The 69,333-nt window shown below is 41.8% G+C and overlaps 7 protein-coding genes and 1 pseudogene across 10 annotated transcripts; 7 read left to right on the plus strand and 1 right to left on the minus strand.

Moving 5' to 3' along the window:
• Window positions 1–7,807: 7,807 nt before the first annotated feature.
• Window positions 7,808–9,854, plus strand: LOC115666577 (uncharacterized). The gene is made up of 3 exons (XM_056313090.1): window positions 7,808–8,300; window positions 8,675–9,221; window positions 9,280–9,854. Exons 1-3 carry the CDS (start codon window positions 7,831–7,833, stop codon window positions 9,430–9,432), a joined length of 1,170 nt encoding a protein of 389 aa, XP_056169065.1. The 5' UTR covers window positions 7,808–7,830; the 3' UTR covers window positions 9,433–9,854.
• A 2,137-nt stretch (window positions 9,855–11,991) lies between these two features.
• On the plus strand, window positions 11,992–12,870 carry LOC115666576 (leucine aminopeptidase-like). The gene has a single exon (XM_030588283.2). The coding sequence runs from the start codon at window positions 11,992–11,994 to the stop codon at window positions 12,868–12,870; it is 879 nt and encodes a 292-aa protein (XP_030444143.2).
• Window positions 12,871–14,154: 1,284 nt separating this feature from the next.
• LOC115682191 (clustered mitochondria protein homolog) lies at window positions 14,155–15,884 on the plus strand. The gene is made up of 3 exons (XM_056313091.1): window positions 14,155–14,394; window positions 14,802–14,920; window positions 15,632–15,884. Exons 1-3 carry the CDS (start codon window positions 14,239–14,241, stop codon window positions 15,882–15,884), a joined length of 528 nt encoding a protein of 175 aa, XP_056169066.1. The 5' UTR covers window positions 14,155–14,238.
• Window positions 15,885–16,280: 396 nt separating this feature from the next.
• LOC115682245 (uncharacterized) lies at window positions 16,281–18,318 on the plus strand (annotated as a pseudogene).
• A 1,892-nt stretch (window positions 18,319–20,210) lies between these two features.
• On the plus strand, window positions 20,211–24,114 carry LOC115682188 (leucine aminopeptidase). Its single transcript, XM_030606338.2, has 4 exons — window positions 20,211–21,254; window positions 21,751–21,984; window positions 22,069–22,395; window positions 23,615–24,114. Exons 1-4 carry the CDS (start codon window positions 20,274–20,276, stop codon window positions 23,909–23,911), a joined length of 1,839 nt encoding a protein of 612 aa, XP_030462198.2. The 5' UTR covers window positions 20,211–20,273; the 3' UTR covers window positions 23,912–24,114.
• Window positions 24,115–24,622: 508 nt separating this feature from the next.
• LOC115682189 (50S ribosomal protein L10, chloroplastic) lies at window positions 24,623–26,701 on the minus strand. 3 transcript variants are annotated; one of them, XM_056313070.1, is made up of 2 exons: window positions 25,900–26,701; window positions 24,623–25,049 (listed from the first exon to the last, which is right to left on the minus strand). In XM_056313070.1, the coding sequence occupies exon 1, from the start codon at window positions 26,620–26,622 to the stop codon at window positions 25,930–25,932; it is 693 nt and encodes a 230-aa protein (XP_056169045.1). In that variant the 5' UTR covers window positions 26,623–26,701; the 3' UTR covers window positions 24,623–25,049; window positions 25,900–25,929. The 3 variants fall into 3 exon arrangements, with proteins under 3 accessions (XP_056169045.1, XP_056169044.1, XP_030462203.1); XM_056313069.1 differs by having other exon boundaries at window positions 24,623–25,057; XM_030606343.2 differs by lacking the exon at window positions 24,623–25,049 and adding an exon at window positions 25,118–25,221.
• A 1,266-nt stretch (window positions 26,702–27,967) lies between these two features.
• Window positions 27,968–32,025, plus strand: LOC115682151 (uncharacterized protein YKR070W-like). Of its 2 annotated transcripts, XM_030606294.2 has the most exons (12): window positions 27,969–28,352; window positions 28,437–28,540; window positions 28,663–28,698; window positions 29,051–29,124; window positions 29,243–29,283; window positions 29,742–29,813; window positions 29,907–30,108; window positions 30,395–30,490; window positions 30,597–30,664; window positions 31,221–31,425; window positions 31,557–31,640; window positions 31,744–32,025. In XM_030606294.2, the coding sequence occupies exons 1-12, from the start codon at window positions 28,246–28,248 to the stop codon at window positions 31,798–31,800; spliced, it is 1,146 nt and encodes a 381-aa protein (XP_030462154.2). In that variant the 5' UTR covers window positions 27,969–28,245; the 3' UTR covers window positions 31,801–32,025. The 2 variants fall into 2 exon arrangements, with proteins under 2 accessions (XP_056168920.1, XP_030462154.2); XM_056312945.1 differs by lacking the exon at window positions 28,663–28,698 and having other exon boundaries at window positions 27,968–28,352.
• Window positions 32,026–63,382: 31,357 nt separating this feature from the next.
• On the plus strand, window positions 63,383–67,786 carry LOC115682242 (protein RETARDED ROOT GROWTH-LIKE-like). Its single transcript, XM_030606404.2, has 7 exons — window positions 63,383–63,937; window positions 64,551–64,659; window positions 65,163–65,322; window positions 66,081–66,229; window positions 66,314–66,465; window positions 67,231–67,345; window positions 67,437–67,786. The coding sequence occupies exons 1-7, from the start codon at window positions 63,423–63,425 to the stop codon at window positions 67,575–67,577; spliced, it is 1,341 nt and encodes a 446-aa protein (XP_030462264.2). The 5' UTR covers window positions 63,383–63,422; the 3' UTR covers window positions 67,578–67,786.
• Window positions 67,787–69,333: the final 1,547 nt, after the last annotated feature.

Below are 69,333 nucleotides of genomic sequence, written 5' to 3' on the forward strand. Positions count from 1 at the left end.
TGTTTCTTTTAAAATTTATGAGAAATATCGAGTATATCCGGAGCGAAAATTGGTACTACAATTTTTTGAACACTAAATTTTCTCTCAATTCAATCGTGAACGTAAGGAGAGAGTCGAATCACGCGAGTTTCTTGTGTTAGTCATATTGTGATTACGATGCTCGCTTGAGAAGTCGCAATCCAAAATGAAGTCTCGATTTCTTTCTTTGATTCGTCGTTATTTCACCTTCACTAGAATTGAGAATTTTTCAAATCAATGCTAAACTTCAAATGCGAATATATTCTAAAAAAACATTTCCATCAACGTCGCCTTCCATCCCTTCTGGATGAAACTTTTTCTGTGGATAAATCAATCAAAAGGTCAATGCTCATCCACACCTGCCCTTTCAACTCTTCTTTTGAAATGGTAGGCATTGGGTTGGTCCCTCAAGAAAAGTCGGCAACATGATGAACTAACTCTATTGGAAACCACTTCCTTTTTGTCGTGCTCCATTACAAAACGTCGTCAATAATAGTTTGCCACGAAAAGAAAGGGAAAATGACTTTCGATTATTTCCACGGTCGAGACAAGTTCTCGCAAGTTAGCCCATTTCATTTTATAATGTAGTGCATAGTGTTTAAAATTGCAAACACTATATTATCGAAGATTCATTTTATCTTACCTTTGTTCATTTCATCATAATTAAACATAAAATATCACCGTCATGATTTTTCTTTTGAGATAATGACACAAATAGTCTCTGGACTTTGACTCAATGTACAATGTGATCCTTAAACTTTTAATTTGTTCAATGTGATCCTTAAACTTTAACCCGATGTGCAACGCAGCCTCTGAACTTTCAATTTGTTCAGTGTGACCCATAAATTTGTAATACATGTTCAATCTAGTCCCTAAATGAAGATGTTCAATATTATCCTTAAACTTAAATTAACGAAACTCCTAGGCCCGACATGGCCAGTCTGATCTTCGGGGTGGGTTTCATAATTCTTTTTCTGATCAGGCCAAATTTCGATCTTCCCATGGTCTAACCCGAAGTGTTTAATGAATTTACTTATTTTATTTACTTGTTTAATGGCGGAGGGACTCAAAAGAGAGACATGCGAGTGCAAGAGTTGAAGCGTGTTCACAATTTTTAGCTGTATCGGGGTCCGAAAGACTCCCACCCCACATCATTTAGTAAGATATTTTTAGTAAGTTCTCAAATTCTGGAAAGTAGAAGAAGAAGAAGCGAAGATTGCTTGACTAGAAAGCACGCCTGCCTCCAAGATGCTTGACTGGACTGGGGCAAATTGCTTGCCGGACAAGTGTCTAATTCTCAGGGGAAAAAAAAAGTGATTAAGGATTAATAACTTTACTTAATGGAAGATACCATACCATGTCAACAGCTGTTCCTAGATTTAGGAAAATCTGCTCCCTACATCCTGTCCAAATCAGTTTGACCCAAGAAAATTATTCACCGTCCATCTACACAAATTTATGGGCAAAATGACACTATAAGTGCCATAAGTTGTGTACGGAGATCACTTTGACGCCATAACTTTTTTTCGGATCACTTTGGTGCCAACTTTTTTGAAAAACGATCACTTTAGTGCCAATGCTGACATGGCCGTCGGAAATCTGACGTGGCTCTTTTTTTATTAATTTCCGATGCTGACATGGCTCACTGGAAATCTGATGTGGCTCGTCGGAAATCTGACGTTGCTCTTTTTTTTGCCGGAATTTTGGCCGGAGTCACTAAAGTGATCTCTTTTCCTCCGACTTGGCACCAAAGTGATCCGAAAAAAAGTTATGGCACCAAAGTTATCTCCGTACACAACTTATGGCACTTATAATGTCATTTTGCCCTTTTACAGCAACTAAATTATATTAAAAGGTAATTCAAAATCTTCACATGTCATTTTGTTTTCTTTTTTCTATCGAAACATGTCATTTTGTTCAATAAGAGTGTTTGGTAACATTTCTGTTTCCGGAAATAATTTTTTCAGAAATAGTTTTTTCTATTTCTATTCCTTGTACGACTTTTGGAGCAGAAGAACGCGTTTGGTAACCCACAAAACTTCTATTTTCAAAATAAATAAAAAACACAAAAAAGCGATTTATGTTCTTCCAATTTTTTGAATTTTTTCTTTTCTTTTTTCCTTACTTCTTCTTTCCGGCAACCGGCAAGAGGAGGAAGAAGAAGGGCAGGAAAAAAAGAAAAGAAAAAGAAAATGATTTGTTCCGGAAATTATTTTCAAGAATAGAGAAGTAGATATCTTTTACTTCTTGTTTTTTATTCCAAATCTATTCCCTAACCACTTTTCTATTCTAGAGAATAGAAAAATTAGCTGACGTTACCAAACGAATTTATGTTCTTTTTCTCTTATGGGAAAGAAAAGAACAGAAAAATAGAGAAATAGTATGGTTACCAGACATGGCCTATTTTTTCACTATTTGTCTTCACACGAAGTGCGTGTACTCTCTTTCTAGTTTTTCTTAACCAACTAATTAATCATAGTTTTTTTTTCTTTCCTCAAATGTACTTAATTATTTAGGTTACATTTGATAGTCCGGATTTGAGTTCGAATAGGACACTTAATTATCCTATCTGGTGTTCGGTGACGTCCTCCGAACCGGATAAACTCAAATATATCCGGACAAAATGCCAGATTATAAATCCGAAATAGGGGGGATAAATCCGAATCACATAAAAAAATTAAAAAATAACTTAACAGATTACCCCCTATCTAGTTTCTATCTGTGTTGTCATCTGATGTTTCGCCTCTCAATCCCCCTCCTCTTTCGTGTGAGTGCTGTGATGATCCATTAATATGTGGACTAGAGTTTCTAATAATTTCATTCTTGACAATTAGTAATTTAGTACCACATTTGATTATAATTATCTTTTTCCAAATCCAAAATAAGATACTCCGTCAAATCATTCTTCCTAAAATCATTTCGGAATTTCGCATTTCTCTCTGAACCAAATGCAATTTGCCATTTCTCTATCGCTCAAAAATTTTAGCACTAGAGAGACGACTAATGAAGATTATCCCATAAGAGAGAAAAAGGAGGAGAGAGCAGAGTTTGAAAATTATATTTATCTTTTATGCGCACTTTAGTCAAATCAATTTAAAATGATTTTGTTTAATATCTTGAATGTCAATTTTTTGATTGCTACTGTAGATATGAAAGGATTTGGACAGCCCTTCTGCCGTTTTTCAAGGGATGATTTTAGACCTTAATGCCTACTAATGACGTCCATTTCGTCATCATCTCTACCCAAAATGTCATATACTAAACGCTTAAAAGGGTTAATTTCCAGGGCTAAATCACAAGCATCAGTCCCTCTCTTCATGAGGAAGCGCAAGGAAGATTTGCAGGAAAAGGAGTCGCATCCAATAAAACGAAATCATGGCGAAGCAATTGAATCTGTAAGTCTCCAACGAAAATGCACGAACTGATCAAACTAAAAAGAAAAGCTGTTCAATTTTTTTGGAGGGGCTACGTAAATCTGTTCGAATACATAACACCAGATCCAAAGCAGCATCGTCCGCGCATATACCGAGCTAAGAACAACAAGCTCGAATTTCCCTCGTTTCCAATAGCACGCCCAAATCCTCAATTTTTTTTCCATCGAGCGAAAGGGAGGTGAGAGAATCTCGCTTTCGGCAACCCTCTCCCTCTCCAAAACAAACCCTCCCTCGAAGAAACTTCACCCACAAGCTTGCAGCTTCAATTTCTGAAGCTGAGAGCTTGCTTTGCTCCGCTTTTCTTTTCTAGGCCTTGATTTCCTGATTTCTCTCTCCCGATCTAAGCTGGGAGTATTTTTCTGCCTCGTTTGGTGTCTTCTTTCACTCGTTGTTGTTGCTTTTCTTCGCTCGTCGTGGTGAATAAATCTGCTTGCAGCTGAAAATTGTGTGAGAATGTTGTCACCAGTTCAGCCAGCAGGATACCGAGGACATGATTCTATGACTTCTCTGAGATTTGGCGAGAGCCCTCCTCCCCCAAATCTAGCTATAGATCTAAATTTGTAAGCTTTTATCTTTCGATCCAAATCTAGATATGTGAGTTTTTTAGAGGTGTTTGATTTATGGTGGTTCAACATGTTGTTATTGCCGTCTCCATATGGTGATGGTATTGAGGACGCCGAATTTAAGTGGACACTACAAGCTGTAGTTTTTGGAGGAGAAGATCTTGGCGCATATTGTTTTTTCATTCTGTGACAGATGTGGTCTATACTTATAGCTGCAAGCAATACTATTTTGTTTTCTAATTTTCGTTTTTTTTTTGTAGCTCTTTTGGGATTTTTCCTCGCAAAATCTAGTGAGGCCAGCCCTTGCCCAGGCTAGGGAGGCCTCGTTGTGCGTCGCTTGGGCAAAGGCGATGCCTGGCAAGGTTGCCCTAGCCTAGGCAAGGGTCGGCCTCGCCAAATCCGACCTGCGAGGCCTATCCTCGCCTGTGGCAACGACGGCGACCATCGCCCAAGCGAGGCCAACCCACCAGAACATCGCCTGTGGTTGATGGCCGGTCACCGGCATTTATAAACTTGCTTCAAATATATGCTCGGTTCACTTTCTTCAAAACAAGACAGAATCGTCGTTGCCCATCCTCAAATCATCCTTATTTCTTGTGGTGTTCGACAGGTCAGATGGGGGAAAATTACCAAAAAAGTCCTAAACCTTTTGTAATTGTGCCAATTCAGTCCTAAACTTTTTTTTTTTTGCCAATTCAGTCCTAAACCTTTTGCAATTGTGCCAATTCAGTCCATCCGGCCACTTTTGGCCGGCCGGCGCTGACGTGGCCGCCGGCCGGCTGACGTGGCACCGGCCGGCGTCCACGTGGCAATTTTTAATAATTTTTTTATTATTTTTCGAATTTTTTTTTTCTCTTTCTTTTTTTTTTTCGCCTATCTTCTTTCCCGGTCGCCGGTCTGGCGACCGGCGAGAGGCTGAGGCCGGCGAGGTGGATGAGCGAGGATGGCCCTCACCGGCACTGGCGAGGGCCAGCCTCGCCGTCGCCGGGCGAGGTCGACCTCGCCAGATCTGGGCGAGGCCTCGCCCGGCGACGGCGAGGCCGACCTCCCCATGACCGGGCGAGGCCTCACCGGCGACGGCGAGGCCGCCCAGATCTGGCGAGACCTCGCCGGATCTCGGGCGAGGCCTCGCCCGGCGACGGTGAGGCCGCCCCAGATCTCGGCGAGACCTCGCCGTCCCGCCGGCCGCCTCGCTGTCGCCGGCGAGGCCTCGCCTGATCTGTGGGCGGCCTCGCCGTCGTCGGGCGAGGTCGGCATCGCCATGGCCGGGCGAGGTCGACCTCGCCAGGCGACGACGAGGTCTCGCCCAGATATGGCGAGGCCTCGCTAGTGTCGGCGAGGGCCAGCCTTCACTACAAAAAAAACTGGATTTTTGCCACGAAAATTTGCGACGAAAAAATTTTCGTTGCAAATTTGCGACAAATTTTCCAACGAAAAGTAAAATTCGTTGGAAATTTCCAACGAAAAATTTTTCGACGCAAATTTCGTTGGAAATTTCCAACGAAACAATTTTCGTCGCAAAATTCGTTGGAAATTTCCAACAAAAAAATTCGTTGGAAATTTTCAACGAATTTTGCGACGAATTCAAAATAACCCGTTATTGTTCGGCATTTTTATATTTGTTGGAAAATTGTTGGAAATTTCCAACGAATTTTCCAACGAATTTCAATTTTCCGGGCAATTATTTCAGTGCGTACAATTTTCGTTGGAAAATTCGTTGGAAATTTCCAACAAATTTTCCAACGAATTACAAAAAAACCCATTACTGTTCGGCATTTTTGATATTCGTTGGAAATTTCCAACGAATTTTCCAACGAATTTCAATTTTCCGGACAATTATTTCAGTGTATACAATTTTCATTGGAAAATTCGTTGGAAATTTCCAACGAATTTTTTTTCGTTGGAAATTTCCAACTAATTTTTTTCGTTGGAAATTTCCAACGAATTACAAAAACCCGTTACTATTCGGCATTTTTATATTCGTTGGAAAATTCGTTGGAAATTTCAACGAATTTTCCAACAATTTCAATTTTCCGGACAATTATTTCAGTGTTTACAATTTTCGTTGGAAAATTCGTTGGAAATTTCCAACGAATTTTTTTTCGTTGGAAATTTCCAACGAATTACAAAAAAAACCCAATAATGTTCGGCATTTTTTATATACGTTGGAAAATTCGTTGGAAATTTCCAACGAATTTTCCAACGAATTTTAATTTTCCGGGCAATTATTTTAATGTGTACAATTTTCGTTGCAAAATTCGTGAGAAATTTCCCACGAATTTTGCAACGAAAACCCTACTTCTTCCTTATTCAATATTTTCGCGCTCGTTATTCCCGCAACTTTCAATTTCCACGTTCTCTCTCTCTCTCCTTCGCCTTCACCTTCTCCCTGCGTCTCCCCCTCCGCCGCCCCCTCCGCCTCCTCCCCCGCCGCCCCCCCTCCTCCTCCGGCTCCGGCTCCGGCTCCGGCTCCGGCGCCATGGACACCTAGCCTACAAGCCTCCGATGCCCCCGACGCCCCCGACGCCACCAAGCCTCGTCGCCGGCGAGGCTAGGAGACGACGACGGACTTGACGGGCGGCGGCCCGGCTCGCTCACGCCCCTGCCGCCGCCGTGCTTCTTCTTCATCTTCGGCCATGGCGAGGCCGAGCTCGCCATGGCCGGCGAGCTCGCCCTCGCCGGCGGCAGCTCGAGCTCGCCCGGATCCGGGCGAGCTCGAGCTCGTCGCCGGCGAGGGCCGAGCTTGCCCAGATCTCGGGCGAGCTCGGCCTCGCCGACGACAAGGCTTGCCCTCGCCGGCCATGGCGAGGGCCGAGCTCGAGCTCGCCCAGATCTGGGCAAGCTCCGCCCTCGCCGGCGACGAGGCTGGCCCTCGCCGCCGGCGAGGGCTATTTTTCGATAAAAAAAAATTTCGACCAAATTTTTTTTTTTCGATGGAAAAAAATTTCCACGATTTTTAATTCGACCAAAAAGAAATTTGTAGTTTCCAACGAAAAAAATTCGTCGGAAAAAAAATTCGTTTCCAACGAATTTAGCCACGAGTTTTCCAACGAAAAAATTTGTCGCAAATTTCCAAAGAAAATTGAAATTTTTCATTGGAAAAATTTGCGACGACTTATTACCAACGAATTTTTTTCGTTGGAAAATTAGTTGGAAATTCGTTTTCCAACGAATTTTTTCAAATTTTTCGTTGGAAATTTCATCGGAAAAAATATGTTTTTTTGTAGTGCTTGCCCATGGCCTGCGAGGTGGACCTCGCTGGCCTCAGCCTCTCGCCGGACCAGCGACCGGGAAAGAAGATAGGCGAAAAAAAAAAAGAGAAAAAAAAATTCGAAAAATAATAAAAAAATTATTAAAAATTGCCACGTGGACGCCGGCCGGCCAAAAGTGGCCGGATGGACTGAATTAACACAATTGTAAAAGGTTTAGGACTGAATTGGCCAAAAAAAGGGTTTAGGACTGAATTGGCACAATTACAAAAGGTTTAGGACTTTTTTGGTAATTTTCCCGTCAGATGGAGAGAGCTGATCAAAGGAGTTGCTCGATGCGTTTTGGCTTTTGAGACAGTTGCGGCACCACTTTCAACTAGATTTATCTAGATGATGGAGTTTCAACGCCTACCCATGAATGCTCTCCACTCTCAATAATTGCAACGGCGCCGAGAAATCGCCACGTCATTTCCCCAGCAGCCGAGAAGGCACCACGGAATTTGGTTTCGGATCTCGGAGACGAAAGTGGCCGGTCTAGTTCTATTTAAACAGAGAAAGAGGAGGGAGGGAGGGGGCACAATCGATCAGAGCAAAAAGAAGAAATCGATGGAGGACGGCGCTCTGGCCTTATGTGTTTTTCGTGCAGGTCCGGTCGCATGCCGCTCGACGCATTACGATGTGTTTCTGAGCTTTCCAGGAGGCTCCGACACCGCTCGTGACTCCCTCCCCGGTCGCCTCCATGCCGGCCTCGCCGCCGCCGGAGTCTCCTTGTGGGAACCCGACAAAAGCCAGGCGTCGCTGCTACCCGACGCGGCCGTCCGGCAGTCCAAGATCTGCATCCCGATCCTCTCGCAGGATTACCTGTCCAGCGACCGGTGCCTCCGCGGGCTCGTCCAGATGATGGAGGGCAAGAGAAGCGCGCGACAGATGGTGTTGCCCATTTTCGACCGAGTGGAGCCCTCTCGCGTGCGATACTTGACCAGAAGTTTTGAGATGGTCCGCCATTCTGACATCGAGGGAGTGCAGACAGCACTTTTCGAAGTGAGCATGTTACATGGATGGAAGGTCACCGACGGGTACCAACCCTCATCTCCATTAATTATGTTCTTCTTTTTTTCTTTTCTTTTACATCATACTTGGTAGAGGTTGGTCCTGAGCAGAACCTTAAAAGGATGAAGACAGGGAAGGATTCAAATTCTTCCAAATCCGGCCAATTATACTCATCATAATTGAATCCTATATTGCTCTCTTCATTTTTTCTTATAATCATATGAATTTTCGTTTCCCTTCTAATTACCTATGCCAAATAAAGTGTTGATTTATTCTTTTTTTTTTTCAAATAAACCAAAGTCTCCATCCATTCCTTCTCCGGTCTTCCTTTCATGTCATTTTATCCTAATCCTATACCATGATTGGGCCATTCTTTTTCACGGATCGTGGTGTTTGATAGGCGCGAAGAAGAACTAGTGAAGACGGTTGTCCAAACTGTACAGAGATGCTTACGCCCAGATTTACAGAAAGTTCCCCAGATTGCTAGGTACAACGTATTCTTGAACTTTAGAGGCGCCGATACTCGCCACGGCATTGCCTATGACCTCTACAATGGCCTCGTGAATGCCGGAGTTTCTGTTTTCAAAGACGACACCGACCTTCCCATTGGTGAGGAGTTTGGCTCACAGCTTCTCAGCGCGATCTCACGGTCCACAATTTACATTACGGTGCTCTCGCAAGGTTACGCTTCCAGCAAGTGGTGCCTTCGTGAGGTCACGAAAATGATGGAGTGCACAAAAACCAATGGACACTTGGTCATGCCCATTTTCTACGGTGTGGAATTCAGCGATGTGCGTTCCGGTCGCGCCTTCCATTTCCATGCGATTCATGAGTGTGAGAAAGACATTGCGGAAGCCAAGCGAGCGCTCCGACATCTTGGCTACTTTGGTGGATTCCATGACCGTGATGGAAGGTACAAACTCACGTCCACGCATGCCTCGTTTACCGTCTTTCATGAAATCTTCGCACGACAAGCAAAATAGAGTCGTCGTTGTACATCCTTAGATATCCGTATTTCTTGTGTTGTTTGACAGGATTGATGATGGAAAGTTGACCAGAGACGTTGTTCAACAGACGTTGCGAAAGTTGCGGCATCGGTTTCAACTAGATGTACCCGAGCATTTGCTTAGCATTGATGATCGTGTGAAGTCACGTTAGATCACGAGGTGTTGAAGATTCAACGCCTCCGCATGAATGCTCATGACAACATTCGTTAATTCTTAAAAAGACAAGGTTCAAATTCTGATGTCCTCCTCTCATTCACTGAGTCCTTTCGCGGTTCAGCTAGCGGCGAAGACTTCAAGTTGACATGCCTGATGGAGTCAAGTTTAGAGGATCTGACAATGTGGGGGTGCGCATCGAGTTGTTCTGTCGAGCCAAAAGTTAGAAAGTCGGTCTCTTTGAGAGCGTATTCGTATCGATTCGAACGTATGATCTCGTGATATCGATATTCTTCTATTTCGTTTTCCATGACCCCAGATCTTCGAACCAATCTGGCAATGCCTCATCAATATGCTTTCCTTCTTTGGAGTAGTTCGAATTTTGAAGCAAGTTATCTGCATCGATGCGGTTTCATGGAAATTGTGATCATTGTTTATCTCATCTTTTCACAGTTCAGGAAGACCGGAGGGTCCGGACTTATTGATCTGATTCCCGATTTGTTAAAGCATCGATAGCAATTTCGTTCTGAACTTGAGAAAAAAGTTTGACTCATCACTAATTTCCACTCTGAAATTCTGAAGAAGAGATGTTAGAAGCAGGTTTGGTTTCCGATTGTGATAGAGGCGAGGGCCATGCAACATGTATTTGCTAATCACATTGACTTGGTTAATGAATTTAAACAACAAGCAGCATTCAATCTGTACCGTAAATTAAGCAAATTCAATGACTGCTTCAACTCGAAACTCTTATCGAACAAAACAATCATGAGAGACCGATGCATATATTTAAAATGCACTCTGACCACACGCGACTATAAGTGGGATGAAATTCTAATTTACGATAATCGAGATTATTAGCGACGAATCTCTTTCTTTTCATACTTATATTCAAAAAAAAATGACCAAAAAATACTTAAATTCAAAATAATTGTTAAGTATTTCATTAGTTACTCATTTTTACTTTTACAGTAATTAAATTTATATTAAAGAACTAAATCAAAATCTTCACGTGTTATCTTATTTAACTATTTATCCCTCCACTTGATATCTTCCCACGCACTCTTTTTCTAGTTTTTCTTAACCAACTAATTAATTGGCTCGCAATAAAAACCTACTTAACTCATCTTTATATACATTTTAAGTGCGCTGTATCCTATTATAGTTAGATTTTACATTTAGCGTGGTGCATGTTTAATGGTGATTGCCAAATCATATTAATATTTAATAGCAAGTGTATTTTGAAAGTATTGTCGAGTGCACTCGATTCATGTAAGCCATATTCGTATAAATGGTCAAACCATTTGCATCTAAAAAGGCCCACTTAATCCCACGATTCTTGGAAATTAGACTCAAATTGATCGGGAGCAACTTATATATTTTCTTATTATGTAGCCCGCTTCTACAAATTTGCGAGGAACGACTTTAAACCTTTAACGCGTAGAAATGATGCACAATTTCGCCATAATCTCTATACAAACTGTCATATATTGTGAACATTAGAAAAAAAATTTATAACCAAATATTATCTATTCTTTATATGATCCAACAGTAAGTGCTATGCTCGGGAAAACATATTCTCTAGTGCCGCCCCAAAATAGTTTATAACGAGGGTGCCGTAAATTAAAGTAAATTAACTATTAATTAGCTTAAGAGTTAAGAAATATGAGGAATATAATGATTCCTCGATTTTGGGTGGCATCCATTAGCGTCGACACTTTCCACGTTTGGATTCCTCTAATCACCTATTTATTATTCTCAGGATAAATGACACAAATAATCCATGAATTTTGATCCAATTTGTAACGTGGTCCTTAAATTTTTAATTTGTTCAATATGGTCCCTGAACTAATTTAGCCAAATATGTAATATCGTTCCTGAACTTTTAATTTGTTAAATATGGTCATCAAACTTTTGATGCATGTTCAATTTGATCCCTAGACCATACGAAAATGTTCGATGTTATCATTCCATTAATTCAAATTTAGGGACAACATTGAACATTTTCATACAATCTAATGATCAAATTGAACATGTACGAATCCCGGGTGCCGCAGGGTGACTTAACCGGTGCACGTGTGTGGTGGCTAGCACGTGTCGCCCCCAGGGTTTACCTCCCGGCTGTCGGCCGTACGGGGGTTCCCTGGGTCACCAAAAAAAAAAAATTGAACATGTACCGAAAGTTTAGGGACTATATTAAACAAATTGAAAGTTGATGGATGAAACATTACACATTAAACTAAAATTCAGGGATCATGTTGAACAAATTTAAAGTTTGAGATCACATTACACGTTAGGCTAAAATTCGGAAAGTATTTGTGCGGTTCTCCCTTTGTCTTGTGAAAGCCGAAGCAACAAGAAATGAATATATTCTCTCTGTCTCTCTACTTTTCTTCTTTACCAATGAAATCCATTTCCAGCTTTTTAATCCTTGCTTTGTTGCTTCCACTAACCCCACCCCCACTCTCTCTCTCTCTCTCTCTAAAATCTCCCCGTCTCTCTCCCTTCCCTTCCCTTCCCGAAACCCTAACCTCTGCAACCATCCTCCTCCTCCTCTCCAATGGCGCCCGTGGACACCCACTCCTTCACCGACTCCGGCCACCCCGTCACCACCCACGTCCACCTCTCCCTCTACTTCGACTTCCCTTCCTCCACCATCCACTCCTCCGCCCTCCTCTCCCTCTCCTCCCCGCACTCCGGCCCCTTCTCCCTCGACACCCGCTCCCTCTCCCTCCTCTCCGTCCTCGACCCCCAGACCCGCAGCCCGCTCCCCTTCTCCCTCTCCGACCCCGACCCCATCAAAGGCCAGAACCTGGTCGTCTCCCTGTCCGGCCACTCCTCCGTCCTCGTCGTGTACTCCACCACCCCGGCCTCCTCCGCCCTGCAGTGGCTGAACCCGCCCCAGACGTTCAACAAGGCCTTCCCTTTCGTGTTCACCCAGTGCCAGTCCATCCACGCCCGCGCCGTCTTCCCCTGCCAGGACACCCCCGCGGCGCGGATCCGCTACTCCGCCCGGATCAACGTCCCGCGCCAGCTCTCCGCGGTGATGTCCGCCCGCCACGCGGACCGCCGGCCCCCCGTGGCCGGGGAGGGGGCGGGGCTGCCCTGCGGGGACGCGCTGTGGTGCGCGGAGGGGAGGGTGGTGGAGGAGTTCGTGATGGAGCAGCCGATCCCGCCGTACCTGTTCGCGTTGGCGGTCGGGGAATTGGGGTTCAGGGATGTCGGGCCCAGGACTAGGGTGTACTCGGAGGCGGCGCCCGCGGTGTTGGACGCGGCGGCGGCGGAGTTCGCTGGGACGGAGGACATGATAAGGCAAGGGGAGAGGTTTGATTATGAGTGGGATAGAGTCGCAACCAAGTTTCGACCTCGCTGGCATCGCTGCCTAGCCACGGGCAAAGCAAGCTCTAGTGTCGCCTATGGCCGAAGGGGCCAGGCCTAGGCTCGGCGACGTTGATCCTGCACGGTGAGCCCAGGCCGACCGCTGACACCGAGGATACGAGAAGTTCCAAGAGAAATCGCATGCCGAAAGCGAGAGAAAACAGAGCAGAAAATCGGAAACAATGCTCGAATATTTATTGCTTCGACCATTGGAGTTACCTTTCGAAGCAGAGGAGACACCGCGAGACCTAATTTGCAAAATATGTGGGCTTTGAAATATGGGTCACTTTAGTGATCCATCTTCGACCTGTTTTTGGGCTTTGAAAAAATGGGTTAAAGCGAAAAAAACGAGTTACCATACTGATCTGGGCTCACTAAATTTGAGTCGCAAACCCATTTTGCTGGTCCTAACTCCTCACGCACGCTCTCGTAAAGAAACCCTAGCCTCTCGGTCCTCCTCACGCATTAGGGATGAGCACGGTTCCACAGTAGAACCGGTAATCGAAGAACCGAACCTGTGGATGCGGTTCAGTTCCCGATTCTAGCGTGAGAGGTTCCGGTTCTCAGTTTCAATTTTTTAGGAACCACCGGCACTCTCTCTCTCCTGCTGAAAAGTAAAAACCCTAACTTTCTTAATTTCTTCACAAATTTCCTCTCAGTTGGTCGCTCCTCCATTGCTCTCTCTCTCCCACTCCCCACACCCACGACTCAACGATACCCTCTCGCCTCTCCTTGCTCTGTTCGGCGTCTGCCTCGGCTCTTCCTCTGTCTTCATCAACCGCGGTCTGGCTCATCCGCGGCGGAGGTGGGCTTCGCTTCACGGCTTCAAGCGACATCCTTTGTCTTCGTCTTCGTTCGGGCTCACGCGCCGCCGCACGCGCACCCTCTTGAGCTCGCTGTCTCGGCTCTTCCTCCTCTCGTGTCTCTGCAAGATCAGCGTCGCTTCTCGCCGGACGCGGTTCCTCTCCGGGCAAGGTTCGTGTCAGCCTCCGAGTTTGAAAAAAAAACTGGTAACGCGCTTGTTCTTTTTCTTTATTTGGGTTGCGTTTGGGGAGGGGATAGGGGGGAAGGACTGCATCCTGCTATCGGATTTGTCAACCTACAGGGCAGAATGTATGTTTTACCCTCATGAAGGGTGTCACGAGATGTTAAAAATGTCTGGCAGCTGGATTTATTGTAACTCTTTTCTTGAAGTATCTTTTTCTTTGGTCCCTAGTGCAACAATGACTTTTAGTGGCGTTTACTATTCATCCGATGTACTCACCTGCTGAACATGTGAATCTTCTGCATATAGAACTCCGCATTTCTTTACTCTAGTCCCCTTATGAAAAGGAAGGGGAAAAGAGAAGAAAATAAATAGTTGTGGTGAATTTCTTCCATTTTGCATGTCGTTTGCTCCATAAACGTTGTGCTCTTCATTCTAACCATAATGATTGCAATATTTTGTTTAAGTAGTTACTACTGTAATTTTGTCGTACTTTCTCTAGATGATTACGTGTTTGATCTGCAGACTGTGCGGGTGTGGCAAGGTTCTGAAGATGGGAGCTATAACTGTCGGCATGTATTGAAAGATCATACTGCTGAGGTACTCTTGGTGGCTTGTTTTTCTTAATCAAATACGTTGCTTTCAACTATGAAAAGGAAAAGCACATTCCATGTCACATGCCTATTTGTAGATGAAAAATGCTTCGTTTGGTGTAAACTTTATGTCTCTTGCTTGTATGAAATCCTTTTGCCTGTTTTCTTACTTCAATTGGTTTAGTCAACTATCTCGATGATTTTTCCTGTTATCTGAAGCATGGATGTCCTTCTCCTATTAGTATTGTTTAGTCATGTACTGAGTCAAAATAGCTATAGATACAGTGATGAGGCTTAAAAACACAGGGATTCTAGAGAAGTACCCGAATCTAGTCTTTCATTGGGAACCAAAGACATTCCTTAATCTAGCTTTCTTTAATTCTCCCTTATATGACCTGGTATTCTTGTCTTCAGGTGTTGGAGGCAGCAAAACGTCTTCATTTGAAGGAACATGCTGTATGTGATGGTTCTGGAAACATTTTCAAATTAGCTGCACCAGTGGAATGCAAGTGTATTGTGGGTAGTGATGACAGGTTATCCTCTTGGGACAGCTTATCTTACCTCTTTTTTGTTTGCTGGTTGATATGTGATCATTTTAAGTCTAACATCACCTTCTACTCATAATTTGTTCGAACAATGTGCTTTCATTGTTCATGCCATTTTAGATATTTTCATTATCTTGCTGCTTTCCTCCTCAATAATTGTTGCTTATTTTTTTCCTTTTGGCTTGCACTAGTTCTTAAGGCCCCTTTCACATTATTCTCAGGGTATGCCAAACAGCTTAACAGTATAGTGTGCACTGTCTGCTGGAGAGATAAAATTCTAATGGGGAGATTAATTAATTCTGTGATGATAGAAAAAAGAAAAGATTTCACTAACTGAGAAAGAGTTGAACAGTTGAGGTGCGCATTTTTTATGTTTGGGGATGATTCCACTACAAGTGTAAAGTTACATAGTGCTTGGCTATGGTGATGTAAAGACTGGATCTAAACTTATGTAGGGCATGCATCTTGTCATTTTTATGCCAATATTGGAACTTCAAATTTATGTTTGGCTGCAGCATCTTGCTAAAGTGTGGTTATTAAAATTCCCATTTGTCAAACATGTTTTTACATTGCATAAAATACTATAGTTGGGAGAACTGAGACAAGACAATTGAAAATTTCTTCTCATTTCATCTGCACTTTATTTATGGTATGTCTCATAAGGTCCTCTTTCCATTTTACTCTTTTGTTTTGATTTAGGCACTATCTTCTTGACTTGATGAGAGTAACTCCTCGTGTTGCAAACTATACTGGACCTGGATCTCGATTTTGTATTTTGAGACAGGAACTAGTCACAGCTTTTTGCCAGGTAGCTCATGCTATTACTGTAGTTAAGTGGTTCAGCCATCTTCATGATTTCTTACTTAAAGTTTTTTCGTTGAGAAGGCCCAGTGCAAGGAGATCGAAACGAGTTCAAGCTCGATCGTCCGTGACTCACCAACCGATTCTTTAAGAGTTGCCAGAGATAACGGGCTTGGGAATGCTGATGCTGGTGTTGGAGGATTTTCCGACAGCAAGGTAGTTACCCTATCTTTCCCCTTCAATTGGTATTGGGCAATTATAGTTTAGTTCTATCCAGGCATTTGTAAACTTGGCATTATATCCCCTGAATATCACATCAGGGCATTGTGTATGTATTATTTAGATGATCTACTATTGCGTTTATTTTCGTTTTGTTTAATTCAAAACGAAATTAAAAAAAAGAACCTGTTGGAACTTGGAACCGACCCTGGAACCTGTGACAGGGTAGGTTCCAGGTTCCTCATTTTGAGGAACCTGTATCCGAGGGTAGGTTCCAGGTTCCAGGCGGAACCTACCCAGAACCTGGAACCGCTCACCCCTATCACGCACGATCCTCTCAACTCTCTTCGCCTCATCTCGCTCTAGGTCGCCTTTCAGCTGAACTGAGAAGCTGCGGAATCCACCGGAATTAAACCAAATGGACGGTGCTCTGGTTTTATGTGTTTCTCATGCCGGTCCTGTTGGATGCGGCTCCACGCACTACGACAACGACGTATTTTTGAGCTCCGCTGGAGGCTCCAACGCCGCTCCCGAGTCATTCCCAAGTCGTCTCCGCGCCGGCCTCGCCGCCGCCGGATTCTCCGTATGCGGACCGGATGAAAGCCAGGTGGTTGGCTCATCATCGCGACTTCCACACCCGGCCCTTCAGCGGTCCCGGATATGCATCCCGATCTTCTCGAAGGACAGCGCATCCAGCGAACGGTTCCTCCGCGAGCTCGTCCAGATGATGGAAGGTAAGAGAAGCTCACAACAGATGGTCTGGCCTACTTTCAACCGAGTGAATCCCCGGCACGTGCGACACCTCGAAGAAAGTTTTGCAGAAGCCCGCCACTCTGACATCGAGGGGGTGCAGGAAGCACTGGCAGAAGTGGGTTGCTTCTCTGGATGGGCTGTCACTGACGAGTACGAACCTCATCTCCTCCCAAATCTTTCCTACTTTCTTTCCTTAGTGATGTTTGAGACGCATTGTTTGGTTGCCAATATAGTGACTTATTTTCACTCTTTTGTTTAACCGGCATTCAAACAACATTATAATTCACTCCCTCCATTCATTTCTCTTCTTTTTTCTTATAATCATTTGAATCTCTTCTTTTTCTTTCGATTTCTTTGCCAAATACAGTGTCAATTCATTCTTCTTGTTCAAACAAACAATGTGTCCATCCATTCTTTTCTGGGGTGGCTGTGGCACTTATTTCTCTCCCTTTCGTATCATTTCATCCTGATCCTATACCTTAATTTGTCATCCTTTTCACGGATTGTGGTGTTTACTGTTTGATAGGAACGAAGAAGAAATAGTGAAGACGGTGGTCCAATATGTTCCGGTCGGCTTACGGCCAGATTTTTATAGAGTTTTTGAGAGTCGACGTATTCTTGAACTTTAGAGGGCCCGATACTCGCTCCGGCATCGCCAATCGCCTCTACAGTGACCTCGTGGCCGCCAGACTTTCTGTTTTCAAAGACGACAGGAGCCTTCCCATTGGTGAGGATTTTCGCCCACAGCTTCTGAGCGCGATCACACGATCTACAATCTACATTACGATCTTCTCTGAAACTTACAATTCCAGCAAGTGGTGTCTTCTTGAGCTCGCGAAGATGAAGGAGTGCATAGACAACAAGGGACACCTTTTTTACCCCATTTTCTACGATGTGGACATCCTCGACGCGGTGAACCTAACAGGGAATTTCAGGGATGCCTTAAATTCACGTGCGGGCGCTGCTGAGGGAGGCCTGCCAGCGCTCAAAGAGGTTGCCGAATCGAGCAACAGATTGGGAATTGAACCTGATGAACAGAGGTACAAACTCACATCAGCATATGCCTCGCTTACTTTCTTTGGCGAGATCCTCGCACGACAACCAAAATAGAGTCCTCGTCGTACATCCTTCAATATCCTTATTTCTTGTGTTGTTTTGACAGGCTTCCTTCCCATGTCCGTTTTATTGTTCTAGAAGTCTTGGGTAAGTTGCGGGATCACTTTCAACTAGCTGTACCTAGAGATGTTGAAGATTCAATGCCTCCGGTCGAATGCGTAATATCTTAGCATTAATAGATGATGGAAGGATAGTGAATAAAGGATTCGTCAGAAGAGAAGGTCCAAATTCGGATGTTCTGAACAAAGGTGAGTCCATTAGCGGTTCAGCTGGTGGCAAAATCTTGAAGTTGCATTCCTGATGGAGTCGAGTTCAGCGGATCCATAAATGTGGGGTTGTGTTTTTTAGTTGTTTTAGTTGGGGGAGCTGGCCTTTTATAGAGTGTGCTGGTACTGATTCTAGTGTATGAAGACCTACAACAGCTAGCTGTTCATAAATTCTTGCGAAGTCAACTTAGTGTGTGATAAGTTTGGTATTGCGATATTGATGTTCTTGCATTTTTTGTTCCCTATACACCCGATCTTCTTGCAGAGATTAACTCTACATTGATCATTGCACCTTCTTCGGAAGCATTTGAGCAGTTTTTCTTCGTATCAATCTGGCAATGCCTCTAACATTATGCCTTCCTTCTTTGGATTTGTTCGACTTCTGAAGCAGCTCATCTGCATTGATGCGGTTTCCTAATTTGTTGAAGCATTTGATACGAATTTCCTTGCGAACTCGAGGAGAAAAGTTCGACCATTTATCACCAGAAATGCGGGACCGTACGCGTGGATTTCAGCTTCCGAGAATTTGCTATCTTCAACTTAGAAGAGGGATTTTAGGAGCAGGTTTGGTTTATAAATTAAGTATATGTAAAAATACAATATGATCGTACATAACTATAGACGGATAAAATTACACTTTACGATAATCAAGATAACTGGCAAGTAAATTTACAATCTCTATCTTTCTAAATTTAAAATCGAGAGTAATCGTGAAATATTCCTTAAATTAATCATCTTTACGTTTAAAAAAAGATAAAATCATATATAAAAAGTAAATCAAATTCTTCACGCGTTATCTTATTCGACAAATTATTTTTCCACTATTTATCTTTACACGCACTCTTTTTCTAGTTTTTCTTAACCAACTAATTAATTGGCTTGCAACAAAAACCTACTTAACTCATCTTTATATACAAATTAAGCGGGCTGCATCTTTATTACGGTTAGATTTCATATTTAGGGTGGTGCCATGTTTAATAGTGCTTGCCAAATCACGTCCACTCGATTCATGGAAGCCCAAATTCGCATAAATGGTCAAACCCTTTGCATCTAAAGGCCCACTTAATCCCACGATTCTTGGAAATTAGGCTCGAATCGATCGGGAGCAACTTATAAATCTTCTTATTCTGGAGTCCCGTTTCTACAAATTTTCGAGGAACGACTGTAAGCCTTTTAACACGTAGCGATGACGTACATTTTGGTCATAATCTCTACACAAACTGTCATGCATGCTGAAGATTAAAAAAAAAAAAAAAACTTTGTAACCTAATATCATCTATTCTTTTAATGATTCAACGATAAGTACTAAACTGGGCAAAGCATATTCTCTAGTGCCGCTCCCAGAGTAGTTTATGAACGAGGGTGTGGTTAAATTAAAGCAAATTAACTATTAAGTTAGCTTAAGATATACGGGGAATATAAATGATTCCTGGATTTTGGGTGGCATCCTTTAGCCCATTCCGATTCCTCTAATCACCTTTATATTATTTTTAGGATAAATGACACAAATGATCTCTGAACTTTGACTCAATATTATAACGTATTCCTTAAACTAAATTTGAACATTTTCAAATAATCCAATGACTAAATTGAACATGTACAAAAAATTCATGGATCGCATGAAACAAATTAAGAATTCATAAATGGAATTACATATTGGGTTAAATTTCAAGGACCATATCGAATAAATTTAAAGTTCAGGATCACATTATTCGTTAGGTCAAAATTTAACAACTATTTATGTCATCATCCCTTATTTTTACAATAGCCGAAGCAACAAGAAATGAATATATTCACTCTCTCTCTCTCTCTACTTTTCTTCTTTACCAATGAAATCCATTTCCAGCTTTTTAATCCTTGCTTTGTTGCTTCCACTAACCCCACCCCTCTCCCTCTCTCTCTCTCTCTCTCTCTCTCTAAAATCTCACCATTTTTGTCATCATCCCTTGTTCTTACAATAGCCGAAGCAACGAGAAATGAATATATTCTCTCTGTCTCTCTCTACTTTTCTTCTTTACCAACGAAATCCATTTCCAGCTTTTTAATACCTTGCTTTGTTGCTTCCACTAACCCCACCCCACTCTCTCTCTCTCTCTCTCTCTCTCTCTAAAATCTCCCCGTCCCTCTCCTCCTCCCTTCCCTCCCCGAAACCCTAACCTCTGCAACCATCCTCCTCCTCCTCTCCAATGGCGCCCGTGGACCCCCACTCCTTCACCGACTCCGGCCACCCCCTGACCACCCACGTCCACCTCTCCCTCTACTTCGACTTCCCTTCCTCCACCATCCACTCCTCCGCCCTCCTCTCCCTCTCCTCCCCGCACTCCGGCCCCTTCTCCCTCGACACCCGCTCCCTCTCCCTCCTCTCCGTCCTCGACCCCCAGACCCGCAACCCGCTCCCCTTCTCCCTCTCCGATCCCGACCCCATCAAAGGCCAGAACCTGGTCGTCTCCCTCTCCGGCCACTCCTCCGTCCTCGTCGTGTACTCCACCACCCCGGCCTCCTCCGCCCTCCAGTGGCTGAGCCCGCCCCAGACGTTCAACAAGACCTTCCCTTTCGTGTTCACCCAGTGCCAGTCCATCCACGCCCGCGCCGTCTTCCCCTGCCAGGACACCCCCGCCGCGCGGATCCGCTACTCCGCCCGGATCAACGTCCCGCGCCAGCTCTCCGCGGTGATGTCCGCCCGCCACGCGGACCGCCGGCCCCCCGTGGCCGGGGAGGGGGCGGGGCTGCCCTGCGGGGACGCGCTGTGGTGCGCGGAGGGGAGGGTGGTGGAGGAGTTCGTGATGGAGCAGCCGATCCCGCCGTACCTGTTCGCGTTCGCGGTCGGGGAATTGGGGTTCAGGGACGTCGGGCCCAGGACTAGGGTGTACTCGGAGGCAGCGCCCGCGGTGTTGGACGCGGCGGCGGCGGAGTTCGCGGGGACGGAGGACATGATAAGGCAAGGGGAGAGGTTGTTTGGAGACTATGAGTGGGAGAGGTTTGATTTGCTGGTACTGCCTCCGAGCTTTCCTTATGGAGGAATGGAGAACCCGAGAATGGTGTTCTTGACTCCGACGGTGATCAAGGGGGACGCCAGCGGTGCGCAGGTCGTTGCCCATGAGCTTGCTCATAGCTGGACGGGGAACTTGATCACTAACAAGACTAATGAGCACTTTTGGTTAAATGAGGTACATAAACTTCACCAAAACTGTTTTTCCGGCACTTAATGCAACGAATATACTTGTTTTAGATTGTTTAGGGTTGATTGACAAGTAAATGCCGTGTTCTGCTGTTTTGTGAATTGATTTCTCATTGTTTCAGTCGGTAAGGATTTCCTTTTGTAGTTGTGCGTGTCTTACACTCTTTAGGAAAGGAAATTTTCTGATGCATGGCTTTAAAGTTTTTGTTTTTATCTTGCGGTCTTGTGATTACTATACATGAAACACATGATACATATTCGGATCAGAAGACGGATTTTGATATTTATACTCTATAACAAGAAGTGTATTTAATCTTAGAACCGATTTGGAAGTATGAAACACAGCCCCTTGTGCATTGAACTTATAGAGTTAATGTCCTTGCCATGAGGTTTTGATAGCCCCATTCCGTGAACTTTGTGGAGATGGATGGGATTTTGGATTTTTGCCTCATGGTTTATTTGTTGCTTTCCAAATTTTTATACAGGGATTTACAACTTATGCGGAGAGGAGAATCGTGGAGGTGGTCCAAGGCGAAGAGAGGGCTGCGTTGAATATTGGAATTGGTTGGAGAGGCTTAAACGAGGAAATGGAGAGATTTAGCGACAATATGGAGTTCACTAAGCTCAAAACAAAGCAGGAAGGAGTGGACCCGGATGATGTGTATTCTCAAGTTCCTTACGAGAAAGGTTTCCAGTTTCTATGGCGAATTGAACGCGAGGTATCATGTCTATAGCATTAAAGTATGAGGTTGTTCATCTGCATAGTTTGTTTTGGGCGTGACATTCTGTCCAACAATTCTTAGGTTGGAAGACCTGCGTTCGATGAATTCCTGAAGAAGTATATTGCTACCTTCAAGTTTAAATCAATCGATACAGAGATGTTCCTAGAATTCCTGAAAACCAATATTCCCGGAATAGAGAATAAGGTTGACTTGGTTCTATGGACCGAGGGCACTGGCATTCCTCCAGATGCCTTTGAACCTATCTCAAATATATACACAAAGATTGTGACATTGGCTAATGAGTTTAAAGCCGGGAGGATGCCGGCGGAGGACGAAGTTGCTGACTGGCAAGGGCAGGAATGGGAGCTTTACCTGGAGAACCTTCCAAAATCTGTGGAAGCTTCGCAGGTAGTGTAGCCTTAATTACTTGTTCTCTTCTTTCTTCATAAAAAAAGATCTGATTTACATTACTACGTTGTAGAGGTTGGTTGACTGATGATGGAGGAATTGAGCATGTAGTTTATTTAACAGGTCTTAGTTATTTGTAGAGACATGATGGTGTATCTGGATAGGAAACACAGCTTATGATACTTGCGCTTGACTTTTGTTTCCCCCTGAAGTCTGAACTGTTTTTGCACTATGTTATGAAATCTGTATGTCTTGCACCAAGCCAGCTATTAGACTTGGCCAAAGACTTACATAAGCTTGTTTGGGGCTCAAGGATGGCTTTTTGTAGAGAATTCCTCAAGACTTCCTCATTTTTTTTACATTAGTTTTTATTCTTCTTTGATATGAGGATCGTTAGAGTAATTAAATATTAAGCCACATTTTCATCTAGGAGCTTAAACTATTAGAACAATTGGCAGTGGTCCTGCAAAATCTCACATGGTATCAGAGTTGGAGGTCCTGAGTTCGAATATTTTCAGGCCCCGTTTTCCTCCCCAACTAAATATTTCCACGCTTTTTACTAGACAAAAAAAACCAGACTAAGCGTGAGGAGGAGTATTAGAGTAATTAAATATTAAACAACGCTTTCATTTAACAGCTTAAACTTTAAGAATAGTTGGCAATGGTCCCACAAAATCTCACAAGGATGAAATCTTGGATGTACCACCAGCATGTGGTTGAGAAGTGAAGTGAGTAATGATGCTGACTGCCGAGATGTCTACTGCATAAATTCAAACTCTCTCACATTACTTGATTCTCATTACCTTTCATGTCCTAATTTCAACAATGAGCTGAGAAAGACGTTTGGATAGCTTTTTTGTTCTTTTTGGGACGAGAATATAGACAAGGGCTTGGCTTAGTGGTGCCTTACCATTACCAAGAAACTAAGGAATCTTGGGTTCGGTTCCTTACTTCCCCTCCCTTATTATTTACTGTACCTATCAAAATAGGAATTTTTATCACTTTCCTCGGTTGGTGGAATTTCTCAGCTTAGTTTCCTAAATTTCTGTTCTCCCGCTGGTCGAGAGTGTAATCTTGTGTTTTTTTTCGAAGAAATGCCTAGAGGTGAAATGATACGCGGTGAGTTAACCTAAAAGGTTTAGGCCTTGAGGTGAAATGATCTCGTATTCAGTTTGCTTAAACTATCAGGAGTGATGAATGTTATGGTATGATTGTGCAGATTTTAGCCTTGGATGCTCGATATAGGCTATCAGAATCAAAGGATTACGAAGTGAAGGTGGCATTTCTCCAATTGGCAATTTCCTCTGGGTGCAGTCAGTATCATGGCGAGGTGGAGAGAACTTTAAAAGAAGTGGGAAGAATGAAGTACCTCCGTCCGCTCTACACTGCTCTTGTACAGGGGAACGGAAGGCAAGAAGAGAAGATTTTCGCGAAAAGGGTTTTCGCAGAGGCTCGCGACTGTTACCACCCGATAGCTCAGGGTGTGGTCGAGTCGATCTTCTCCAAGCACATGTAAAACCGATATATATCAACTGTAAATGCCAGATCCTGGATCTGGAATGCTCATGACTCTAACATAAAGTAGTCTTTTGCTGTAGATCTCTACAGCCTGGGGAACAAGGCTACCGATTTTTTTGTTGAGAATGCTAAGATACATCTTGAATGATCCGGATCACCGGATCATCGGGACAAAGAATTAACGAAATGTCTGTAATTATTGATACCTTTCTTAATTGTGTGCTTTTCGGGTTTTAGCATGGACTAATTGGGTGCTTTGAGAGCATGGGTATCTAAATAACAAAGGGAAAACAGGCAAGCTGCATTTACTCATTCGGTATTGCCAACCTTAAGAGAGACTGGCGACGCATATTATCCAAAGCTGTTGTGTTCGACTGTGAAAGAGGTGGTCTGCAACTTTATCTTGAAGTACAAAGTTTAACTGCATCTCATCAATGTTCCACCATGGACATTATTGGTCTTGTTTTGTTGTCTTAAGTACAAAACTTAACCTAGAATGAATTTCTTTTTCATTCAGATAATGACCACATTTTGCCGGACTTCTCTTCTCGACGTTTTTATTTTCTTTAACATATAGATAATATTTTAAATTTTGATGGGAAAAATAAAAAGTTTTTAGCCTGTATTTTAATTCTAAACAAGCGGGCCCTCGTAAACAATTTTTCTTGGCACACTACTACATTGCTACACTGGTGCTTTGCGAGAAAAGTCCAGAATAAGAAGGGAATGCTGCCCATTCTTCCTGCTTTAAAGGAACATCGGATCAACATGTCTGTCTTAAAGATTTGAGGTACTCAATGAACTCGTCGATCATGAGTTACAAGTAATGTCTCGGCCACATTAGCTACAGTTGATCCCGATGTGGTTCCCATTGCTGGGCATGTGATTCCATTCCATCAATAGCTTCTTGATCCTCCTCATGAATCAGACTCTGCAACTCTATCACATTGAAGAAGCCTTCCTTTTCGCATACTTTTCCATCTGATTTGTCCCTTAAGCTACTCGCCTTATTTCTGCCAGCGACCAGATGAAAAACGACTATGCAAGACCTTATAAAAGAAATAGATCTCTACCCCCGTCCGATCACCGAAAGTTTCACTCCGATGTGCATCAAGACTACCAGACATATAGTAAATCTTTTCCCCTTTCAAAAACAAAAAAGATGCTGCAATTCAATCCATGACCCAAAATTTAAAACTCATAATCTGCACCTTATTCAATTTTTATACACCAGAAGTAACCATGCTATATCATCAAAATCACAAAGGTCCTCTGCTCCAGTTGATTCAGCTCACCAGTGCCCAAATTCTGGTACAATGGCGGCGAAAATCCTCAGCCACTTGACAATTTAACCGCAAGCATCTTGCAATGCACAAAATGACTCCACCAGCTTATCACCGACACTTTCACTCCTATGACATACTTCTCCATACCAGAACCGGCAACATCATCACTCCGAAATCTTCTATAGGAACAAAATTCCGTGCTACACATCATCCCCGTACACCACAAGATCAAAGACAAGCAAGTGCAATCACAGGTCTAGCTAGAGCTCATTCAAACGATACAAGATCTTTGTTTGAGCTAGAACCATTTGCCATTAACTACTTATCAAGGTGAGTATCGAATTAACTGAGAAATCGCATCTAACTGATAATCCAATAGAACGTACCTCATGCTCAGCGCAAATTTTGTAATGAACTCGCAATACACAAACTTAAAAAGAATGTATAGCAGCACAAAACAGAGTAAATCCAACATGGATACATGAAAGTGGCTAGCGTTGGTTAACTGATCTCTACACCATTCTACAAAAATTCAACTTCCATCTACCGAATTCAGCAGCACTTGAACAAAACACTGAGTAACCTTAGCTTTTCTTCAAACAATGCAAATCTTCTTTCACCCACTTTCTTGATTGTTTTTCATTTTTTGGCCTTGATAACACCAATGCAAGTAAACAATCATATCTAAATTTACACTTACATCGACATGAAGATCAACGCTTCCAAAGCCTTACTGCCCGCCACTTTCTTCCTCCAATTTCTTCACGAAAGCCTGCAAGACCAGGACGACCTCCCTGGCCGGCGCCTGCAAGGTCCCCACCAATCCAATCCCAGGACTCTGCAGAGCACCCAGCAGCTTGGCGTACACCTCGGCTCTCGTGGGCATACTCTCGAGCACCTTGAACTCATCGGGCCCGTAGAACTGCCCCTCGAAGACCCCGCCGCTGAAGTCGTTGTTCTCCAGCTTCTTCTCCTTCACGAAGTCCCTGTACGGCTTGATCGCCCCGGGGATCTCCTCGGTGTGGACGAAGAGCCACGCGTTCATGCCCTTCATGCACGGCTTGAGGGCCTCCCACGGGGTCCCCTCGATGGCCTTGAAGACGAGGGTGTTCTTGGCGACGAGGAGCTTGGTGGTCTCCGGGAGGGCCCGCCGGAGCTCCTGGAATTGCTTGACGGTGAGGCCCTTGTACTTGATGCCGGCGACGAGGTGGCAGTTCTCGAGCTGCTGCTTCACGGTGTCCACGGTCTCTTCTTTCCGGGAGCGGGAGATGGCGGCCCGGATGGAGGGGAGGTGGTGGGGGCGGCGGGCGGCGGGTCGGGGGCTGAGGGTCGGGCGGTGAAACGGGTTCGCGGGTCGGGTCAGGAGGGCGGGGTTGGGTGGCGGTTTGGAGGAGGAGGAAGAAGAGAGGAGCGCGGCCTCCATTGCAGGCGCCTTGGAAGAAGATGAAGATCAGAAGAGCGAAGAGACAGAGAGAGAGAGTTGGTTTTGGTGGGGCTTATCTTATCGGCAGAAGCCAGTTGCCTGAGCGTTGTGGCTTCGTTTGGGAAATTGGGGAAAATGGAAGAATATTGAAAATTTGGGGGAGAATTTTGTAAATTTTGAAAGTTTTTATGAATATGAAGAGGAGAGAAAATTTGAATGTTTTAAACATTAATGATGTAGAAAGTACTTGTAAAACATGTAGGCCAGCATGAATGAGAATTTTGTCATCGAGTTTATGTCTTGAAAAGAGATTCACTAGTCGAAAAGATGAGTCACATTGGGTTTGAGTTTGAGTCAAGTAAAAAATAGTTCGATCCAAATTGATCATAACGACTCAAACCCGACTACAACCCATACTCGCTACTCGCCCTAAATCGCTAAAACATTTTTATATTTAACTTAATCTAATAAAACTTTGTCGCAAGGGGTAGTGTCCTTAAGCCACCAAAGAACTTTTATAGCTTGAGTCCATATTTTATTAGTAATTTGGAGTTGGACCCATGAATAACTACCGAGTGGCCTAGGACTTTCTTAGCCCCTAGGGTTTTCTTGTACCGCCTATATATAATCTCTTTTTCTTGTAATAAAGAGGTGGGTTGTGTTAATTATAGTGAAATCCTCTATTGGATACAAGACTAGTTCAGCAAATCTTGTATCTCGATTTCTCTTTCTCGCATTCACTCTCTATTCCGTTGTGTTTGTGCGCCTAATTCTAACAAACTCGTACCCAAACTGAGGTGAGACCGCGGAGTGAACAAATGCAAGAACGAATGAGGGCGAAAAATAATGAAAAAAAAAATCATAGAAGTGGGTTAAGTCTAAGTAAGTTATGAATCCATGTCATACCCATATTATTTTGATATTTATAATTTTAAACCCATTTACTAAATAACCAACTCACGTAGTAACTCAGTTTATCAAATATGGATTAATAATTGGATTTCTGACCCATTTTTGACAGATTTAATGATGTCTAACGAGTTTAAGCTCATTGCCGATCTTTTAATTCTTGTCAAATTTACAATTGGGTGCGAAAATGCAATCCATATACGCATCATGTTTACATATGTAAATCGCTCCGGCCATTGACAACACGAACATGAGTGAAGCTTAATCCGAATAAGTTGCGTGACTATAAACAAGTCACAATGCAACATGGGAGAATTGATTAGAGAAACAATTTTTTTAAAAGAAGAAGAAGAAGAAGAAGAAGAAGAAGAAGCAAGAGATAATGAAAAACCGAGCAAAAAAAACTTGGAGAATTCAACTCTGTCGGACCGCACTTTCGGCTCGTGTAGTCGGAAACTCTATCGTTGTCCCCTAGATTTCGGAATAAACCTCGATCAAGCAAGAGGGATAACGTCGGTGACTGACTAGGCGGGATTCGCGGCTCAGAAGTGACCGTCATCCTAACGACGGACACACCGACCGTTACGTTAGCAGGGCTCTCGATTTTTCACGTGGACGTCCGGCGTTGCATTTCCGACCACGAGCACGAGCAGGAGCAGGATCTCTCCGCTCGGCAACAGACCGAGTGCGGAGCGGGAGCGAGCGAGGGAAGAGATGAGGTTCCGCTCGGTGTTCAGGGCTTCTCAGCTTCGAGGCGGAGCGCCGTTCGTGTCCTGCGAACCTGCAGCCTCCTCCTCTCGCCTCCACTCGCGGCCGAAGAGGTTCTTGAACGGTGGTGCTCCCTCTTCGTTCCGTAGTCGTCCCGGGATCATTCATGGGGAGCTTTTTGCGGTCGTGCTTTGCAGGTCTTCTTTCGGAATCGCGTTCGACGTTGACGGAGTCGTTCTCCGGGGACGTGCTCCGGTCGGAGGCTCTTCCCGGGCTCTCCGACGATTGTACGGTGATTACGGTAAAGATTCGCGGTTTTCCCCGATTGTTGTCCTACGTGTTTTTATCCCTTCTTTTTTTTGGGGGGGTTTCGAGGTTTTTCGTTTTTTGATGTAATTTGTCGTTACCGTTGTTGTTCTGCAGGCGTTTTGAAGGTTCCCTTTGTGTTCTTGACCAACGGTGAGCCACTACTGGTTGCTTCTTGATGAATAAAGTCTTTAGCTTGAGGGGGGCTCTTTCTGATCGTTTATGCTTCGGTTGAACCGGAGGCCGCAATCGACGAGTTGTTTGTCTATTTGTTATGCCTTTCTATTAGTTTGACATGGCATCTTTGCGTCGATCCGTTAACATTTGCGAGTCGTGAAAACTCGTGGTTCGATGATTGCCTTCGGTAGAATTTAATTGTGACTCTCTGGGCATCGGCATTATCCGAGAGGTTTTATCGGGAAGAGTAGAGTAAACCCGTAAACATTGCAATGTGCTTATGAATCATGTGATTCCTAATGGCAAACTGTTTCATGTTGTCTGATAGGAGGCGGTATCCCGGAGTCTGCGCGTGCACTTGAACTGAGCCAGCATCTGGGAGTGAACATTTTACCTGCTCAGGTATTGTCAGTGGGGGGACTTGTAGAATGGACTCTGTTTTTTACATTTATATGTTGACCATCGTATGACTGATGGAGCCCTTGCCACAGTTTGCTTTCTTTATGCTATCCTTCTGCAGGTGCTGCAGGGTCATTCTCCTTTCAGAAATCTGTTGAATAGGTACAGAATTGGTTTCATGAAAGCAATCTACAGTTCTAATTCAAATTAGTGCCTTGGAAGTCTTACACTGTACGTAATTGATGGTTTTATATTTGCATGCCCATATCTGCGACTGCATTTCTGCTATCCTTTTAATGAAGTAACTTGATAAACTGTGCTTGCAAAACTCATCAGGAACTTTGTATCAACTTGATGTGAAAGAGCTGACCTTTATTGCTTATATATGGTATATAGCATTTCTCCTGTTTAATTCCTCGATGATGAAAATAATTTGCATCAAGATAGTTCACCTACCAAAGTCTGAAAATTTTTGCAAAGTACAACTCTTAACTTTTGAATATGAGACTATGAAATGACAATTAAGTCTTATGTCACTAAGTTGGGTCTTTGTTCATGAAGATAATTCGTGCAGTAAGTCAATCTACCTTCATGTATGATAAATTGGTGATATTTTCCAGATATGAAAATGAACTCATCGTGGCCACTGGGAAGGGAAACCCTGCTCTAGTGATGTCTGAGTATGGTTTCAAGTAAGTACTAGTCTAATATCTTTGATGTATCCATCTTTACTGGTTTCTCTAAAACTAGAGATCTGACAGCAACTTGGCGATTTTTTCTTGCAGAAAAGTGTTATCGATGGACGAATATGCTTCCTGTTTCGATAACATTGATCCTGTATCTCAATACAAAGCCTGGACAAGTGATGATGTCCTTGGCCCAAATGGCTGCCTCAAGGATTTGGGACCAGAGTGTGATGTTTTCTCTGAGAGAGTGCAGGCTGCCTTTGTTGTCAGTGATCCTGTAGATTGGGGTAGAGACATACAGGTATGCCACCGTATTATTTTCTTTCAATCAATCAGTTCTGTTAATTAATGCATCCATTTACATTATGATATACCTCCTCCAAGTTTAAGTATCCCCAGGATGTGTCAGTTTCCTTGTCCAATAATGGAATCCAGTATCGTTATAGTACTCTTAGATAGAATCTGCCTCTGGATTTCCTATATTCATTTAGTTCTGTCAGGTACAATGAAAAATCTTGCAATACATGTGCAGTCTAAGGCCTGGACTCTGCTGTAATAGCTCTGCAATAACAGAATAACTGCAACAGGTTCTTTGTGACATTCTAAGGTCTGGGGGGCTTCCAGGACAATCGGGTGGACATCAACCACCTTTATATTTTGCAGCTGATGATCTTGAATATCAGGTTGTTTCATTGGTTGAGAACATGTGAAGTTCTATTGGATGCATCATCTTCACCTCTCTAGTTTAAAGTTTACAATTCTCAAATTAGCCAAGGGCACTCAGTGCAGGCTGCTTTTCCGCTGGAGCGACTTGGGATGGGTGCCTTTAGAATTGCTTTAGAGAGTGTCTTCAACAGGTAGAGTGTCTTTTTCTTTAAGGAATTGGCATTGCGACTTCAGTATGTCATTGCAACTAATAGATGTGTAAAAGTTGATTCTAAATCGTTATGATTGGATTTCAAAATGCAGGGTTCAATTTCTACTTACACTTCGTCAACTCATAGATTGCCTTTAGTGTCTGTTTGGGTGGCTTTCCCACCCTTCCTTCTCCCTCTAACTTATGGCTTCTCCTTCCAAACCGAGTGTTTGAGATGATAGTGGGCAAAAGTCCGGCTAATGACTTTTAATGCAGCAAAGAATTCAATAAAATGAAAAATGAACTTGAATCACTTTGGATGAAAATAATTATTTCTTAAGAAATTGGATATGTTCAGTATCTAAAGTACGGATAATAAGTCATAATCGATGATGAGTTAAAGCTTCAATGTCAAGTTTCAAACACTTCAATGGAAGGTCTTGTGAAAGCCAATAGCTCAAAGACATGATAAACCCGTAAACCCCTTGCCAAATCCCTCAATCACCTAACGCTCCCTTAACTGTTCTAACTCACTCGCCTTTCTTTGATATATGCAGAATTCATCATCATCCTTTGGAGTATGTTTCTTTCGGCAAACCTAATCCGTTTGTGTTTGACAATGCTGAAATGACATTGAGACAACTCTCACTTTCACACTGTGATGTCTGTGGCACGGATGATGGACATCCCCCGTCTCATTCCTTCAGTACCCTTTACATGGTCGGCGACAATCCTTCTGTAGACATCAAGGGTGCTCGACAGGTTGGTTAAGATGCGGTTCTTGAACCTATTTCTCCATGCTAGTTGCACACATTGTCCACCCCTGGCTTCTTAATACCTTTTCTATTTTCGGCTTAATACCTAAAGCAAGAGAACTCATGCTTGATTTTCAGGCGGGACATCCTTGGTTCTCTATCTTGACCAGAACAGGTCTATTCAAGGGAGAAGATAACGACACGAGTTTTCCTGCAGATCTGGTAAGTTGACAAAGGTCCAAAAGGATATATCTAAACTTTGATGGAAGATTGTTCCAAATGGGGGTTCAGCTTTTAAGCATTGCGCCTTCACATTGTTTGACAGGTCGTTGATACGGTCGAAGAGGCGGTGGACTACATCTTGAGCAGCGAGTGCAGCTGACAGTTGTAGAGCCTGCTGCTAGTCTCTAAACCGATGTGCCTTGTTTTTTTTTCCGCAAAGAATCCGGAATCATTCAATCTGGGGCGAATTCGCCGTATTTATTTGGCTTTGATCTATTCTTTGTTTCATCACGAGACTCGTGAAAGCGTTCAGATTCCTTAATTTAGCGAAAGGGACTCAAGTAATTATATGTGGGGAGATGGGGGAGATGAAATTCTTGCTATCCCACCAAATGCAGCTTGTATACAGATTCCCGATTCTCGCCTATAAAGATAGAAGCGATGATCTTCGTGACAGAGTCGTCCTTTTACCCTCCCCTCTTGCCGAAAGCAAGACCATTGACCAAGAAATTACTGTCCGTGGCTACAAGTCTTTTGAAGTTCATATCTTTCGCCATGAAACAGAATAGTTCGAGACTAACAGTCAATCTACTGCCACGCGTATAGATTTCGTGCAAACAAATATGTGTCTTGGGGATTGTCAACTTAAATTTCTCCTTGGGTAATCGACACTTGAAATTCTGAAACTGAGCAATCGACACTGTACTGGTGTCCTCCGTCTGAGTTTCGTACGTTTTTGGGCTCTCACATTTATAACGTATGGTCGACGTGGAGGTCGGTCGAAATTCAATCCTACGAATTATGATGTAAGCAACCTGACGTAAGGCCCTGAGATTTTCAAAGAGATTGCGGACCCATCATCGTTGAATGCAATGACACTTTCTATATGTTCCAAACAGAAAGTGATCAACGGTAACGGTGCACATGAAAAGAACAATCGCTATCGCCTGTGGACGGTGTGAAAATCTCTAAAGTCCAATTGAATCCTTAAAAAAGAAGAATCTGGTGGCTTGAATGAACTTATATTAAGAGCAACTCGAGCGTTATCAACCCAATCTAAAAGAAAGCGTGTTCGAGTTTTCAATGACTTTGGGAATGAACTTTACGACACGTCATTGTGATTGTCATGTGCAGTCGCTAGAAAAGAGAACAGCGACATGAAAACAATAAAAGAGAAAAGGCGAGAAAAGGCTAATTCAAATTGGTCATGACACACAAGCGGAACGCCCGCACTGTTCGAATAGATAGCCCAGCCCTAAAGGAGGAAACGAGACACGGAATAAACTCAAAGCAAAACCCCGTCCTGCTATCATTTTAGAAAGTTCAACTCAAAATTTTAAGTCAATAGATGAAGAGAGGCCGCGTGTATATAAAAAGTAATTAAACCCCATATGCAATCAATATTCTCTGAACTATGGTCCAATATGTAATGTTGTCCATGAACATATAGTTTGTTCAATGTGGTATCTGAATTTCCAAACATTTTTCCATATAATCTAGGGATTACATTAAATATTTATCAATATTTTATGAACCATATTGAATAAATTAAAAGTTTAGGGATAAAATTACACATTTGGCCAAAGTTCAGTGACTACGTTGCTCAAATTAAAAAATTCAAGAACAATATTTCACGCCGAATTAAAGTTTCAGGAATCATTTGTGTTACCCTCTCCGCTAGGGCCATGCATGAATAGAAATTGCTCGTAATTCCGATAGCTTGCAAGAACCTTACCAGTCAACATCAGAGCCAGGTCGTTCTATAGAGTCTAATGCCGTGGCCGTAGGTATTCTCAACTGCTAGCCCCGTGTAGTTATAAAATACGAGATTAGGAGGACGATGTGAAGCGCACGCAACTCCTAAAAGAAGTTTTTAGCAAAAAGACAAAACTCCTAAAAGAATATTTTAGCAAAAAGACAAAACTCCTAAAAGAATCTCATATTTTTTTAAAAAAATATTTAATTCTTTATTTACACTTTCCTTTTGTTTTTTTAGTTCTAGAAACTAGAATATGGTCAGTGTGTACGATGTTGTTGCTGCCGTCAAAGATGATGCTTCTTGTTCTTGACTGCACTGAAATAATTCGGATTCCCTCTCATTTTATAATGTTTCCTAATTCTCGCAAAAAATAAATGATTCGAAAGTATTTTTTTATTTATTTAACGAAAATACATAATTAAAAATATATTTTCTTGGACAAAGTACATCACCCTATAGTAGAGGATCTTGTTTTCGAGAAATTCTTAGAAATAGAATACCATAAAATATATGGATTTTCATTCATTTTTTGTTTAATAAAAAATCTTGAACTTTTCAATTGGACTAAAAATAGAGTTCTTCATTAGATTCACACGTGGAAGATGATAATTTGGTGCTAACACTGTTGATTTAATGTTAAATAAGTCCATCGGACTCCGTCATGGGCTGCCTTCAAACGCCCCAAACTCAATAACCGCCGCCACCGGGCTCGGCCACTGCCACGACCGCCGCAGCCAACCGCCACCACTTCTGTTAAACACCCCAGAATCAAAAACCACCACCACCAGGCTCGTCCGCTGCCACAACCGCCGCCGCCGCCAACACTACCAAACCACAGCTAACCGCCATGGACTCGCCCTCACCACCGCCAAGGCCGCTCAGTCTCACCGCCGTGAAACCAGCTCAAGCACGACCGGACTCTCTCTACCCCAAGTGAAATCCAAGATAGCCGCGACCAACAAGATTTGAGTTCGCGACCTCCAATGGAGGTCGTGATCACAAGTCGAGGCACGCGACCTCTAGAGCGGCCTCTGATCTGAGGCACGACCTCCATATCTAAGGTCGACCCAAGAGAGAGAGAGGCGACGGCAAACATTGAAATTGCTTCTATTTATAGCTCTGTAAGATTGTAGAAGCGACCATGAAATGAAGCTACAAGCTTTCACAAGGTTCAAGCCATGCTCTGCTTACGAATCCCGTATCAAGGAAGAGCTCGAGATGAACATGAAAAATGTTCTTATTCCACTGCACAGATGAAAACTAACACGAAAAGGAAAATCATGCACCAACTGTTAATCTTCCTGGAAAAATGATGCGAGCAACGTGGGGAGGCTACGTGTCTTCGAGCGGCGTTACGGAGGCGAACTGGCAATTGCAACAACATGCTTTCCTCTGTTTTTGTACACCCATTTCCGCGAGCTTGATTAGTTGAGCCGCCAGTAATTTGAAGATCTTGACTTTAATCTGACCTCTCTTTGGTGGTAGTCTTGATCTTGGCTTGTGGGCCGTCTTCTTCGTCTCGTCCCCGTTCCCCATTTGTCTGATCCTTTACAGAGGCAAGCTCTGGCTCTGCTGGAGAAGAAACAGAGTAACAATGGGCTCTGTTTCACGCACACAGAGAGAGTCAATGGAAGAAGATTGAAGAAAGGGAACGAAGTGAAGCGACGAGCTTGAATGAGGGCTTAGTCAATGGTGGTCAGAGCGGTTCGCAAAGTGTCAACAGGCGCCCTTAGGTTTCAAACTGAGTGGTTCCAGGGTCGATGAACCTATCCTATCATAGGACCGGTCTTCCGGTTCTTTGAACTTGAAACTTATTACGTATTTTTCATTGTTCGAGTGAATTAAGATGTGCTTAAGTTACTTGTTAGTGTTACTATCAGTTCTCTATTTTAAAATGGACGTGTCACAAAACTCCTTGCAGCATGTGTAATTCTCGTCCTTTCAGAGCTTGTAAATTGGTTGGTGCTCTGTCTAATGATCCTCTTCAAAGATTTTGCTCTTTCTGGTGTTGTCTCGGTATTGTTCATAGGCATTGTCACGAAGCATTACACATATTCAAACTTTTCGAAACATTTTTCGCGATTTGTGTAGGTATTTTTTTAAGGAAAAAAGCCACCAAAAACCTTAAACTATGACCGTTGTGATACATTTACTTTAAACTTTTTTTCATGGCTCCAAAAATCCTAAACTTGTACTTGTATAACACATTCACCATCCGTCAAAGTTCTATCAATAAGAACTATTAAAAATATGCCTACATAAATGCCATAGAGCAAATAATGTTGACATGGTGCCCACTTAATTAAAATAAAATAAAAATAACGTTGTTTTAGCTGAAAAATAGATGCACATTATGTATGAGAGAGTGAGGGGGAGGGGGGGTGGGCAGGTTGGACTTAAGTATGTTGAGAAAGAAAAGGAGAAGAACAAACTTAACAGTATTAAGAGAACATGGATTTTTATTAGATGCACAGTGCCGGTTCCACCAGCATCGGTTCTCAGTCCGGTTCCAGCGTAGAACCAAGAACCGAACCGATTCCAAAAGATTGGAACTGTGAATCGGACCAATTCCCACTGGAACTTGAAATTGGATCGGTTCCCATGCCTAGTTTGGAAGCAGGGAGTGCAGTTGATAATTATAGATACAGTGTGGTCTTTTAACCGATTTGCCTTGTATGTTCACAAAGAATCCGGACTCATTCAATCTGGGGCGAATTCGCCGTGGATATACAGAATGGATTGTCTCACTACTTAGTTGGCTATGACCTATTCCTTATTTCATCACGAGACTCGTGAAAGTTTTCAGATTCCTTACTTCAGCAAAAGGGCTCAAGCAATAATACGTGGGGAGACGGGGGAGATGGAAATTCTTACTATCCTACCAAGTGCTTCTCGTTTACAGATTCTCGATTCTCGCCTATAAAGATAGAAGTGATCTTCGTGACAGATTCATCGTTTTTCCCCCCTCTTGCCAAAAGGAGGATCATCTACCACGAAATTACTGTCCATGCCTGCAAGTCTTTCGAAGTTCATATCTTTTGCCATGAAACAGAATAGTTCGTGACCAATAGTCAACCTATTGCCACGGCTATATATTTCGTGGTAACAAGTCTAATTTTCCACCGGGAGGATCATTTTTGTGGCCGGAGGTTAAACCTGTTGCGACGAAAGATCATTTCGCGGCAAGGGGCAATTTACTAATTTTTTTTTTCCTTACGAGCAAGATGAATCTTATATCCTCATTTTCATTTCGTCTATGGTCACTCCGTAAGTTTAATTAGTTTTAGTATGGGAGTCCAAATCTTGACCCTTATTGGCCGATACATCATCAAGTAATTGGACATATACGGGTTATGTCGAAAGACAGAGTGCCTTGGACCTTATTGTGGAGTTGTGGATTCCCACATTTTCAACGTACGGTCGACGTCCTCCTTTCTTTATTTTGAGAGTTTGTGTGTGTCAATAAATTTCTACGACGAGTGAACATGGAGACCATTTTGGCCATTCGTCCGACCGAGAGCCACCAAGGAGGATGTTCGTAACGTGACTCCACAATATTTCCGAGATTAGGCCGATGCCCTCTCCCGATTTAGATTTAGGTCAAGTTTTCGATGCTTTACTCATCCGAACAAAATCTAGATATAGATCGGGGAGCTCGTTACAGATATCTGATATGTGAATTTTCAACATTTTGATGTTAGTGTCTCTGCACGGCGATGGTGATGAAGACGTTGAACCGAGACGCGCAAATAGAGCGAGAGATCTCGGCGTGTGCTCATCACTGGATCTGGTGATCGGCCACTGATCGCTTACGGTGGTACATCTATTCCTGAGGGATGAATAGCGTGCTTCTAACTGCGGACCCGTGCTTTCTTATTTGCTTTCCGGCTTTTGCCTTGTTCCGCAGGTATGTGCATTAGAGGTCCTAAAACTTGTCACGAAAATACAATTGAGTCCTAAAACTTTTAAAAAGTGCAAACAAGTCCTAAAACTTGTCATGAAAGTGCACTTGAGTATTAAAACTTTCAAAAAGTGCAAATAAGTCCTAAAACTTGTCACGAAATTGCAATTGAGTCCTAAAATTTGTCACAAAAGTGCAAACAAGTCCTAAAACTTTCAAAAAGTACAATCAAAGGAAGGACTTGACTGAACCAATTTGACAAGTTTTAGGACTTGTTTGCACTTTCGTGACAAGTCTTAGGACTTGTTTGCACTTTTTTAAAGTTTTAGGACTCAAACGCACTTTCGTGACAAGTTTTGGGATTTGATTGCACATTATAAAAGTTTTAGGACTCAATTGTATTTTCGTGATAAGTTTTAGGACTTTGAATGCAATTATCCTATATATATATATATATGAATGGCATCTTTAAAAACATGTGATCGACGTGGGAGTTGGTCAAAGCCAGTCGAACGAATTTTGACGCCAGCAGTCAAACGCAGGATCCCCGAGATTTTCCAAGATGCCGAACCCCATCATCGAATGCAATGACATTTTTCATTATGTTCCAAACAAAATAATATCAATTTCTTTTCCTTTCTTTCTTTTCTTTTTTTGGGGGGGCTTTGGGGAGAGGATAATCTCGGACCAATCGCTTTAGTAGGGCCCACCGGCTCCTTAAATTAATATGTTTTTTTTTTTGTCTGCCCTTAAATTAGTGAGTTGGCTCGCATTAAGTAAATGGAAATTGCTCTGCTTCTTTTGCACGAATTTTATTCGAATATTTTGCTTCTTCTTCTTTTTTTGGATTATTAAATTTGAAGTGTCCGGGGGCACGTGTCTCGATCTCCGCGGTGCGTATGTAAAGGGGTAAAGGGCAATCGCTATCGCCATTTGGATAATATGAAAGATCTCTTTAGTCCAATCGATTCCTTTTGGAAAAAAAGGCAAAGGTTTTAGCGGCTTGGAATGAATGTAGACGTGGTCGCGGCCTACGTTCAGAGCAGCAGCTTCAGCGTCATCAACCAAATTATTTTTCAGTTAATGCCACCACAAAAAAAATATTAAAAAAATCCAAATCGGCATGCCACGTATGGTATTTAACCTCGAATTAATTTTTCGCGTCGTAAAAAAAAACTTAAACTGGCGTGCCGTGACGAATTTGCCCTCCATTAGCTGGCTAATGTGGAAACGTGAGTGGCGCGAGCAACACGAATGATCGCGCGCGCGACGTGGAAATCCGGCGAAAATGGGTCTCCTAAAGGACGTCATTCTCGGGAAACCGAATCCGAAGAAAGTGAACCGAGATTGGGAAATTTGGTAAAATCTGTTCATTAGCTCCTCTAGCATTCCGAAAATTTTGCCAGAGTCCCTAATTTCGCCACGTATTTTGCCCTGAGATTTTGGTGGACTCGTCACGAGCCGATCAGTTCGGGAATTTTTTTTTGCGACGCGGAAAATCAATCTGAAATAAAAGTGGCATCAATGTCCCGATTTAGGGGATTTTTTTTTTTGTTTTAGCGTAGAACCCCGTCTTTCACTCCCAATCCCACGTTCAAAATAGAAGCGTGTCCGAGTTTCTCTTGCCCCGCATCCAAATTTATCAACATGATTGAGTGACCCGAGACAATTGGGAACAACTTCGCGACATCCCATCGGGGGGTGCACAGTGGCCCTACTAGATAAGAACAGAAACACAACGAAAACAAAGAAACGAAAATGGCGAGAGAAAGCCCCAAACTCAAAATATGATTGCGATGTGCCACCGAAACACACGCACCCATGCACATCAAAACCCACATCGAACGCTCAATCCCCTAATAATGCATCGTTGCATGACCCATCATCACCATCATCATCATCGCCATCCTCCTCCCTACAAAGTCAAACGTCCTAGATAATCTCAGCCACTGGGGCAATATAGAGTCGTAATAAAAACATGCGAGATTAGGTCGATGCGACCCGCACGCAACTCCTGGAAAGAACCCTCGTTGTCCTAAACACGTTTTTTTTTCAATTGGTGATTTTTGTTATTAAACTGAAAAGTTCGGATAGTACTAGGACAGCGAGAATTTGGGGAGGGGAAGATAATATATGCTCTTCATGAAACGACAGTTTTGCTGCCGTAAGAGATGATGGCTCCTGGGGTTCTTGACTGCGCTGGAAAATCTTTCTGATTTTTATTATTGGTGAATTTCTGAGTTTTAATCCCTTTCTTTTTTCCAATTAAAAAACTTACTGTTTTTCTTTTTGTTGTTATCTTAATCGTGCAGCTCAACTTCGCGTAGGTCTCACGCAGATCCACGGATTGGAAATGACAATGCGGCACTAAAAATTTTGTTGAATCGACCGAGCGGTCGGATGTGTAGTTCTAAGATGATCGCACGCTAGGAAAATTAAATTGGTGGGTAAAAGGTGCCCAAACCAGGGCCACTGCCATGGCCGCCGCCGCCGACCGTTGGCCCTTCCCTCAAACAACCCGAACTCGAAAACCCGCCACCGGCAGGCTCGTCCACGGCCACCGCCACAACGGCCGGCACCAACGCTACCAAACTGGGTTTCACTCCCGGCAACCACGCTCAACCACCGTGGGACTCGCCCTCACCACTGCCCAACGTTGCTTAGCCTCGCCGCCATGAAACCGGCTCGAGCACGGCCCAAGTCTCTCTCCCTCCCGGTCAGATCCAAGATAAGCCATATCACGAGTCGAGGCGCGCGACCTCTGCATCATCAGAACAGAGGCCACTCTAGAGAGAGAGAGAGAGAGAGAGTGACGACGGCGACCATTGAAATTTCTCAATTACATCTGTGTAATATTATAGAAGCAACCATGAAATGAAGCTACAAGCTTTTCCTGGGGACGCAACGAGACATGCTCTGTTTCTAGTCAATTTTCTACTAGTCCGATGTCAAGGAAGAACTCGAGATAAACATGGAAAAAATGAAAAATTCTGATCCACTATACAAAAGACGAGAACAAGAGTGAAAACGAGAAAATGACGCGAGCAACGTGTTGGAGGCTACGTGTCTTCAGGTGGCTCTCCAGAGTCGAACCCGCGATCACAACAGCACGCTTTCCTCAGCATACGCGCAGCCATCTTCGCGAGTTTGACGATTTGGTCCGCCAACAATTTGAAGATCCTGACTTTAACCTGACCTCTCCTTGGCGGTAGTCTCGATTCGGGCTTGTGGGTCGTCTTCTCCGCCTCCTCCCTGTTCACCATTTCTCCCATCCCTTCACACGGGCGAGCTCTGGCTCTGCTGGAGAAGAAACAGAGCAACGGCGGACTCTGTTTCAGACAGAGAGAGGGAGAGAGAGAGAGTCGATGGAAGAAGAAGATTGAAGAAAGGGAATAAAGAAGTGAAGGGACGAGCTCGACTGGTGGGGGTTTTATGCAAGGGGGCTAAGTTAAAAGGTGTTCAGAGCGGTTGGCACAGTGTTTCTCTACCGGTGTGGACAGGCGCCTGGGGGGCCCCTTCTCCCTGCCCTTGTCGAGCACGCCTTACGACTTTTGGCTGCAGAATTCCAGAAAGAAAACATATTATCTCGATTTAGTATAATTATGAAAGAATGTTATAGGATGAAACGTGTTAATATGCAAACATTGTGAAAGGTTTCCATGTGTGTTTGGGGCAGGTAAATATCAAAGTCCGGAGTAAAGTTGAAAATGCCTAGACATTTGTAGTCCTTTCTCTCCCTTGATGCCAGCTGAACTTGTGCCTTCTGCTCCATCTCGAGGCGCAATCACACCAAACCCGAAATAGCTCCGGTCGGTTCTCCACTAGGAACAAGCGGAAGTCGACATCCTATCACTGTCCAGTTCAAGTTAAGTTACTCGACTCGGTTTCCATGAAAAATGATGTGGGGGGTTGTGACGGAGAGGAAGAATGAATAACCCTATATGCTCGAGTTGATTTTTCGCGACTATAGAAGGAATTCCGCACGATATGTTTTCTTAATGACGAAGTCGAAACAAAATATTCGCAATTCGAGATGATCCATGGTATTGGTTGGTTGGTACCACCTTGGTGATTGAATGGAAGTTTTGTTTGTGGCTGTGCGGCTCTGTGAGAGAGAGAGAGAGAGAGAGAGAGAGAAATTGGTCTAGAATCTGTTGAATCTCTCTGTTCACACTTCACATAAGTAACGTATTAGCTCGTTCATCAAAGGCCTCTGCCCACCACCATCAAAAGCTGATGCATCTCGTTCAAAAGTCAAATAAACAAAACCCGAAAACAATGTAAATTTATATCGTTTGGCCCCATATAATTAGAAAAAATAAGGGGAAAAAGGGAATAATTGACGTGCATCAAGTGGGTGAACAAATTGAATGACTTTCGCTCGGCCAAAGTCACGTTCCACTTGCACGACAGGTGATATCCCCATGTGCTAAAATCGAAGGGCATATTCTAATGCTTTAACGGGTTGTGATCCTTTTCGTCTCGAGAGCTCGCCGTGGTCCATGTCGGGCCGTCAATCCCCGCTGTGGCCGACCCATCCTGTCGGGATTTGATCCGACTGCTAATTACTCTATCACGAACTCGAAGCTCGTTCGCTAAAGACTTGGTCTGGAGTTCGAAAACCTTTTGCTATTGCCGATTATGTATCGGGAAATTCTAATGAACATTGACGCGAGGGTGGCGAATTGATTAAAATGGAGGGCACGAAGACGACGCCTTAGAATATATGTTAGAATAGACCCTAGTCCACGCACGTTTCTTTTTTTTTGATGGGAGGTATACATGATCGAATGATGCACGGGGGACATCGTTCAACTATTTTTGCTTTATTTGCTGCAGCATCACTGACAACCAATGTCCAGCTGTCCGCCTGTCGGCCTCCAATATGCAGGCACGACAACGACAGCAAAACAGGCGAGAATAGAAAGATCACAACGAAAGAGGAAAAACAGAAGATGCGAAACGTATTGACTGTGTCTCCTTTTGTGTTTAATTTTGCACTTTGCTTGTACCAAAGAGAGGGAAGCCGGAAGCTACAAATGGACTCCATCACCCCCTTCGAACTCCTCCCAAGAAAATGCATGCGAAAAGACGACATAAAGAAGACGAAGATACGAATTACATAAAGATCTCTCACGAAACCGCATTCATTCACTCTCAGTCTCTCTCTTTCTCAACACTTTGGAAGCTCATCAAAATCAAAGATGACCCAAAATTTACAGAAAGACAGCATTGATTTGAGAGAGTGGAGGGTTAGGATCTTCGATATATGGCATATGAAATTGCTAATGTAGAAGGAAGTAGAGAGTCAGAAAACAGAGCACAAAACTAACAACATATGCTTTGATCCTCTCCAAGAAAGGAACTCGCCTTCCGTCGAGATTTCTTTTGTTTACATCTCTCTAATAGTACAGAAGCGCCCATGAAAGAAGCTACAACCTTTCTACTGGGTTCTGCAATGAGCCCGTGCTCTGCTTCTGGATTAGCGAATCTTCTACCGATCCCATATCAACGCAGAACTCGGGATAAGCATGAAAAGTATTCTAATACACTGTACATAAAGAAAACCAAGATGAAAAGAAAAATCATGAACCGATCGATATCCACCCCCTGAAAAAATGATGCTTGCGGCGCCTGGGGATGCTACGTGTCTTCAAGTGGCGTTACAGAGGCGAGCTTGCAATCGCAGCAGCATGCTTTCCCCTGTCCTCGCACACCCATTTTCCCGAGCTTGGCGATTTGATTCGCCAATAATTTGAAGATCCTGATTTTAACCTGACCTCTCTTTGGCGGTAGTCTCGATCTCGGCTTGTGGGTCGTCTTCTTCGCCTCGCCCCTGACCTCCATTTCTCTGATCCTCTGCACCAGGCGAGCTCTGGCCCTGCCGGAGAAGAAACAGAGATACGATGCCCGCTGTTTCACAGAGACAGAGAGAGAATCGATGGAAAAAGAATGAAGAAAGGGCATGAGGTGAAGCCACGAGCTTGACTGGTGTGGGGCATTATATGGGGGTGTGGAGGGGCTAAGTGAAAGATGAGTGTGAACAGGCGCCCTTACGGTCAACAGCATGGGGCCCGTTTGCTGTGGCCTTCTAGGCTAAGCCTGATATTTTTCTTATGATAATTCGCTCCAAAATTTCAACAAAAAATGAAAAAAATTTATCTAAATTTAGTAAAAAAAGGTTGAATCCCTTACGAGTTAACGTTTGTACATTTTGAATGGTTGTACGTGTGTTTAGGGCAAGCACAAGCCAAAATCCAAGTTGGAAGTTTGGAAGTTGGGAGTGCCTCGGCTCGCCGTCATTTTCTCTCTTTCTCTTTCTTGACGCGAACTAAAACTCGTTCCTTCACTCCATCTCCGAGTGCGTTCACACCGGCTCAAATAGCCCATCCCCGTGCTCCGCTCGAAATCGGTCGAATCAGTATTTGAAAACCGTTCGATCTAACTCGAGTTATTCCCGAGTGATTTGATTTGGTTCACACCAGAATGGCTTTGTTCTTGCCGCGTCGGAGAAAACAACGGGTAGGAATTGCGAGCCAAAATGTTTTCTTGGAGTTTGGAAGTTGAAAGCGCCTCGACTCATAGTCATAGTCTTTCTCTCTCCCTTGATGCGAACTAAAACTTGTTCCTCCCACTCCATTTCCATGTGCGTTCACACTGACTCAAATAGCCCACGCTAGTGCTCCACTCAAAATTAGTCTAGCCCAATTTGACTTATTCGCGAATGATTTGACTCGGTTCTCACCGGAATGACTTTGTTCTTGCCGCGACGGAGAGAGAGAGAATGAGTAGGAATCGCACCCAAAATGTGTTTCCTTGGTGACCAAGGCGGAACAAGACATTCGCAGCTCAAGATGGTCTCATGGTCCAAGGTTTGGTACTAGACGTTTTCCTTGTGTGCGTGTGGGAGCGTGTGTGAGGGAGAGAGTAAAATGAGTCTAGAAGCTCTTTGAATCTCTCTACGTTCACATTAGCAATTTTTTTTGGTAAAGAACGACCCTGGAAATGATAGTCCAACACAGTTTTATTTCACTCTTATCTTCTTATCTTGATCACCTTGTGTTTTTTCCTCACATATTTTGATTACTTGGTGTGCAAGATTCATGAATGTGGCTGAGGATATTTTGCCAGCTCTATTCCATCGAAATGGCCTCTGCCCCCACCATGAACAACAGCAGATGCAGAAAATCCAAAAAGGATGTGATTTCACATCTTTTGGCCCTGAATTGAAAAGGAAAAAAAAGGGGGGGGAAAGGAATAGTTTGACGCGCATCAAAAGAAGAAAGAAAAGGGGATCGAGTGCACTATGATTAGCTCCTTCATTAGCCCAATATCGTAATCCGTTTCAGAACAAGAACGATACAAGTTCGGGGGTCGAGCACGAGAGCCGACCCCTTTTGCTGAGTACTCTGTCACCGGGATTCGATCGAAGTGCCGATCACCCGATCACGAGGGTCGAGAGACTCGCCACTCACGCCCTCGAAACTCTTTTGTTAGAACACCGATAGAGGCCCATCGTTGTCGAATTACGTGACGGGATTCCTAACGAACATCGACGAGAGGACAGCGAATCGATTAAAAATCGAGGGCATGAAGACAACATCTTAGACACTTTTTGAAAATAGAACTTGGTCCACGCACGTTTCCTTCCAATGACGCTTGATCAAATCATTCACGGGGAATCATTTTGAGCATTTCTCTTTTATTTGCAGAAGAATCAGATCGCCGAGGAGGGCCCCCTCCATTTGACCGAAACAGCTCACCCGGACGTTCAGGAGGACAGGAGGATGAGCGAGCTAAAAGCTCAGTCCCGGTGTGAATCGAGAATTCTAGGAAGCGACCAAAGAGAAGAAGACGACCGAGAGAGAAATTCAAATTCGTGCATTTTATCCAAAGGTGAAATGTTGACCGATCTGTCTCGCCTTTCATGCACATTTCCACGTGTGTTCTGCTTTGACCCAACTGGCTGATAGCGGCCCAGTGAAGAAGGGTGTGTACTGTTCTGGTCAGAACGCTTGACTTTGGGTTTGAGGTAGTTGTCATTGAACATGGGTAAAGTTGAATATGACATCAAACCTTTGATCAAGTATATTGTACTTGTGGTCGAGAATTACCTCGTGTAGCATACTCCTTTTCGAGCGTGACATCGTTCGAACGTCATGTGTTATGGATTGTGCTACGGTAATCCTAAGCAGCATCATACTTATAGGCGGATTATTTCCTGAATTGGATTAAACATAAAAGTATTTTAGTAATATGAATCAGGTCGGGTATAAATTGGATTAGGTATGAGTCACTATATTTACATTACATGAAAATGTGTTAAAACGGATAAATGGGCCAATTTAGATTTGATTACTATCGGCCTAACTCACTTATTTGACGGATTTCCGTACAGGTTTGGTTGGTTGGTGTGACTAATTATATAGACTTGGTAGGAGCAAAAGGTTGTTTTAAGGGAATGACCCACTTTGGGAACCGAGACATCATTGAACGAATGTGGGGTTTAATCGAACTGACGTTTGCATTTTTGTTTTTTCAAAGTCAAAGATCGTGTCCAAGTTGATTACCTCTCGAGGCCAGGAATGAATGTTGCTTGCTTGATCGGCCAGTTATAACTTTATTCTAGAATGACCATACCGAGGCCATTTTATGCATACAAAGCTAGTGAAAATTTTTTATAATTTTTTTAAAATTGAGGTTGTGTTTTGAAAATCGACATTTGAAATATTTCATAAAGTATTATCCAGAAAATAAAAAATTAATATTTTTTTTTTTTTAAATCAATTATAATTATAATTATTTTATTTTTTCTTTTCCTTATTTTTGGCGATGAATGCTCGAGGCTCGCACGCAGGCTAAGAGGCTGCTCGCGGTCGCCGCCGGGTCGCCGTGGCCGACCACCGGCCGGAATAAAAAAAAGAAAAAGAAAGAAGAGTAAAGAAAAAGAAACAATAAAAGAAAAAGAGAAAAATAAAAATAATTAAATTTCGATTTTTTTAAACATTTTTGTAAAGAGAGAGAGAGTGTGTGGATGGGTCTAGTAGATGGGTTGGACATGGGTTCCAAACTCAACCCATTTAGACCCATTTATCTTTAAGCTTTAAAATTTAAAACCCATTTAAGGTTGGCTCTTTAAAATTAAAGTGACCCATATATGACCCATTTATTTTTAAATGGGTCATATATGGGTTTAAGACCCATTTTGACACCTCTACCTTTGATTGATGGGAAATGCTGAGGTCCTAAAGTAACTTTTTAAAGCACGACAAGAAAAATCCTCAATAATAATCTCAATTATAATCCACTTTAAAGTGAAACTTTTAAGTAATCTAGAAGCATTCGCGACTGTAGATATAAATTTAGGTCGTTAGGATTAATCGTCGCATCCCGCCTTTTCTTTACCTAAATATAATTATGATCCGATGTCGTATATGAATCCCCATGTCATTATACTCTTGGCATTGTAATTGCTTTGCGGTAATCAAGATTTTACTCTCGAAGTATTCAATAGCTCTTAAAGCTACTGTCTGGTTATATAATGAGGATCAATCGAGTAAAGTATAATATTTTAGTTATTTGGAAAAATACCATCGTTTTCACTCCATAAGCCTATCTATTTTTCAAAATATCATTTCCGATAATGAAAAATGCCAAATTACTCTCCCTTGGAAAACATTGCGCAAATCCCAAATGCAAAACTCCAAAAGCCCCTGCAAGGCTGCACCAGCCAAGTCCAACCCCCGCCAACAACCACCACAAGCTCGTCATCGCCATCGCCATCGCCATCGCCTGCCAACACCCAGTCACTCTCTGCCTCTTTCTCTTTCTCTTTCTCATGTAGGGCTCCCACACTTTGGACGACCTTGGATTGACCTTGATGACCTCACCAGGGTTGTCAGAAGCCACCCCCGAGCACGTGTGACATCACCACATACGTGGAGAGAGAGAGAGAGAGACAGAGACAGAGAGTGTGGGGCAACGCAGAACACGGCGGAGGACGACGGCGGCATCGAGTGGAGGTGGTTGGCAGCTGTCAAGGGCGGCGGGAGCGAGGTTGAGGTGGCTAGGGGTCAGCATTTCGTTTTGAAGGGGTTGAGGAATTTAGAAGAGGGGCATGAGCAGTATAAGAAATTAATCGATGTGAGGTGCAATTTAGGTCTCTAACATGAACATACAGGATGCAAGCTTATGCATCAAAACGTAGAGGGCGCAAAGTTGCCTTAGTGTAAGAAGTGGAGAGGGGTAAATGGGGTTGAATCACGAAATCCTTTGTCAAATCCATACTTAATCCCCAGAGAATCTCAAGAAAGTGAACGTGTCCGTTAAAGCACTTGAGCACGAGATCTAAACTTGAGGCTGTCATTTTCTTCCACCCTCTTGCATTTGACGCACTCCAGATTAATTAATTACTAATCAATCAATCGATTAATTGAATTAATTAATTGGTGATAGTACATGCTGTGAATTGAGTGAATGGTAGTGGGATCAAGAGGCCCACCTTCCTTTTTGTTTTAAATTATTATTTTTTACCAATGTTTCGAGCGATTTTGAGTGACGTCGGCAAGGCAGCATGCCAAGGCAAGTTGCTTTTGACTTTGGTGTTAAAAAAATTCGGGGGTCAACCCTAGGAATCAATCAACTGTGCCATAAGATAACATGAAAAATTTCACCAGCAGATCATCGTCTGCATCATGCGCTTGTGGCGTTTAGGTACTTGATGGAATTCAATACTTTAAAAAAAGAACATAATTATTATACTTTAACATCTAATTTGTCGACAATTATTGGTCCGTTCTATAAGTTGACCCTGCTTTAGACGGTATCGCGTGATTCGATTGATTCTACAAACTTAAAAATACTTTGACCAGCATATCACGGTCTGCATCATGCGCTTGTGGCGTTTAGGTACTTGATGGAATTTAATAATTTAAGAAAAGAACATAATTATTATACTTTAATATCTAATTTATCGACAATTATTGGTTCGTTCTAAAAGTTGACCTTGCTTTAGACGGTATCGTGTGATTCGATTTACTTTGCAAACTTAAAAATAGAAAATTATTCTAGGTGCAGTGTTTTGCCTATCGCATGGGGCATGCGGGAAATAAGTTTTGCAAAAAAAAAAAAGCATAGATTTTAATTATTGAGTTTAATTAAATTATGGGTGCACACAACATGTTAATGATGTTGCCTAACAAAGTCATGTGTCATGCTGTATTAGTAAATTGCCCACTGCATTAAATAATTAAATCCTTGACCCTTTTTTTTTAATTACGCCTTATACGTAAAATACACGGCACGTGCATAATGATATAGGAAAAATCTTAGGTACATCTTTGTACTCCATGAATAATTATGATCAACTTTTCTGTGTTGATATCGATCATTGTGTTTTTTGTTAGAGATCTCAATCATTTTATATTCTGAAATATCCTCAATCTTTTATCTTTATATTGTATATTTTACCAATTGTTTCTTTCAATGATTTAATGATTCATATATTTTGCGATAAGATAATTTTGCTTGCGATGAAATAATACAATACTGGGATTCGAATGAGTTACCTGACATTAGATATAACTTTTATGGTAGATTGGATTATTATAATTCTTTCGAAATTTTTTTTTATATCGAAATCTCTAAAGGAGTAAACACCTAAAAGCATTTTGAATTCTTTTTTATTACCGGAGTATTATGTTCTAATTCAATGTTTAAGATCGATTTCCTAACTTACAAGCGGGGTAGAAGTAATTTCAAAATTGAGTTTTTCTTTTAAGAAATAAAAAATTCAGATTTCATTTAGAAAAAATTACATCGTTTTCAATTTTAAAGATGACTTCTTTGGTGTGTCTCTCCCTTGGGCCTTCAGGCGATATCGAGTTTAGGTCTTGTTTCCTAGACTTGAGTTTAGGTCGAGTTTCACCTTGAAATCGCGGCACGGCCTCCAAGCACATGAAATAATTACCCCATTTCATGAATTTTTCCAAGGTGAAAAATCGAACACCTCAAAAGCAAAAATGCATTCTCGCATGTTCATCCACTATCACTTGCTCAATTTGCCATACGACACATCATGTATTAGAGGTGATTGGTTCTTGGGGTTGGGCCGGTTCTTGGGTTGAACCGGTTTGATTTAGGGTTTTGGCAATTTCCATTTCTTTACTCATTGGGTCCGGTTCCTGTGCACACCCTTATCATGTATTAAATGAATTTTTCAGCGGCTGTCGTACTTTCTCCAAATTATGACCGGTGATCTTTTTAAATTTGGATGCGAATTAGAAACAATTATAGATTAAACATTGAAAAATTCAAATCTCAGGATAAACCTCACACTCAAGAAAATAAAAATACTAAAAGCTTTTACAACAACACGAATTAATACAAATTCGTGATTATTTCGCACATAAACGCGAATTGCCATCTGCGTTCTGAACCACCGGCTCTTCTTTCCCGAGAAGAAACGATCCCATTGCCATTTCTGATGCTGGATTTCTGCTCTCGCGCGATCACTTCTAGTACTCTGTATCAGGAATTCTGCTCCGAGTGTTCTTGATCGGCGCCGAGGATTCGGAAAGCATCGCTCTTGAGGGCTAATCCGGGTCAGACATATGATCAAACACGCTTATTTGAGGTGATTTGAAGATGATAGTTTACGTGTCTTCGAGGGAAGTCACCGATGCCAACTTGCTGCTACAGCTACAGCTCCAGCAACAGCGACAGCTGCATCCTCTGCTCTGTTTCGCAGAGGCCATGGATGCCAGTTCCTTCGCTTTCTTGACCAATGATCTGAAGATCCTTACTTTGATCTGCCCTCTCTTCGGTGGGACTCTCGCGATTCTTCTGTTCGTCGACGAGGACGACGTCTTCTTGTGCTGTCCTTCCATTGCTCTGTTTTTCTGTTGCTTTGAAGCAAATTGAAGATGTGGTTGCAGGGTAGAGAGGGAGAGAGAAAGGACGAGGAGTCAAACTAGAACCAGAAGGGAGATTGAAGTGATAAGCTTGACTGTTGCAGGGTTATAATATAAGGCCAAGGTGGTCTGAATATTTCACACAGTGTGAACATGAATAATTAAATGCCAAAAATAAGTAAATAAATAAATAGTTTTAATTTAGACCAAAAAAGAAATTCAATTTGGACAGAAGAAGGTTCTAAAGGGCAGTCAGATACAGCTGTTTACCTAATTTTCCACAAAAAAAAAACAATATTTACAGGTTTAATTATGTCATTTTCTGAAGTGAGATTCTAGGGTTTGAGGGTCATCTTTCTTCACCAGTAAGATAAGACTGTCCTTCACAGTCAACGGCCCCATCGCCTGCTGGATCAGTCAACGGGGGGTCATGAGTTTTCAATTTTGGAAAAACCAGAAAAAGCAAGTCAAACTTGCAAGTACAGTTCAACATCTCTTATCTTTGAACTGTCGTCGTGCACATTGATTGAATGTGCATGACTCGTCACAAACTAGAATATAGTCAGATTACTTCGATGGATTGATTTGCACTCGTCTGTAAAGTGATCACGTCTGAGTTCGAGCACTTGGTTTCATATGCTTTTCTTCTTGTTGGTCAAAACAACTTGCTTCCATTCACTTCAAAGAGTCTAGCGAGTACAATTCTAAAGCTTTGGAGCAAAGTAAATCGAAGGGGGCAGGCGAGGGTACTAGAACCAATTTTACTAGGTAGGCAGTTTGTCCAATGGGCTTTAGCCACCAGATCAGCGGCTTCGTTGGTGTCCCTTCTGCAAGGGGGCCGCCCAGGTAGGACCCGAAAAGCTTTTCAGTATTGTTTGGGCCCGTTGAACAAGTATCTGTACTTCCCATTGTGACTGAACGGTGTTGAGAACAAGTAAGTGTTTCACGTGCTTTTAAATAGTCGGATCTTTGTGCCGGTAATCCCGAATTAAAAAGAAAAATTAAATATTTCATACAAAGTTTGGAATTTTTACATTCGCTCTTATAGAATCTCTACGTCGATTTCCATTTCTATCTTTTCTTGTCTAATAAACTAAAATAGTAAATCTACTTTTCTCGTTCTTCATCCTTTAAAGATGGAAAGTTTAGACATTAGAGATGAAGTTTAGCAAAGAATGTTCAAGTTTGACGCCGATTACAATTGATAATCACTGGTTTTTTTTTCCACTTGTAGCAACAAATGAATGGAACCGTTGAGGTTGACTGAAAGTAAAGTAGGTTTGGTTTTATTTGGGAAAATTAAATCTATTACGGTCGTGTCAATTCAGTTATGAACCTTTAGATATGACAAATTTAATCATAAATCTTTTAACATTGAAAACTCAATTTCAGGATACACCTCAAATTCAACAAAAAATGCTGCATGCTTTTACAACAACACGAATTAATACAAATTCGCGATCAATTTACACGTAAACGCGAATTGCCAGCTTTGCTCCAAACGACCGGCCCTTCTTTCACGAGAAGAAAAGATATCATTGCATTTTTTGATGCTGGATTTCTGCTCTTCACGCGATCACTTGGTACTCTGCACCTGGATTTCTGCTCTGGGTGTTCCTGATGGACGCCGACGATTCGAAAAGCATCGTTCTTGAGCGCTAATCTGGGTCAGACATATGATTAAATACGCTAGTGTGAGGTGATTTGAAATGATAATTCACGTGTCTTCGAGGGATGTCACGGATGCCAACTTGCTGCTGCAGCTGCAGCATCAGCCACGTCCTCTGCTCTGTTTCGCAGAAGCCATGGACGCCAATTCCTTCACTTTCTTGACCAACGATTTGAAGATCCTCACCTTGATCTGCCCTCTCTTCGGTGGGACTCTCGTGATTCTTCTCTTCTTCGATGATGATGATGTCTCCTTGTGCTGTTCCTTCATTGCTCTGTTCTCCATTGCTCTGTAGCAAATCGAAGATATTGTTGCAGGGTAGAGAGAGAGAGAGAGAGAGAGAGAGGAGTCAACCGGGATGAGATTGAGGTAGGAGGAGGATGAAGTGATAAGCTGACTGGTGTAGGGGCTTTATAAGGCCAAGAAGGTCAGAACATTTCACAGTGCGAACATGAATAGTTAAATGGACTTGAGCAAAAAAGAAAAAAGAAAAAAAATAGCATGTAATTTTGACCATGGAAGAAATTCGATTTGGACAAAAGAAGGCTCTAAAAAGCAAACAGATACAGCTGTCTATCTATTTTTTGAAAAAAAAAATATTTACAGGTTTAATTATATTATTTTCTAAAGTGAGATTATAGGATTTGATTGTCATCTTTCTTCAAGTCCATTTAACTATTCATGTTCAGTCAATGGGTCAACGGCCTCATGGTCAGCTAGAACAGTGAATGGGTCATGAATTTTCAAAATCTTGAAAAGAGACAAGAAAGTCAAATCTGCAAGTAGGGTTCAACATATGTTATCTTGTCATGAACTTCCGTGCACGATTGAATGTGCATCACTCAGTCACAAACTAGAAGATAGTCTAATTACATTGATGGATCGAATTTGCACTCATCTGGAAGCCTCGAGTAAAGTAATCACCTCTAAGCTCGAACATTTTGTTTGATATGCTTTTAAATAATCGGTTCTCCGTGCCCGTAATCCCGAATTATAAAAAAAATTAAGTATTTCATATAAAATTTGGAACTTTTACACTCACTCTTATAGAATCTCTACGTCCATTTCCATTATTATCTTTTCTTGTCGAGTAAACTAGAATAGTAAATCTACTTTTCTTGCTAATCATCCTTTAAAGATGGAAACTTCAGTCACTGAAGATGATATAGAATAGTAAATCTACTTTTCTCGCTAATCGTCCTTCAAAGATGGAAACTTCAGTCACTAAGATGATATTGAGCAAAGAAAGGTCAAATTTGACCCCCACTACCATTTATAGTCATTGGTTTTTTTTCCACTTATAGCAACAAAAGAATGAAGCCGTTGAGGTTGGCTGAGTGACAAGGTTGGTTTTGGTTTTGATGTTATAGATCTTGTGTTTGAATCGTGGAGTCTTTTACTTATAGTACATGCAGGTTACCCTGTGGGTGAGAGCCTCATATCTACATCTGAACGGCACGGTTTACATACATTCATATATACAAAAAATGGCAATTTGAATACTAATATCATAAGATCGATTTAACGATTAAGGAATTGATATACGAGCGAGCCACAAGCTGCAAATTGTTCATAATCTCATGTTCGGACCATCTATCTGAGTTTCATCTTCCGATGTCTATGAGGTTAGCGGGAAGTTTATGAGCATGATATTTACGATTCAAGATGAACTTCCTTATTCTGAAAAAGAAAGAGGTTTTCACAATTTCAAGAAACTTAAATACTCTTGCTAGGAAAATTAGCGATCAAATTCCATTTTTCATTGCGACAGTCAATGTATAGAATCTGATTCAAAACTATTACAACAACACGAATTACTGCAATTTCGTGATTATTTCACACGAAAAGTGCAAATCGCCGGCTTTGCTCCAATCTGCCGACCCTTCTTTCAGGAGAAGAGAAGATATCATTGCATCTTCTTATGCTGGATTTCTGCTCGAAGTGTTGTTGATTGACGACGAGGATTCAAAAAGCATCGGTCTTGAGAGCTAATCTGGGTCAGACATAGTAATAAACTCGCTTATATAGTTACATGAGGTGATTTGAGATTATAATCTACGGGTCTTCGAGTGAAGCTGCTGACGCCAACTTGCTGCTACGGCCGCAGAAACAGCTGCATCCTCTGCTCTGTTTCGCAGTAGCCATGGACGCCAATTCCTTCACTTTCTTGACCAACGACTTGAAGATCCTCGCTTTGATCTGCCCTCTCTTTGGTGGGACTCTCGCCATTCTTCTCTTCTTTGATGATGATGGTGATGATGATGATGATATCTCCTTGTGCTGTTCTTTCATTGCTCTGTGGCAAACTGGAGATATTGTTGCAGGGTAGAGAGAGAGAGAGAGAGAGGAGTCAACCAGAAGGGAGAGAATGCAGTGATGAGCTGACTGGTGTAGGGTTATATAAACGCCGAGAAGGTCAGAACAGTTCACACAGTGTGAACAAAACTAGCTAATTCGACTTGGGCCAAAGAGAAAAAGTACAGAATTTAATTTAGACCCAATAAGAAATTCAATTTGGGACAGAAGAAGGTTCTAAAAAAGCAATCAGATACAGCTGTCTCTGCCTATTTTTCCAACATAAAAAACAATAATTGCAGGTTTAAATTTCCCATTTTATAAAGCAAGAGTCTGAGGATTTTGGTGTGCCATCTTTCTCCAACAGTGAGGAAGACTTTTCTTTGTGGTCAACGGCCTCATAGTCAACTAGATTAGAGTCAATGGGTCGTGAGTTATCAATTTTAAAAGAAAGTCAGCGTTGACAAGTGCACCAGAAGACAAGATCCAGCTGTTCTGGCCAGTGCAACTTATGGTTACGTGGGTTTGATGTTGGGTCAGTTTGTTTTTATATGTTGACATTTGTGGATTCAGAGACTTTTCGCAATTCTAGGATTTGTAAGAGAGATTTGAATCCGAGTCATGCAATTAGGTTTGACATATCTCATCTTGATGTAAGTTTTCATGTACGATTTAATGTTTATTGCTTGTCACGAACTAGAATGTTGTCTAATTACTATGATGGGTCGATTTGTGCTTATCTGGAAGCTTCGAGTGAAGTAGTCATGGCTAAATTTGACATTTAGTTTCGTGGGTCTCCACATAGCCGGATCTCTATACCCGTACTCATTGAATTAACAAAAATAATCGAACATTTCATACAAGTTTTGGAACTCCTACATTCGCCAATTTTTTGGGGTCGACATTCACAATTGTCTTACTGATTAGGTCCTCAAATATGTGTGAGTTACATGCTGCAAATTGTAGATAATCTCATGTTTTAACCAACATTCGAGTTTCGACTTCCGTTGTCCACGAGGTAAGCGGGAAGTCCACAAACAATTAATTTACTTACTCGAGATGAACTTCCTTGTCCTAAGAAAGAATGTTCGAATACTCCTGCTAAAGAAAAATAGGAATCAAATTATATTAGTCATTGCTAAAGTCGACGTATATAATTTGATTTTTTCTTTTTAGATAAGTGCACTTTAAGTTTTAAAACTCGGTACGAAAGAGCAATCGAGTTCTAAAACTTACAAAAAGTACAATCGAATTCTAAAACTTGGCAAATTAGTGCAATCAAGTCTATCCGTTAGCTCCATCCAATTTGCCTAAGAAAAAACATCGACGTGGCTTAATTTAATCATTTCTCTCTCCTATGTGGCAAATATTTTAAGTAAAAATGTTCACATATGCAAAACAATGTCGTTTTGTCAAATTTACTTATCTAAAAACATCTCCCTCTTTGTAGCTGAACTTGTCTCCTTTTCCAAATCGAACATCCTCTCCTTCCCAAATCGAAGTACCCTTCCCCAGCTGAGAACATCGTCTCTTTTCCAAATCGAAATCCTTTGAACCCTAGGCCCCAAACTCAGCGTCGTCTTTAAAACATCGTTTGCTTCTTCCCAAATTGAAATCCTCTAAATCCTAAGCCCTAAACTCAAGGTCTCTCTCTGAATGAAATTAACACCCGTTTGCCTTTGAACCCTAAGCCCCAAATCAAGTTCGATGATTTGGAGTTCCCTCATGAAGTTTGACACGTATAGTGATATGAAGTTCATAAAGTTCGAGTTCAACGCCCATCACGAGTTCGAGCTCTCTTTTTTGTTGATCGCGAGTTCGTGCAAAGACTTGTCCCGCGAGAGTCTACACAGTGGATTGAGCAGTGTTGACGATAGAGATGGCAACGACGACTGTCTCCAAGCCTTTCTCCTCCTCAAGTAGGTATCACTCTCTACATTTGAGCTATACGACCACAATTTTTTGAATTGTTCAATGCAACCAGAATGCGTGGCTTTTTGAATCGTCCAATGCGACCTCTCTCTCCTCTTCTCATGTAACACACACATTGTTATATCAGTTTGAGCTTTCCTACAATATATGGATTTAGTGATTAACGGTACATCTTTAACGTCTCAATCAATTTATAGGAGACTTTTATGAGGTTGGTTGAATATCTCTACTAGAATGAAAGCAAATCTTTTTGGGTTAATACCACGAAAAACCCTAAACTGGTACACCTGTGAAAATTTTATCCCGAACTAATTTTTTGACCACCAAAAACCTCAAACCGGTACATCTGTGATAAATTTACCTCGAACTATTTTTTTTACCACAAAAAACCTTACACCGGTACATATGTGATAATTTTACCCCGAACTAATTTTTTGACTATCAAAAACCCTAAACTGGTGCACCTGTGACAATTTTACCCAAAACTAATTTTTTGACCATTAAAAACCCAAAATTGGTATATTTGTAAGAAATTTACCCTCAGTTAGTATCTGTTAAATTGGATTAATATCACGAAAAATCACAAATTGGTAAACTTGTGACAAACACAGGGGTAAAACCCCAAACTGGTACACCCGTCAACTACCACATGTCATCAAAATTTAGTAATTTGACAGTAAAATTTAACAAAAATTAACGGAGGGTAAAATTGTCACAGGTGTACCAGTTTAGAGTTTGGTTGTCAAAAAATTAGTTCGGGGTAAAATTGTCACAGGTATACTAGTGTGGAGTTTTTAGTGGTCAAAAAAATAGTTCGGGATAAAATTATCACAGATATATCAGTTTGGGATTTTTCGTGGTATTAAACCAATCTTTTTTGTACATTGATCCCTTATTCTGTAAAATCCACTTGGAGTCCTAAATGAGTATGATTTTCCAACTCGTGTCCTCGTAATAAAACTCATGAAACCTAATAAGAAATTCAGCTTCCACGCACTCTAGTCCAAGTAGGTTTCGATCCACGGAATCGCAATTCGATTTTAAACTCACGACACAATTAGAAAGTGGTCTGTCAAATTTTTCTTAATTGCAAAACCATTGGAGGTTTTTTTATTCAGAAAAATTATATATGTAGACAATATTTTCTATCAAATGATTTTACTCAGTGATAAAAAAGTTGTTATCATCTTGCTACAAAAATTTGCTTAACGAAATCGTAGATTTGGGGTAAAAACCCTTTCTTGATTAACTCTTTCTTATGCTTTTCCCTATTTAGATATGTACAAAGCAATCGTAGACTTAGGTAGAAACCTCTCACTATTGATCATGTAGCTATTTTGTGGTTATGCTAGGCATTGTGCTACTTTGCTTTTTCTATATTGATTGTTAGTCTCAATTTAAAATATCTTCAAATTCAGAGCTTGAACTAGCCTACATAATTTGACGATTGAAAGTGTTACTTGTTTTTATTCCACAATGGCCGACAACAAAGTCAATGTTACTATTTTTTTAGAGGTAAATTTGAAGTTAGACTGCCATTGGAATACTTAGATGGAAGGGTCGATGTTGTTAAAATAGACTTAAGTAGGGGTTCGTTGTCTAATATAAATGAAGTTATTGAGGCTTTGGGTGTGCGTAACATAGAGAAACTCTTTCATAGAGTTTCTGGAAGTAGTACTCTTGAAGACGAGCTGACTCTTATGTATTTATGGGATAACTCTGGTGTAATAGATTATTATATCATCATACGCATTTTGAAATATTGACTCGTTTATTGAGCTTGTTGATGATAGGGATCTGGATGAGGGTGAGGATGATGATGCATGTAATTTGGTGGAAGTGACAATGATGATTTTGAACTGATTGATGCAAGGAGAAAATTAAATGAATTTTCAGCGAAACGTAGGATTAAAACTGGCATTAACATTGAGGAAGTTGGTACTTCCCAATCGAAGGTTTAAGAAGAGGCTCAGTTGGTAGATGCTTTTGGTACGAAATAAAGTACGCGGAGGATATTATAATCATGGTTATGAATATAATGCATAGTTAGAGGGATGAATGTACTAGGTGGAGTAGAAATTATGGTCTAAGGATTGTGCACAAGTTACGTAGGTATTACCATTTGATATGGAATGAAAATCAAGGATATGTGATAATGGAAGGTGGTGACAAATATGCTGTTGATTTGTATTTGAAGACTTTTCTAGTAGGGCTTGGAAACTCAATGGAATTTCATGTTGCCATGCCATCTATGCAATACACTATAAGAAAAATGATAAGGGTGACTACCTAACTGAGTGCTTCAACAAGGCAAAGTATCTAAGATCTTATCAATTCATAGTGCCTGTGAGAGGACAAAAATTTTGGAAGAAAACCAACAAAGAAGCTCCTCAACCCTCACAAATTAAGAAGATGCTTGGTAGGCCAAAAAAGAACAGAAGAAAGCAATCAATTGAGCTTGTAAGAGGTGATAAAATGACTAAAGAGGGTAAGCAAATGATTTGTACTACCTGCAATGTAGTTGGACATAAATGTCCTTTGAATTGATGTTGAGCTTATTGTCTTAATATGTGTTGACACCTGATTTTTTAGCTTATTTTTTCTAATTTTTCCAAAAATCACAAAATTAGGATTAGGAACCTTGGCCAAGCTTAGGAACCTATTTCTAAACCAAAAAAAATTTTTTTTTATAATTTTCCTGAATTTTTCTTAATTTCTTTTAGTCAAAATAAGAGGGAAAATTAAGAAAAATAGCAAATGGAATCCAAAAATTCCATAAAAATATCCATTAGTCTTATTTTGAATCCAATTTCATCAATACAACATCAATTTTAGAAAATTTCAATTGAGAATGTGCTTTTCCCAAAATTGGGTAAAATCAAGCCCAAATTGAATAAAAAATTCAATTGAGTCATTTCTAGTTATTTCTAGGCTATAGTGTCTTCACAACAAATGATTCTGGAACCTTGAATTACATAATAGTCAGTCCAATTGCATAATTTACCAAAGAAATCGAAAAGCCCCAAAAATCAATTGAAAATTGGGGATTTTAAGCCCAAATTGGGGATCATGATCAATTTGAAATTGTTGAACCTTAAGGCCATCATTTCTAGGGTTAATTAGTCATGGGTAATCCAATTTTTGCATCTATTTTGCCCAATCAGGTAATCTAGATGTTAAATTGAACAAAAACCCTAATGATCTAAATTTACAATTTGAGAATTTTGGGTTTAATAGTAACAAAAATTAGGGCAAATCTCATATGCGGGTGCAAAATGTGACAAGGAATTCAATTTTGGGGTTAAATTTGAAAAGGGTCAAAATCGGGCTTAATTTGTGATTTTAGACCAACCCGAGTCTGCTGGGTCGGCTCACAAATCGGTCTCACCGATAAACCTGTGACGAAGCTGGTCGCGAAGCCCTGAAAATCGACCTCGGTCGATTGATCCAGAGATCCTCCAGTGAAGTGAAGCCCACCAGTTTGAAGCCTAGGTGTTGGAGAACCATTCTACGATCGCGGATCAGTTCGGAAACCACATTTCGACCTTCATCAAATCAGGTAAAGTGTTAACCTTGTCATGGTTCACATAAAGTTCCAGAATAGGCATTTGAGCTTAATCTTGTTGATTATGTGATTTTCTTTGCAAATCTGAGCTTATTCATGTCTAAGATAAGTTTCTAATCACGTTTTCATCGTTCTATTGCATTTTAAACCATTGAAATTGCATGAAACCAAGTCGCCGTCCATGGAAACCCTCATCGGAGCTCACGAACCTCGTCGGAGTGCTCCTCATGGCCATATGCCACTCAAGTTAGTAACCTTTCACCTTGATTGATGTTTTGATAATGATCTTGATCGAAATAGAAGGCTAGGGCGATCAATATGGTAATCTGAATGTTTGAAAAGTAGAATAGGTTAGTTTTTTCAGGTTAGGGTTTTTAGGTTAGTTTTTCGCCGGCTGGCAATGGTTCAACAACAAGTTGATTAGATTAGAATGATAGGTAGTGATTTGAGGATAATCCAGAATAAAAAATTAGCGCCGGAATACTGCCAGAAGGTCATCGAATTTCGATCCGAAGTTACGGTCTTGATAACACAAAACAAGAATACACGCACACCAGGTGTTCGGGGAAATGCCTCACTGAAAGACGAAGAAAACGGCGTCGTTTTGGCGTTATGCCCATTGGAACAATTGCCAGCGCCAGTGCCGGCCGTTTCGGTTCGATCCCTCGGTATGAAAAATTTTAAATTTTTTTTTAAAATATAAAAATCAATAAAAAATAGAAAAAATAATAAAAATTCAAAAAAAAAGAAAAAACATAAAAAAATTTAAAATTAGAAATTTAGAAAAATCAAATAAAAATTTATAAAATCAAAAAGTTTCTAAAAAAATTAGAAAATTCTAAAATATTCTAAAAAAAATCTAAAAAAATTAGAAATTCAAAAAAAGTGAAAAAAATAAAAATAAAAATTTCAGAAAAATCATAAAAAAATTCAAAATTTCAGAAAATTCCAAAAAATTCATAAAAATCCATAAAAAAATGTGAAAATAGAAAAAAATAAAAAAACTAAAAAATCCATAAAAAATCTCAAAATTTTGGAAACTTCAGAAAAATAAAAAATAAAAATCAGCTCTTGGGAAAGGCAATTCTCAGAAAAAATTTTCAAAAAATAAAATAAAAATCATCAGAAATTTCAAAATTCACAGAATGGCTCAAAAACATTGTGGCCATCCTTTGCAAGTGAAATTAGAATTTTTGGAAGTGCCCAAGTGGCATTTTTAGAAAATCATTAGTTTAGGAATAAAAAGGAGTTCTTACCTCTAAAAAACCCTAAAACCCAAAAACAACACAAATCTTCGAATGAATAAGCTTTTAGGGCTTTACTAGGGTTTAGGTGTGTGAATTGGATTTTCTTAGAGACAAATAAGGATTGTTTTGCTTGATTGCAATTGATTGTGCTGCTTATATTGATTGATTGATTTCCCACGATTAGAATGGTTAGAATTAGTGAATAGACCTCGGAAACTCGTGTGACACGTTAGACACATCGTATCGTTTTAAGTACCGAAAGGACGTTAGGGATCTTGACTCAGGATTATTAGCGTAATCAAGTCCCGTATTCAGAATCTCTAGTTTGCAGAATCGTGATATTTCTCTTGTACCCCGATTAGGTTTCTAGTCAACCTACCAATAATGACTAGTGGCGACTCCAAATCGAAAACCTAGATTGAATAGAATGATAAAAATTATAACCTGCTGTCATGTAAGGTATGGTCTGGGAGAGGCTTCTGTTTGTCTAGTGATGGGATGTTTGTGGGACGTTTGAGCGAAATATCTGTATCGGACCTTAGTAGCCCATCCGAGGATAGTTTCCCCATTTGTAACGAATGAAAGTACCTCCTTAGCTTGCCCGAAATGGCGCAGCACGATAATATGTTGTTAATTAATGCTTGCTATGTGCTTCAAAGGCCAATGCTCAGGCTAATGTATGTACATCCAGTGCTCATGCTCAATCTCAGGCCAATTCCATTGGACCAAGGCCTGAAAAAAGACAAATTGTGGTAGAACCATGTATTGTAAGTTTTATATGTAAAGGATCTAATTTAATGACAATGACTATATATTCAAGTTAAAGCTAAAGCAACAACAATTGCAACTGATGGAGGATCCAAACGCTAGGCCAATCCTATTGCAGAGGCTAGTGCACTTGGACGAGACAATAGTGGGCAGGCCAATGTTTTTGCACAGGCTAGTATAGGTGTAAGAGGATGTACTGTCGTTGTAGATGTAATAGGATACCGGGCTATTGTTAAGGTAAGAGGATGTAGTGGCTAGGCCAATGCTTTTTTTGAAGCTAATGTTGATCAAGAATAGGGTATTTATTATCTTCAAGCCAGTTTAATAGCTCAGGGTAGACTCAAAAAATCCTAGTGAGTAATACCTCAATTCTCATGCACACTTGTGTTGTGACTACATTCTCATGTCCACTTACTTTTTTTTTTTTTCAATTTGAAAGACCTGCAATTGAAAAGCAAATGATGCAAGGACAATCACAACTGAAGAAGAAGAAAATGTTAGGGTTGGATGTTTACACAAATCCTAGGAAAAACCTTCAAATGCTCAATGTGATATTATTATTTTTTTAGATTTTATAATTGTCTCCTTGAACTAAAAACATGCCTATTCTTATAAGCTCTAGAGAGATAGCATCTCTGCCCATTATCATACTTTGCCATCCTATGAGAGATGCGATCCCTTTCTTGCTTGCCAAAAATCCCCCTATAGGAAAATAAATTCCTTTTAACAAATGACTCCAAAGGGCTGAGGGGAATTGTAATAGTCTCTATGCCTACTTACCTAACATGACCTTGTTAAAATTGAGGGAAAATTCTAAATAAGGATTTGAAGTGCCTTTATTTTCTCAAATAAAGATCTAAACATTTTCTCAAATAAGGATTTGAAGTGAACTTTATTTCAAATAAGAGCCTGAAGTGTCCTTATTTTCTCAAATAAGGGCGTGAAGTGTGTATAACAATTTCAAATAAGGGCATAACCTCACTAGCTGACCAAATATTCCGGCCGGTCAATGGCATTTTTGTCCAAAGATAATTTTAACCTAAATTTTAGTTAAATTAGATTAAAAATTACAAAAAGATAAAAGTCTAATGCAAATGGGAAGACTGGTGGTAGGGCTAGCAGCTAGCCCTCCCACCTGTGGCCACTGCCCCATCGCCGGCAGGGCGTGCGGCGGCTACCGACGACCCTCGTCGACTAGAGGCGAGGGCCTGCTAGCCCTCACTAGAACTGAGAGAGGGCGACGACTAGCGAGGCAAGGGCCAATGAGCTCGGCCCTGCCAAGGCCGACGAGGCTCCGCTCGGAGGCGGCCTCGCCGAGGGGGGCCGCGCGACCCACGGTGTCGCGATGCTCGCCGCCGCTCGCCCATCCGATGGGGCTGTTTCTTTTTTTAGTTTTAGCCTCTTTTTTTGAGTTTGTTTTTTTTATGGAAAGAAAAAAACAGAAAAAGAAAAAATATCAGAAAAATTAAAAACCGAAAATGCCGGTGCAGTGACCAGTCGTGAGATCATGTCCTTATTTGAGATCGACTCCCACTTCAGACCTTGTTCACTTCATACCCTTATTAGAGAAAATGAGAGCACGTCAGATCCTTATTTGAAACAATATTCATTTCAAATTTTTATTTGAGAAAATAAAGGTTATTATTTGGAATTTTTCCTATTGAAATTATTGGCAGACACGGGTTTTTCATCTCCTATATGCCCTAAGTGATCGAGTTACCGGAAAAATCTGTGAATGTCCTCTCCTCAACGACCCCCAAAAATGAGGAGAGCAATCGATGCTCACGCCTTGAAGACCATGCGCTTCCTCCCTTCCCTCTCCTCTCCTCCCCGGGCGGCGCCGCCGCCGTCCTCCTCCCTCCGCTTCACGGCGACGCCGATCCGCTCCCTCTTCTTCGGCCTCGCGAAGCCCAGCCCTCGCTTCGTTGCCCTCCTCCTTCCTCCCCCTCCTCCTACTACTCGATGTCAGCTGCGCGCGTTCTCCGTCTCCAGAACCCTAACTCCGCCGGCGTCCTCCTCCATCACCTCTCCCGCCGTCAAGCACCTGAGGACTCGCCGCGGCTTGGATTCGGATTTCGGTCGTCTCGCCGCGAAGTGCATTTCGTCGGTGAACTCCGTGCACTCGCTGGAGTGGAACGAGCCCGTCTCGTGCTCCGAGGTGGTCGGCGAAGTCGAGAGCGGAGAGGTTGGAGTTGTTGAGGAGGACGCCAAGCCTGCCATACCTGTCAGAGCTTATTTTTTCTCCACCAGGTCTGCTTTTCCCTCTCTCTCTCTCTCTCTCTAATTGGCCATTTCTATTGGTGCTCTCTTGTTGCTTGTTTCTGCAGCCTGTAACTTTAAGTGACTTAGCTTTGGATGTTCAGTTTGGGTGGATTAGGCAGGATGTGATAGACCCATATAAATGGCAGAAATTGCATATTCGTTTTCGTTTTCCTTTTTGATTTTGAGTTATATTAGCTTGCAAATGCATTTCGATAGTCTTCCTGCCGGACGCATGAGCGGAGTCGCCAAATGCTTGCGTTGCTTGGGGACAAGAATGGAGATGGTGCAAAGTGGACACTGGAGAAGTTAGGTGTTTGCTTTGTGTTAGTCAATGTGATCAGGAAGGAGAAGAGGAGCACATCATTTAGGAGTTGGGGATGAAGTGCATATAGGGAATTGAAGGCACACGACTTCTGAAAAATATTGAAACTATTCTTTGTACTGTCTTTGCGGAAGAGAGTCCCACGTTCTTCGCTCAAAGAAAAAAAATATGAAACTTCATAGACCAGTGAGAAATCCTCTTCTGAAATCCGACTCTTCCACTCCCGGTGGAGATGTTTCCAGATTTATTTGTGAAATTTGTGGTCCCCCTTCTTTGCAGTGTGGACTTGAGGAGCTTAGTGGATCAGAACAAAGCCAATTTCATCCCTCCAGCATCTCGTATGACAAATTACGTGGTCCTTAAGTTTGGCAATCTTTCTAATGCGTATGTAAGTCACCTATCCCATTTCTGGTTAACAGTCTTTTTCTGTTGAAATTTCGTTGGACTGTTGAAATCCTCGAATACATGACGATTTGTTTTCGACAACCTTTGTACTTAGTAAGTTGCTGAAGAAAGATCAGAGAAGAAATTAATTTTTTTTCTATCAATATCTCATCGAAGGACAATTGTTCAGTAAGAGATGTTTGAATAGAAGTTAAGATCTCTCCTCTGTATGCTAGAATTCTTAGATCCTGGTAACACAATGAGGAAATCCTGCAGTTTTTAACACTTGGACATTCAGTGGTTGAACTAAGCTTTGCTGATTGGAGAAGGTGCATATGAAGTTGCCTGCCCCATTGTTGAGGATTGAAATTGCCTATTTCTTCCAAAATGTTGGAAAGTTATACTCCAAGAATTTACCTTGGATAATAGATCTGATGTTTGAGAGACTGTTGCATTGCAAATGCTTGTAATATCGCATCTTTCGCTTAAGGTTGTTCTCACTTTCAGGGATTGGGTGCTAGCTTAAGTGGAAGTGACTGCTGTTTCATGGTGGTTTTTCAATACGGATCCATTGTGCTGTTTAATGTCCGTGAGCATGATGTTGATGGATACTTGAAAATTGTTGAAAAACATGCTTCAGGTTTACTTCCTGAAATGAGGAAAGATGGTGAGCCCATATATCCAAAATGTTATTGTCAAGCTTGATATATCTTAATTTCATTTAATTTGGAATCAATATACTCTCTGATGAGTTATATCGTATTTGATTTAAATGTTGATACAATTTTTCAGGATCGATGTTAAAAATGCTATGAAGGTGCACTTTAGTAACTGATTTAAGAATGCTAAGCATTACATTGCAGAGCTTCAATGTCTGCTCAATTTTTAGCCTTTTCTTTATCTGGGTAATACAATGCAAAAGATTCTTTGTAACGAAATTGGTTGTTTGAAGTAAAAGTATACAAGAGACATGCATCCATTGTCAACATGAAGAAGAAAACTTTTATATTGCTTAAGGAGATCCCGATTTCCCCCTTTTGTAACTCTTTAGGCTGCATCCCTCTCAGGGGAGAACCTGGTTTTGTTAGGAATGAACTGTGGCATCTCCATGCTGTGTGAAATCTTGTTCAGTCATGTGACTCCGTGCAGCTTGCTTGCTCAGTCTTGTTTTCTATTAGCTTCCCCTATTTCGGTTAGCATGGCTTCTCCTTTTTGTTGAGCCTTTGGTACTTGGCGTGTTATCTGGCCCTGCAGGCTGAAAATTTGGCATTCTTTTCTGTATTTATAACATGGACATCTTTTTTCTGAAATGCAAAGTTCGGTTCTTATCATCAATGCTAAATTTTCTTGGAGGTCAACATATTTTTGTAATTTGCTAATCTCTTGGACTTCAGGATATCTGAACTTTGTTTTCTGCTACAACAGAATATGAAGTAAGAGAGAAGCCGACATTAAGCACATGGATGGAGGGGGGATTAGATTTCATTATGCTACAGTACATAAATATTGATGGGATCCGAACCATTGGTAGTGTTCTTGGTCAAAGCATCGCCCTCGACTATTATGTTCGACAGGTGAGCTTAACATAAGCTGGAAAATTTCTCTTCGTGAAGGTTTTTTTAATTATGTTTATCGTGTTCATTTTCCTCCTCCCTTAGGTTGATGGGATGGTTGCAGAATTTACCGACATCAATCGTGGCATGGAGAAAACTGGGACTTTTGAGATGGATCGGAAGAAACTTTTTCAATTAGTGGGGAAAGCAAATTCTAATCTTGCTGATGTGATACTTAAACTCGGGCTTTTTGAGAGGTAACAGCTCTGTTGTTATATAATTGGTTAAGAAGGTCGTGACTGTTGGGTTGCTATCACCTCTTTTGAGGATCTTATCATGTCCAGTTTGTCTAGATAGTTAAATATAGGATCTGCTGATAGTTTTCATTCTGTATTTGAAGAAATCACCATAAAATATAGAAACGAAGAAATGGGAAGATCTGTTTAGAAATATTAGAAGAGTTTGATAATGTTATTGACTAGGTAATAGAAGTTATGGAAGTCCGATCTCATTAGATATGCTCCAAATACCAAAATAGACATGCACACACCCTGTCCTTGAGATAGTTTATGAGATGATTTTCATCTCTACCGTGGCTTCAAAAAATTGGCTTTGTTGCTTGATAATTTGAGCTTTTGTCAAGGACTTCGATGGTGAGTTAATTATATAGTCAAAGCTGAAGTATAATGAGCAAGAGAATATCCTCCTCTTATGAAACATACGCATAAGGAAAGAATAGAGCCATAAAGAGGTGCACATAACGACAGTCCCTTTCTTTTGTTGGTCCATTAGCATACACAAGTTCTCTCCTGCCTTCTTTTGCAAGTTGTGCTGCCGTTCATCCAATTGCTTTTGGTGATAACACCTTTGGTTTGACTTTGAACATGACATTGGTTATATTTGTGATGCTTAAAACGAGTTAAGCTTCACTGCCGTTTTAATGGCCTTTATCCGAGTTCAAACAATTCCTTTTATTATCTTATGTGCATTGCATAATGTTGTGGACTCCACGGACTTTTCAGATCAGATATTGCGTGGAAGAATGCCAAATATGCTCAGATATGGGAATATCTGAGAGACGAATTTGAGTTAACACAGAGATTTGCAAGTCTTGATTTCAAGTTGAAGTTTGTGGAGGTATTATCCTTGTAGTCATGGAAATTTGTGTTGGTCAATGGGAAGATTTAAATAAATTGTCTTAGGAGCTGACATCTTGTTCTCTTTGCAGCATAACATTCGCTTTCTTCAGGAAATTCTGCAAAACAGGAAGTCGGATTTTCTGGAGTGGCTCATCATCATTTTGATAGGCGCCGAGATTCTGATATCCGTCTATGATATTTTGACAAGGTCAGCCATTTCTAAACTCTAGCATGGACTTGTAATGACGCGGGAAAGTAGGAAATAGTTTTGAATGGCATAGGTCCTACGTATTTTTGATAGTTTACTGTGAGTCCAGAGCTCAAAATTTTTCCCAATATATCTGTTGTACATAATATAGACATGGACTATCAAACTTGGGTGGTCCATATGCTAATATTATTTCAAGAAGCAATGAATTTTATTGGTTATTCAGTTGTAGACGCTTTCCATTCTTCCCGATTTGCTTGATTGAACTGAGAACATGTCCTCTGAGTGGCCCTAGTACCCAGGAAAAGACATTTGATTGGAAACTCTGATTCATTTTATCACATGTTCCAGAGCGCCAATTTGCATCGTGGATCTCGTAGAGACATCTTCGGACTCGCATGATGTGGCCCGAATTTTTTCTTTTCCCCCTTTTTCCTGATGAGCAAAATCTCTTAGGCAGAGTCTACGGCTCATCTCTGTGAGTGGGACTCCGGTTATTCGATAGTACCTTTTACTCGAGAAAGTATTCGGCGTAGTAGCGCTGACGTGGCATGCATTTTTACCAGAGCCCAACACAATTTGACATGTGTTGATGATCTGGATAAATATAAACAAATAAAAATCTAGCTGGAATCTCTCTCTTTCCCGCGAGCTCCCCCATCTCGTCCATTCACTACCAAAGACCTCTCCTCCATCCACAGCCACGCGCTCAGGCCTCGCCATCTCGTCCTTCTCGTCAGATTCGTCCAGATTTCCAGATGTGTGGAGAGTAAATCATCCTTTTCATGTATGTTGCTCGCAGCCAAGGCTCGACGGAGGGGTTTAGATGATGCCGATGACGGAGTCTTGGCCGCGAGCGCCCAGATTTCCTGATCTGGATTTGGATTGGAGCCATACGACGCTGTGCTGGAATCCTTCTCGCTGCCTGGCTATGGCTACCTCCGTCTTGTATTGTTGCAACAATCGGCTTGAACAGTGGAGAGAAGATGAACCTCGATTTCCTCCGTTTGCTCCCCAGGCATCCTCCACTTTTTTTTCATGGCCTACTCATGAGGTCTACTTGGAGAACAAAAAATGAGGGAGATTTGTTCCTTTTGGTCGGTCCAATGAGAATCCCTTCCCATTAGATATATGGGCTCCAGAGGCGGATCCTCTAGTCCATGCCTTGCCCATCCTTTCCACGCCCGTGTTGTTCTTGCTTCATGTGCTTGCAGAAGTAGCCGCATGGCTCTAGATCTAGCAATGGACGGGCCTGGCCTCGAGCGGCATGTGCTTATCGGTAGCGCGGCTGCGAGCCGCCGTGACGATAGAGGGAGTGGCTCGGCCATGGCCACCGGTGGAGTCATTGGCGCTCGTAGAAATCTGGAAATACGAGGTCCATGGCCACCGATGAAGTGCTGGGAACGGAGTAGGAGAGATAAAAAAAAAAAAAAAAAGATAATGAGATTGTTATTTTTTTTATCTATGTCCACACCATCGACAGGTGGCAATTTTTGATTGGCTTTCAACAAAAAAATGCATACCACGTTAGCCTATGACATGGTATTATGTGACCACTGAATACTCTCTCCTTTTACTCGGGATGAGGCCCCTTAGGGGTTCACACAAAATCCAATCCATCCGGGCCAGGAAGCTAACTCGCAACCTACACAGATCAAGGCGAAATTTCGAGGTGGCACTGTCATCTGGGCAAAAATCTGAAGTTTGCTTGATTCCCGATGCCTGGCAATACATAGTGCAATTGGCCATCCATCCGTTGACTAGATATGTGCTGCTTC

This window comes from Syzygium oleosum, unplaced genomic scaffold, assembly GCF_021117445.2.
Source record: "Syzygium oleosum isolate NSW1041296 unplaced genomic scaffold, Sole_v2.1 Sole_v2.07, whole genome shotgun sequence".
Classification (NCBI taxonomy): Eukaryota; Viridiplantae; Streptophyta; class Magnoliopsida; order Myrtales; family Myrtaceae; genus Syzygium; species Syzygium oleosum.

Excerpts from the sequence above, each read along its gene's own strand:
- LOC115666577 (XM_056313090.1), top strand. The coding sequence starts at position 7,831 with ATGGAGGACGGCGCTCTGGCCTTATGTGTTTTTCGTGCAGGTCCGGTC. Across the intron at positions 8,301-8,674 it reads GGATGGAAGGTCACCGACGG|GCGCGAAGAAGAACTAGTGA; the intron begins GTACCAACCCTC and ends GGTGTTTGATAG. Across the intron at positions 9,222-9,279 it reads CCACGCATGCCTCGTTTACC|ATATCCGTATTTCTTGTGTT; the intron begins GTCTTTCATGAA and ends GTACATCCTTAG.
- LOC115666576 (XM_030588283.2), top strand. The coding sequence starts at position 11,992 with ATGGCGCCCGTGGACACCCACTCCTTCACCGACTCCGGCCACCCCGTC.
- LOC115682151 (XM_030606294.2), top strand. The coding sequence starts at position 28,246 with ATGAGGTTCCGCTCGGTGTTCAGGGCTTCTCAGCTTCGAGGCGGAGCG. Across the intron at positions 30,665-31,220 it reads TTAGAGAGTGTCTTCAACAG|AATTCATCATCATCCTTTGG; the intron begins GTAGAGTGTCTT and ends TGATATATGCAG. Across the intron at positions 31,426-31,556 it reads ACATCAAGGGTGCTCGACAG|GCGGGACATCCTTGGTTCTC; the intron begins GTTGGTTAAGAT and ends CTTGATTTTCAG.
- LOC115682189 (XM_056313070.1), bottom strand. The coding sequence starts at position 26,622 with ATGGAGGCCGCGCTCCTCTCTTCTTCCTCCTCCTCCAAACCGCCACCC.
- LOC115682191 (XM_056313091.1), top strand. The coding sequence starts at position 14,239 with ATGATTGCAATATTTTGTTTAAGTAGTTACTACTGTAATTTTGTCGTA. Across the intron at positions 14,395-14,801 it reads TGAAAGATCATACTGCTGAG|GTGTTGGAGGCAGCAAAACG; the intron begins GTACTCTTGGTG and ends TCTTGTCTTCAG. Across the intron at positions 14,921-15,631 it reads ATTGTGGGTAGTGATGACAG|GCACTATCTTCTTGACTTGA; the intron begins GTTATCCTCTTG and ends GTTTTGATTTAG.
- LOC115682242 (XM_030606404.2), top strand. The coding sequence starts at position 63,423 with ATGTCCTCTCCTCAACGACCCCCAAAAATGAGGAGAGCAATCGATGCT. Across the intron at positions 66,466-67,230 it reads AAACTCGGGCTTTTTGAGAG|ATCAGATATTGCGTGGAAGA; the intron begins GTAACAGCTCTG and ends CGGACTTTTCAG. Across the intron at positions 67,346-67,436 it reads TCAAGTTGAAGTTTGTGGAG|CATAACATTCGCTTTCTTCA; the intron begins GTATTATCCTTG and ends TTCTCTTTGCAG.
- LOC115682188 (XM_030606338.2), top strand. The coding sequence starts at position 20,274 with ATGGCGCCCGTGGACCCCCACTCCTTCACCGACTCCGGCCACCCCCTG. Across the intron at positions 21,255-21,750 it reads AGCACTTTTGGTTAAATGAG|GGATTTACAACTTATGCGGA; the intron begins GTACATAAACTT and ends ATTTTTATACAG. Across the intron at positions 21,985-22,068 it reads TATGGCGAATTGAACGCGAG|GTTGGAAGACCTGCGTTCGA; the intron begins GTATCATGTCTA and ends AACAATTCTTAG.